The 71,613-nt window shown below is 48.8% G+C and overlaps 1 protein-coding gene across 1 annotated transcript; it reads right to left on the reverse strand.

The window, feature by feature from the left end:
- Nucleotides 1-12,889: 12,889 nt before the first annotated feature.
- LOC146764611 (serine/threonine-protein kinase pim-1-like) lies at nucleotides 12,890-46,307 on the reverse strand. The gene is made up of 6 exons (XM_085564052.1): nucleotides 46,180-46,307; nucleotides 15,102-15,531; nucleotides 14,667-14,717; nucleotides 14,096-14,462; nucleotides 13,254-13,433; nucleotides 12,890-12,996 (listed from the first exon to the last, which is right to left on the reverse strand). The coding sequence occupies exons 1-6, from the start codon at nucleotides 46,305-46,307 to the stop codon at nucleotides 12,890-12,892; spliced, it is 1,263 nt and encodes a 420-aa protein (XP_085420178.1).
- Between the last annotated feature and the right edge of the window lie 25,306 nt (nucleotides 46,308-71,613).

The raw sequence follows: 71,613 nt of genomic DNA on the forward strand, positions 1-71,613 counted from the left end.
CTGTGGGTTTGTGCCGTGGCCGCCTGCCCTGTGCCGCGCGGGCCGGTCAGGCGCCGCGGAACCAGCAGCAAACACCAGGGCCAGGGCCAAGGCCGGGTCAGGCAGACAGAAAGGGGCAGTGCTGGGCACTGTTTGCATGGCAGCTGTGGAGTTGCGTTATGTATATGTTTTATTATCCCTGTATTATGTATTGGTTTATTCCTTTGTACCCCCGTGTGCAACTTGGTTTATCCCCAGTTTTCCCGCCTTGTCCGCCCTTCCCGCCTTCCCAGTATCTATCCATCACCCTGAAAGAGGCATTTTACCCCCCCCGGGTGCCTTGTCTATCACTCGGTGCCCCTTCCCATCCATCCAGAAGCTTCTACTCAGGGCACCGGGTGATTGGGCGAGGACCTGGGGCTCCCCCCATATCCTTCCCCCATTGGACCCCACCATATCCCCCCATCCCGGAGCCACCCCCTATCCCTATCCCCATTGGTCGTTGGATACCCCTCCCTTACAGTTTATAAGCCAGTGCAAGCACCTTGTGCTTGTTCCTGTTGGCTGGTATCGTTCTAGGATATTTGGCCCCGTTGGGCTACAATAAACTCGGACTTAGCCCCCAGCAGGATCCGCTCTTCATTTACCACCGCGAGGCTTGCTAGCGCTGCCCGGAACCCACAAAGGCACTCTCCAAACCCCAGCTGGGAGCGGCGGAGGGTGCCTCCATCGCCCGCCCTCGCCCCAGGATGAGAGCTAGCCGGGGCTGAGACAAAGGGAACCGGGGCGGGAGCGCGGCAGCTGGCGCCCAACGAGCGGCCCCGTTTTCGCGGCGTTGGACCCTCGTTTGAGGATTTTAGGGTCGCGCAGACCTGAAGAATCGTCCTCCTGGCCGTCAGCTACCCCGGCGAGAGCAGACCCACGTTTTAGTGGGTGGCACTCTTGGGGACAGGATCGGCAGCTCTGGAAAGCACCTCCGGAGTCGATTCTCTCGCGGAGAAGCCCTGCGATTGGTTTTTCTTTTCCACCCTTCCCTCTCGGACCCCTGTGGTTTGTGAGTATAGGGGCCCCTGGGGCTTTCCCGTTCCTTTTTTTTTGGTTGGTTCCTTTCCCCTAGGTTTTAGGGGAAGGATCCCTTTTTGGTGGGTTTCTTTTTCCCCGGGGTTCGGGGAAAAAATTCCTGTTTTTGGTGCTTCCCTTTCCGGGCGGGAAGCTTAAGGACCGCGACAAAGCCGGAAGTGTGGTCTTTTGTTTTTCGTTCGTGTTTTCCCAATCGTAGGCGCTGCGGCACGATTTAACATCTAACAGCCATGGGTGCAAGGCTGTCCGTGCCGCAGAAGAGCATTTATTCCCAAGTTGTGGGTATCCTTTTAGTGGGGGGAATTAAGGTTAAAAAATCTGAAGTAAAACGGTTCGTTCAGTGGTTGTCGCAAACTTTCCCTGACATTTCGCCAGCTAAATTATACCAAGCTCCTTTTTGGGAACAGGTAGCGGGGAAGATCCTGCGACAGTCAGATCTCTCTCTCTCCATATTCACCCATTTGGCTCTCCAAATTCGCGATATAATTAAATATCGCTACGAAAGTCTGCCACTGCCAGCCGCAAACAAACCGATCCCCAGTTCGGCGGGTAGTTCATATAACCCTACTCCGCTTCCCTGTCCCTCAGCCCGGTCGCTGCAGTACGATGCGGCAGCCGCCGCTGCGGCAGAGCGCGGGGCGGCTGCTGTCGCTGCTCCCGAGGCTGCGGCTGCGGCGGGGCGCGGGGCGGCTGCTGTCGCTGCTCCCGAGGCTGCGGCTGCGGCGGGCGCTGCGGGAAAACTGCGGCAAAACTCTCCCTCTCTCCCGAAGTCGGGTATTATCAGACAGGCATCCCGGCATTGCCCGCAGGCAGATTCTGGCCCCTCTGATAATACCCTAGACACCCCGCAGAGCGGTGCAGGCACTGTCTCTGCTTCTACCCGTTCCCCTTCTTCCCCGCGCTGTACAGCCCCGTCCCGTAGAGACTCCGTTCGTTTTCAGTTATCCCAGACCCCCGAAGATCCCTCATCCCCCATCCTCCATCCCCAAACCCCACGAAATGGCTCCCCTTCTTCCCCCTTCCCCAGGACACAAGATGGAGGTGACCGCGTGGGTTTTCCCGCCACTTGTGCTCCTTCTTCCCATGATCCCTGTCCTCCCCCCTCCCATAATCCCTTCCGGCAGACCAACCCCTTCTGCTCCCCGGATTTCTCCGCCCACCTCCCTCCTCCACCCCCCGTCAACTCCCCCTCCCTTGAATTATTCAACACCCCACCCCTCAGCTCCACCCCCGGGGAGGGGAGTCCCCACCATACCACTCCTCCTGCTCCAGACCACGCCTCGTCCCCTGGTTCCCACGACCCCACTTCCAGTTCCCACGCTTTCAGTTCCGGGGGGGGGGAGCGTGGGAACCCCGATCCACCCCAGTCCCTACCTGCCTTCTCGGCCGCACCTGTCACCTGTACCCCGCGGCAGGGGGGTAGGCCCCTTGCACAGTGGTCCCCCATCCCCCAGCAGACCATCAAAGAGCTCTGCAAGGCCAAGAAGGGGTTCGGGATGGAAAGCGAATACTTCCGAGGCTTATTAAAAGCAACCCTCTCCTCCAAAGAATATGTCCCAGCAGACATGCGAACTCTCTTCTCCTGTTTAATTACCCACGGAGAATTCCTCATCTGGGAGTCCGAGTGGAAGCGGGAGATCAGAGAGGTGTTACCTGACCTCTGGGCCAATGCAGATAGCTCTAGGGATGAGGATGGGGCTGTAATATCGCTAGACCACTTGTGCGGGGAGGGGGATTGGAAAATGGGGACCAAGCAGGCGGAAAAAATCCCCAGAGAGGCGCTGCAAGTCAGCACTAGGGCAGCAGAAAAGGCGTTTTTTAAGTTAAGACCCAGCGGTACGGTTATTAACTTCTTGTCCCTAAAGCAGGAATCCCTAGAACCTTTTGTCGCGTTCGTGGATCGCTTGCATCACGCGATGGAGGCTCAGGTCCCGGACGAGAGGCTGCGAGAAGGGATGCTTGCCACAGTTGCGAGGCAGAACGCTAACGACGCGTGCCGGCAAGCAATCCTCAGTCTGCCCCTGGACCCTGAGCCTACCCTTCAAAGCATGCTACAAGTCTGTGCGAGAAAGGTGACAGTTCCTGCTAAAGACATTCCAGAGACTCCTAAACCACCAACAAAGAGAGTAGCCTTCGTTGAAGCCGTGACACCGCCAACCACCCCTTCTCCAGATCGCCGCCCTACAGGAGCACCCCCGAGGGGACAACAGCACCATCAGGCCTGCAATCTATGTAGGCAGAAGGGACATTGGGCTTCCCAATGCCCGCTGAGGGACGAGTTTTTTAGGTTTAAACAGCAGCGACAAGAAAAGAGTGCCCCCAACTCGGGGGGAAAACAAAAAAACTGAGTCATCAGCGCAGTCCCTCCCTGCGCGAGGACATAAATATGGTGGGTTCTATAACATCAGAAGAGGGGAGGGACAACTACCTGCAATGCCCACCTGAGGACATTTCACTGGACTTGACACACCAGATTATGGCTGACAAACCAGCCTATATGAGAGAAGACGTGGATTTCATTCCCACTGCTTGGCTGGGTCGAGGCCCGAACCAGCCCAAGCCGATACTTAACATCGTATCTGGTTTCTCCCCATATAGGTTGGCCCTGACTGAAGCTCTGCACCTAAGGGACAGCGACTGGCACTCCATCGCTGTCGACACAGAGGACCCAGGAACCTGGAGGAACCTCCACAGTAAGTACATCGTTCTTGGGGACACAAAATTCACGCCTCTCGAAGTCACTATTGCACCATCCCTGACATCTAGGAACACCGAGCGATTAGTGGTGTGGCTGCACTGCCCCCATCCTCCAGTCTTCCTTCCCAAGGGCCAAATCATCGCCCAAGCCATTCCAGCATCTGGGCCTCCGGCACACCCTGAGGATCTATGGAAGAAGTCAGCGAAGAAGAGCTACCAGGTGTGCCAGGCCCAGGTCATGGGGAAGGAAAGACCAAAGCTCTCCTGCTATATGCGGAAGGATGGGGAGTACAAACACCTAAGCGGTCTCCTAGATACAGGAGCAGACGTGACAGTCATTCCCGCACGGGATTGGCCGTCACGCTGGGAATTGCAAAATGTGGCGGAGAAAATTCAAGGTGTAGGGGGTTCTCAATTGGCAAAGCAATCAAAAAACATCATAAAATTTGAAGGGCCGAACGGACAATCGGCCTATTTACGCCCGTTCATATTAGATTACACAGAACCCTTATGGGGGAGAGACCTGATGGCCCAGTGGGGGGTCACAATTAACATCCCGACCCCCCAGGTTTTTCGGGCAACAGTCACTGAAGAGCGTCCTACCCGAAAACTTAATTGGCTCACAGATACACCAGTGTGGGTAGAGCAGTGGCCGCTCAATAAACAGAAATTAAAAGCGCTTCGGGAACTCGTAAAGGAGCAACTTGCCAAAGGGAATATCCAGGAAACAACATCCCCCTGGAATTCCCCTGTCTTTGTCCTGAAAAAACCTGGCAAAGACGAGTGGCGCCTCCTTCATGACCTTCGCGCCATCAACAATGTAATAGAAGACATGGGTCCTCTCCAGCCAGGGATGCCGTCCCCCACGATGTTACCAGAAAATTGGGAATTGGCTGTCATTGACATCAAAAATTGTTTTTTCCAAATTCCCCTACACCCTGATGACGCACCACGGTTCGCCTTCTCGGTTCCTTCCATCAACCGAGAAGCCCCAATGGAGAGATACCACTGGAAAGTTCTTCCCCAAGGCATGAAAGTCAGCCCAAGCATTTGCCAGTGGTACGTCTCTTCATTGCTGTCCCCTGTGCGTGCAGCCACCGAGGGCGTGATCATCCAGCACTATATGGATGATATTCTTATTTGTGCCCCCAACAGCGATCTACTTACACACGCGCTTGAACTGACAACCAGTGCGTTGGTTGCTGTAGGGTTCGAGCTGCGAGAAGATAAGATTCAAAAAATGCCACCTTGGAAGTACCTGGGTTTAGAAATAAACAAGCGGACCATTGTTCCGCAGAAATTGGCCATAAAAAATTCAATTCGGACTCTAGCCGACGTGCAGCAGCTGTGTGGGTCTTTAAACTGGGTGAGACCCTGGTTAGGTATTAACAACGAAGACCTAGCCCCTCTTTTCAATTTATTGAAAGGGGGGGAAGAGCCTAGTTCTCCCAGGGAACTCACTCCAGAGGCCAAAGCTGCTTTGCAGAAGGTTCAGGAGGCAATGTCTGCCAGGCAGGCCCACAGGTACGATCCGGGCCTGCCCTTCAGATTCATCATATTGGGCAGACTGCCACACCTCCACGGTGTCATCTTCCAATGGGCAGACACTCTAGGAAAGGGCAAGGATCAGGACAAAAGGGACCCACTCTCCATCATAGAGTGGGTATTCCTGAGTCATTCACGATCCAAAAAGATGACACGGCCACAAGAGCTGGTGGCAGAGCTAATCCGCAAAGCGAGAACGCGGATTCGGGAGCTGGCGGGGTGTGACTTTGATCACATCCACATTCCTTTGAAATTAGAATCGGGCCAATTCACAAAGGCAATGTTAGAACACCTGCTGCAAGAGAATGAATCATTGCAGTTTGCACTGGACAGCTACACCGGAAAAATTTCTGTTTTGAGACCGGCCCACAAAATTTTCAATTCCGAAATCCAATTCACTCTGTCAACAAAACAAATTCAGAGCAAAAAACCCTTAAAGGCTCTAACAGTTTTTACGGACGCGTCCGGAGGGTCCCACAAATCAGTAGTGACTTGGAAAGATCCTCAAACTCAGCAGTGGGAGGCAAATGTTGTTGAAGTAGAAGGATCCCCTCAAGTAGCTGAGTTGGCCGCAGTCGTTAGAGCTTTTGAGCGGTTCTCTGAACCTTTTAATTTGGTAACTGATTCGGCCTACGTAGCAGGTGTAGTGTCTAGAGCACAGGATGCAATCCTGCAAGGTGTCTCCAACGATGCCCTTAACAGGTTGCTCTCTAAGCTGATAAGACTAGTCTCCCACCGAGAGCAACCGTTTTATGTGATGCATATCAGGTCACACACCGACCTGCCGGGGTTCTTGGCCGAGGGCAATCGCCGTGCCGATTCCCTCGCTGCCGCCCCCGCACAGCTGGCGCCGCTCCCGGACAAGTTCCAGCAAGCAAAGATCAGCCACCAGCTTTACCACCAAAATGCGCCTGGTCTGGTCCGGCAGTTCCATCTAACCCGGGACCAGGCCAAGGCCATTGTGGCCACATGCCCGTCCTGTAAGTCGCTCCCACTACCATCGGTGAGCGCAGGGGCTAACCCTAGGGGTCTGAAGTCCTGTGAAGTGTGGCAGATGGACGTTACTCATATCCCCTCCTTCGGGAGGATGAAGTACGTCCATGTCTCCGTGGACACCTTCTCTGGAGCAGTTTTCGCCTCTGCCCACACAGGGGAGAAGGCCAAGGAAGTAGAGAAACACCTGATACAAGCCTTCTCCATGCTAGGCGTCCCAAAACAGATAAAAACAGACAATGCCCCCGGGTACACATCCAAGAAATTCGCAGACTTCCTGCAGCAATGGGGAATAGAACATAAAACTGGCATCGCCTATTCCCCGACAGGTCAAGCCGTAGTAGAGAGGACTCATCAAAGCATCAAAAGGATGCTTAAACAACAACAGTCGTCAGCTAAAAATGAGTCCCCACAGGTTCAGTTAGCGCGGGCCCTTTTTACCATCAATTTCTTAAACTGTTCCTTCGAGTGCCTCAACCCCCCCATCGCGAGGCACTTTAATTCCTACGAGCAGAGCAAGGTCAGGGAAAAGCCGCCAGTTCTCATTAAAAACCCTGAGACCTGGCAGCAGGAAGGACCCTATGACTTGGTCACCTGGGGACGGGGGTACGCTTGCGTATCCACGCCCTCAGGCCTGAGATGGGTCCCTTCCAAATTCGTCAGACCATATGTTCCTAAGACCCAGAAGAGAAAACCAGACAGTCCTCAAGTTGGGTACGCCGCCCTCCGACAGCGGAAAAGGTCCCCCTCACCTGGTCCCCCCTCTTCCCTCCCTGGCTCCTGGGATTCTCTGTTCCCCTTTGAGTTAGACCTCCCCTACCTCAACTATTAATTTCAGTTGCTTTCTAAAGAAACAGGACTTTTGCTGCTGCTGGGACTCATTGTGTTTATTACAAGCTTTAACATAGTGATGAACTGAAACCCTTGAACAAAGAAGGGTTTCAAAAAGAAGAATTTCCAGAAAAAGGAAACATCTAGTTTCAAAATGAGCCCAGTGACTGTAAAGCCCCCGTTTAAAGACTTACTTTATCCTCTTCACCTTTCTTTCTTTTTAAACAAAAAAAGGAGGAGATGTGGAGTTGCGTTATGTATATGTTTTATTATCCCTGTATTATGTATTGGTTTATTCCTTTGTACCCCCGTGTGCAACTTGGTTTATCCCCAGTTTTCCCGCCTTGTCCGCCCTTCCCGCCTTCCCAGTATCTATCCATCACCCTGAAAGAGGCATTTTACCCCCCCCGGGTGCCTTGTCTATCACTCGGTGCCCCTTCCCATCCATCCAGAAGCTTCTACTCAGGGCACCGGGTGATTGGGCGAGGACCTGGGGCTCCCCTCATATCCTTCCCCCATTGGACCCCACCATATCCCCCCATCCCGGAGCCACCCCCTATCCCTATCCCCATTGGTCGTTGGATACCCCTCCCTTACAGTTTATAAGCCAGTGCAAGCACCTTGTGCTTGTTCCTGTTGGCTGGTATCGTTCTAGGATATTTGGCCCCGTTGGGCTACAATAAACTCGGACTTAGCCCCCAGCAGGATCCGCTCTTCATTTACCACCGCGAGGCTTGCTAGCGCTGCCCGGAACCCACAAAGGCACTCTCCAAACCCCAGCTGGGAGCGGCGGAGGGTGCCTCCATCGCCCGCCCTCGCCCCAGGATGAGAGCTAGCCGGGGCTGAGACAAAGGGAACCGGGGCGGGAGCGCGGCAGGCAGCCCTCACTGGGACACCACACCTGGGTCACCTGGCCTGGCAGGTGCCATGGAAACCCCTGGCAGGGACTGATGGCACAGACCCTGGCACTGAGACGCTGCTGGGCCGGGTGCTGAACACAGGGCTGGGCACACAGAGATGCTTTTGCTCTTGCTCAGCTCCCACTGAGCCAAAGCCTGGCCTGCCCCTCCTCTGGCCACGCTGGAGAGGGGCTGGGGCTGCGGGAGAGCTTGGGAGGGGACACGGCCAGGACAGGTGGCCCCCACTGACCCCGGGGATACCCCAGACCATAGGGCATCACGCTCAGGGTATAAAGTGGGGGGAACAAGGAGGAAGGGGGGACATTTGGAGTGATGGCTTTTCTCTTCCCAGGTAACACTTAGGCTGGAGGGGGCCCTGTTTCACCAGTGAGAAGGGTCAGCACCAAAGACACAGACACCAAGTGAAGGAATTGTGTCATTTATATCATGCACAGCTCCAAAGAATTACAAAAGGATAAGCTCAGCAAAGCACATCATCATTAGCAAAGCATTACAAAAAAGCTCAGCAATGCATCCAGTCATTGTTATCATAGATTGCCTGGAGTGATTAAGGAAAGATCCATCACCAGTTAGCCTCAGGTTTTAGCATCATCCACAGCCACACATCAGCTGGGGGAAGCCAAGGACTGGAGAGCCACTCCCAGACACTGGGAATTCCTGCAGGTGCCTCCACCTCTGCAGCCAATGAAGCTCCAACCCCAAAGCTGTGAGAGGACCCAGCTTGTACACTGTTAAACAAACAAGCTGGCATCACTGCTAGTGTGAGAACATCTGCTTTCATTCTCCTGACTGCTTTCTCCCAAAGCCTGGCCAGGGCTGAAGGAGGAACCAAGGGAGTTGACTTTGATCCTTCACCCCCAAACAAGGCCACATGGGGCCTTGTCTGTTTCTAAATACAGAAAGATAAATCCATGTTTTATCAAGGAACACATACATGGATCATGTTGTTAATCATGCTTCGTTAATGAGTGGATACAAATACAACATTTGCTTGGAAGGTTCATCTAGAGGTGAGCTTTGCCTCAGGGCCTGTTCAGGCTTTAATCACAACCTGTTCAGGCCTTGGTACTTTGATTGGTCCTGAGACCTACAATCAACTACAACCTTCGTAACAATTCTTTCAGTAACACAGCTTAAATTTAGGTATTAGGCATAAAGGCATCTCCTCTTGTTCTACAATTAAGTGCAGTTTAAGTTCATTACTCAGAACTATTCACGTTCCTTTTAAAACATGCTTAAATTGTTGCTATTCTCTCTTATTTACCAAATGCCTCTCTTTTCTTGATACTGTCTCTTTTAAGGAAGGTCTCAATACTCCACTTCCCAGCACAAAGTGTCCCAGCAACTCACCAAGTGCACACACTGCAATGATCACAGGCCCTGCCACAAATGCATTTCACAGCAGCCTCTAATTTGGCAGCCATGAAGCCAATCCCACCAAGAAAAATTTTCTTCTTTCTGCCACTCTTCTACTGCTCTTTCTGTCAAGGTGATTCCTGACTGTTGGCCTTCAAACCCATCACTGCTAGCAGTGCAACATCCCCGTCCCCTGATAGCCCAGGTTCCTTCTTGGCCAGCAAGAAGATAATCCAAGGCCGTGTGGTTCTCTGGAGTCACCATTTGTGTTTGTTGGAGCTCATAGGATGTGCTATTGGACATTTTAACAGCATCATTTGCTACCTATTCTAATAATCCATTCAGCTCATTCATGTCAGCTCCACGGGACAGAGCAGTGCAAATGGGGCGTAGGGTGAACCAGAATCTTTTGCTTTCTGAAACCCAAGGCACTCTTTGGGTGGAAAATGTTCTCTGGGCCCTAAGTCTTCGCTGTGCTTGTTGCTGAAGGAGCCTAAATGGTGGCCCTGCAGCTGGGAGTGGTGTGACACTGACACTGACCAGCTGCAGCACCCCAAGTTCTACTGACATTGGCAGTGATGCAAAAGCACAGAAATCTTCTGACACTGTAGCCTCTAGAACTATAACAGGGTTTGGTTTCTCCTGACGGGAAATCTGAGTGAATCCCGTCACACTGATCATTGTATTCCTGTGTCCCACAGCAGAGTTTTCTGTAACTGTCCCTTCACTGACTCCGTTACGAGGCAGAGCCCATTGACAGAGTTCTGGCCACCACACAGGGTGAGCCCTCCAAGGGAACCCATTCCTCCCAGCTTCACCTGAGAACATACCCAGCAATTAGTGACACTGAGTGCTTTGGCTACCTTGGTCTTTACATTTTCAAAACATTTTTGATGACTGATCCCTTGGAGAAACTCTGGAGGTGTTTGGCAAACAAAGGTTCTGGCTGACTATCAAGGTACAAATTACAGACATCTGTAGTACTTTAGTGACACCGTTCCTCATTCTTTTTGCTCAATCTCATTCAAGTTAGGAACAATAATTCTGTTGTCCATGGAGCTGGCACCTTTTTAATTCCAGAATAATGCCCACAAGGTCCTTTAGCGTTCAGTTTTACCATGTTGTCTGTGGGTAACAAGGCTTGGTGGGGCCCTTTCCCTTTTGGCTGCAAGAGGGCCAGAACCTCTATTTAGAGAAAAAAAAAAAAAGGAAAAAGACAACAAACCCAATTAGATGAATTGTAAAAGATAAAAATAAAATCCAAGTGTTAGTGAAACAACTTCTGTAACTTTGCATTAAGAGGTAAATGATCTTTTTAAAAAGAGAACTAAGTTATTTACATTGTGAATGTGCTGATGGCATGGATCCATCTTACTGACTTCAGCAGCCTTTTTTAAAGTTTTTGGGGCTTGTTTCCAACATTGTTATTTTAAATTGTGGTCAAAGAAATAGGAAATTGATTGGGGCCCTTCCAGCTCCAGGCAGGACTGGAAATCTAAACTCTGTCAAACCCCAAATCCTTTAGAAGATGACCTTCCTTCTCACTCTGGGAATGAGCTGCACATTCCCTCTGAAACTGTCAGGGGTTTCTTATGGATGAAAAATCCCACTTACGGCCTTTTGCTCTGGTTTGGAATTGGGAAGGGCAACTCTCCATCCATCAGCTCCAGACTGCACTGCCTCAGGAACACGGCTCACTTGCCAGCTTTGGCCACTCATGGCACTTCTAGAGGAGGAAGAAAGTGCAACTGCACAATTCCAGCCAAAAAGAAATGAAGAATGAATAGTGGAGATCCAGGCATTCCTGCGGAGATTCAGGGGTTCAGCTGGGACTGTGGAGAGTCTGGGTCCTTGCCAATTGGATGTGTGTCCCCAGCTGCAATCTCCTGGCCTGCAGGGGAGTCTCACTCACCTGCCAAAGGAGAAAGCTCAGGCACTGTGCTCAAACGGGCTTGTCTGATGCAAAGCTGTCAGAGCAATGTGAGGGCAGAGCCAGCCCAGCTGTGCCCAGGGCAGTGCCCAGCAGAGCCCTGGCAGAGCCCAGGGCAGCCTCAGCACCTGCAGAGCCTGGCTGCAAGGAGAGAAACCAGAAACCACCCGTCAGCTGAAGGCTCCTGTCCCCTTGTCCCAGCTGCCCACAGAGCCCAGGCCATGCTGGCTGTGCCCAGAGCCGTGCCCAGAGCTGCCCATCACTGCTGCCTTTGGGAGCAGAGCAGGAGGGCAGGACATTCCCAGCCTGCAGCCAGCCACAGCACATCCAGCCCTCAGCAGCTGCCCAGAGCAGGAGACTCCTTGTGCTTGTTGCCATCTCCCAAAAGCTCTGATCCCACCATGCCAAGCAGGCCGGGACTCACCTCACGCCATCCTCCGCTGGGAGAAAAGCTGGTCCCAAATGATGTCCTCAGCCTTCTCCAAGGGCACGGCCCATCCACGCTGCAGCTGCTCCCAATCGCTTCCCAATCCTGACTGGACCTTACATAGAACGCTTCCTCGAAAAAAACAAACAACAAAATGTTGAAAAGTGATTAGAGACATGGGGAAACAAGAAAACAACTCTTATCTCTGTCAGGGGTCTGAGGAAGGCCCAACCCCCTCATGCTAGGGAAAATCCCACCCATGGGGGAGAGAAGCCCACACTTTCTCTCTTCCCTCCTGCACTGCCTCCCAAAATAACAGTGATCACAAAGCAAACAAGGGCAGTGGAGCAGCCCAAGCCATTCCTTGCCTGCAAAGCAAAGCAGCCCCTGCACAGGTTCTGGAGTCCCACCTCTGCTCCCACCATGGGGGTTTGTTTGTGTCGGGCTGGCTGCCCCAGCCCCAGCCCCAGCCTCAGCCCAGGCCATGCTGGGTGGTGGGGGCTGTTAGCAGGGCCAGGAGCCAACTCCCATTTTGTAACCACCCCAACCCATGCCCCCAGCCCTGCCAAAAAGCAGCTGGGCAGCCGACTGAAGTTGCATCTGCCCCAGCACAGGGGGAACCTTTTGTTCCCAGCCAGTCTGAGCAATGCCCAAATCTGGGAGCATTTCCCCGGCTGTGGACTCATCTGCAAATTCGCTGTGGAGCCTGGCTTTGGAGAAGGTGCCAGAAGTCCATCATCTTCAGCTGCCAGTAGCCAAGTTGAGGAAGAGGTTGTCATCCTTGATGTCGTCCTCGCTGTCTCCAGCAGCAGCAGCCCCACTTGGTACAGCTTCTCCAGGGGCTCCTTCTCCTTCTCTGGGGGTCAGACCAGGCTGTCAGGGCTCTGCCCAGGGCCCCAGCTGTCAGGCAACTGGGACAAGCAAAACCACCTTGGATGGCAGCCACCAGTGCTGGGCAGAGCAGCTCAGCTCCAGCACAAGGGCTGCGTGTTCCCACCCAACAACCCCAGTGCATTGATACAAGCAGGGAAAAAAGTCTGTGTTTCCTTGCTTCTGATTGCCAGAGCATGTGTGGAGCTGTAACTTACCAGGGCCCTGCAGCAAAGTGTGCATGAGGCTCTCTCCCTTCATCTATGACAGGTGAATATCCTGTATCCATGGTTCACAGAACAGGTCTTCTAAGGAAGGTCTGTCCAAGAAGTGCATGGATAAACACCACCTGATAAGATCTTGGCACTCTGGGCAGAGAAACCAGAAACCACCGGTCAGATAGAGAAGGCTCCTGTCTGCTTTGCCACACTCTTCCCATGCCCAGGCCATGCTGCTTTTGTGCTCCCAGCTGGGCCTAAACTTTCCCATCAATTCCCTGTTGTGGAGGAGAGCAGGAGAGCAGGACATGTGCCACCTCCTCAGCGGCTGCCAGAGCGAGATGCTCACGAGCCCGCTGCTGTCTCCCAGCACTGGTATTCCCCTGTGGCCAGAGATGAGGATCCACCTGGAGAGAGCCGCTGTGGCAGCGAGAGCTGATGGTCCCAGCTGATCTTCCGGCCCCTCCTGAAAGGGTGCTGCCCGCAGACCATCTGGTGCAGCAGGATGCCCAGGGACCAGATCGTTGCTGCCTCGCCATGGTACCAGCCCAAGTGGGTCCATTCTGGGGGGCTGTATGACAGTGTTCCTGTGGAATACAGATGGAGTTCATCAGGGGGATGCTGCTGCTTCCAGAGCCTGGCCCCAGCATCCCTGGGCGTGCAGGGGCTGCCCCAGTGGCACACGGGGCGACTGCTGCACTCTCGCCAGCACCTGGGATTGTGTACAAACTCAGGGCTGGACAAGAAGCCACTGGTGTTGGAAAAGGGCAGCAGAAGCCCCAGCAAGGCCTGACCATGACATGAAAAGCAAAAACCCACTCAGGGCTGGGTCCTTATCCTCCCTGCCTGCAGTGCCCCAAAAATATTATGAAGCCAATATTTTATGTTTTCATAAAATATTATGAAAACAAGGTGAGTGAAGCAGTCCAAGCCCTTCCCCTCGCCTGCACACCAAACTGGCTGGTGCACTGGTCCTGGCCCCCTCCTCTGCTACCCCCACCCACGGGTGCTTTTGTCAGGCTGGCTGCTGCTGCTCCAACCCCAGCCCCAGGCAGAGTGGTGGGCGAAGGCCGCCAGCAGGGCTGGAAGATGCCTCCCCACCCAGCCCCGCTCAAAAGCAGCTCAGGTAAAGAGTCAGTACCCTGACTGGCAGCAAAAGGGAGAATCCTCGCTGCCACACCTAGCTTGGCCTGTGAGATGTTGGGCCATGAGATGGTGGGACCGGGAGCACACCCCTGCCCGGGCTCACCTGCAAAGTCAGTGTAGGCTGTGTCTTGCAGGTAGGTGCCACAGCCAAAGTCGATCAATTTTGCCTGGCCAGTGGCCAGGTCAACCAGGATGTTCTCTGGTTTTATATCACGGTGCAGGACCCCGCGGCTGGTGCAGTGCCGCACGGCCTCCAGCACCTGGCGGAACAGCTCCCGTGCCACCTCTTCAGACAGGAACCTCCGTGCCCGAATGAAATGCAGGAGGTCCTGAGACCGCTCCGGTCGCTCCAGCACCATCACGATGCTGTTGGGGAGCTCAAACCACTCCAGCAGCTGGATCACAGCAGGGAAGCCGGTGGACACCTTCTCCAGCAGGACGATCTCCAGGGGTGCGCTGGTGCCGTCGGGCTGCGGGAGGACCACGGTGCCACCAGTGGGACTGATGTCGTGCCAGGGCAGGGGAACCCCTCAGCCAGCCCGGGATGCTCTGCGCCCTGCGCTGGCCCCACGCCCGCTCCCCATCGAGGCGTCCTGGTGGCTTCCCCCATGCCGGGCCTCGCCTCAGCCCCGCCCGGCACGGCCCGGCTGTTCCCGCTGGCCCCGCTCACTCACCAGCTCGCCCCAGCGCCGGACGCGGTTCCGTGGCACCCTTTTGATGGCCACCTGCAAGCCAAAGGCAGCAGCGGGCTGAGCTCGCCGCCCGCCCTGCCGAGCCCCATCCTCCTGCTTCCCTCTCCTCCTCCTCCGCCTCCTCCTTCTCTTCCTCCTCCACCATCCTTCTCCTCCTCTCCCTCCTTCCTTCTCCTTCTTCTCTCCCTCCTTCCTTCTCCTCCTGCTCTGCCTCCTCTTTCCTCCTCCTCCTTCACTTCCTCCTCCATCCTCCTCCTCCTCCTCTCCCTCCTTCCCACTCCTCCTCCTCCTCTCCCTTCTTCCCACTTCTCCTCCTCTCCCTCCTTCCTCCTGCTCCTTCTCTTCCTTCTCCTCCTTCTCCTTCCTCCTCCTCCTCCCTCCTCCTCCTCCATGCCCGCCGCCGGCCCCGCCGCTCACCGGGGCGCCGTCCGAGAGCCGCGTGGCTGCGAACACTCTGCCGAAGCCGCCGCGCCCCAGCAGCGAACCCACTCGGTACCGCTCCTGCAGGGCCTCCTGCGCCTTCCCTGCGGGCGGGACGCGGCTGTCAGCGCTCGGCCCGGGGCCAGCAGCGGCCCCCGAGCGCCCCCCGAGCGCCTCGGGCCGGCCATCCCCAGGCCTTCGGTCTCGGCAACGGGACACGGGAGGCTCGGGGCCGGCGGCCGCGCTGCCGAGCGGCGGAGCTCGGGCCGGGGAAGCCGCAGCGGGGGCGGCGGGAGCGGCCGTGCCGCGTGTGTCCTCCGCGGGGCCCGGGAGGCGCCGGCGCCGGGGCCGGACCCTGCGGCGGGGCCGGGGCCGGGCTCGGGCCAGGCGGAGCCAAAGGGCGGCGATGCCGGCCCAGCCCCAGGCACTGATGCCCGCCCGGCAGCGCCACCGCCAGCACGGCCAGAGCCGGGCGGAGGCGAGACCGCGGCGGGGCGGGCGGGGCCGGGGACGGGGCAGCCCCGCCCGGGGCCGGGGGCGGGCCGGGGGCATGGCCCGGCCCGGCATGGGGAGAAGGAGGCGGGGAGAGGAGAGGGACACCGGGGAAGGACACCGAGGGGAAGGTGTCCGACAGCGGGAGAGAGAAGAGAAAGAGAAAGAAGAGAAAAACTGCTTTTGCTGCCGCTGCTGCCGCCGCTGCTGCCGCCGCCGCCGCTGCTGCCTCTGCAACTGAAGCACCGAGGCCGTTTGTCCGCGTGTCCGTTCCCCGCTCGCCCCACGAGCCCCACGGCCGAGCCCCGCGCGCCCCGGGGACAGCCCCTTCGTCTGTCCAGACACGGGAACTTTGCAGTGTGGAGCCCAGATCCAGAGTCCTGACTCCTGCACACTGGCAGAGGAATCCCCTCTGCTGCGTCGCTGCTGTGCATTGTCCTTGCTGAGGCTCAAACACCCTTGGGGCACATTCCCTTGCTGTAGGATTCCTACCTGACCCAAGCACTGCACTCATGTATCCAGCGTTGCTTTCCAGTAAAAACAGGGGAAGGAAAACTGCGTGTAGCTCATGGTATTTTTCAGTGTTTATAACTTGCTAAGTGACCCATCTTAGAGGTGAGATCCATTTGGAATTCATGCCATGGAGAAGTCGTGCAACATGGAAAAGGAGAGCATAGAAATAAAGAGGAAAACATCTTAGATACTTTCTTTCATTTTCATTGCACTTCTGCAAAGCTGCTCCACTTCTCCAGGAATCTTCTCCTGTCTGCTCTTGACAAGAACCTCTCATGGAGAACAAGGTCGAGCTTCTGTCCCAAGATTTGCCACCCGCTGCAGCTTCTCTTGGCTTTCCACACTGCACTGTGTATGCAGCACAACTTTTGCAGCAAAGCAGGCCAAATGTTTGGAGAACTTTACATGTCCTTTCTTTTCCTGGGGGGCTGGGGAGTTGTGCCACTGGTGAAGTGGCACAATTGTGACTGTTTGTCCTGGTTTAGGGCAAATTTTGTGAGGAAACCTCCAAAAGGAGTCCATCTACAAATCAAGTTCAAGCGGCCCCTCTCCCTACTATTTCAGGAGAAGACTTCCCTGGAGAAAAGTGGAAAAAACAGTTTATTTAAAAAGTAAAGTATTCACAAGCATGAATAATATGAAATAAACCCCTTCAGAGTTCTGAAGAGATGGCAATTCAGAAAGTCCTTTTTGTGGGTTGCAGTTGGCTCACTCGGTCTCTTCTCAGTCCCTCTGGCACTGGAATGCAGGGTCCCAGACCTCGGTGGGCCACAGGTGTGAGCTGCCGGTGTTTTTCTGGGTTTTCAGTCCAGAGCAGGTTTAAACAGTTCCAAGAAAAAGGAAAGTCTGTGATGGTGATTAAATTGTTCAAATGTTCAACTCCTGTTTGTTGGCAAGAAACCTTTCTGTACCTCTGAGTGTCACCATCCCTGAGCCCAAAGGACACAAACCTGATGAGTTGTGGCTCCCACTGCAGGGACACTTGGGACCTTGGCTCTGCACAGGAGAGCTCTTCATCCACTTTCTCTCTTTTCCTCCCTCTGGGCATGGAGGGAGCTCCTGGCTTCAGCATGTGACTCGTGTGTACAAAGAGCAAATTTGGGCAGAATTGGGGCAGGGAGGGTTTGGGGGGACCTTGGGATCTGTGCTGGGCACAGAAAGTGTTTTCCATTGCTCTGAGACTGGCTACTGTACAAAGTGGATTTAATAGTCAGCAGACGAATGACTTCTGCACTTGATGGAGCTGTGCCTTCCCTTGGCTTTGTTGGCTGACAAGAATTGAACATCCCTCTGTGTCTTCAGGCAGCTCTTACTCCAAGGAAAGCAGGTGGGGGTTGGAGCCAAGGAGCTGAAACCTGCAGGTGCAGCCTGGGCTGGAGGGAGCTCAGATTTGCACAAGGCTGCTCTGAGGGCCAGGCTTGGATGGGGGAAATGGTGGAGTGGGGGTAGGGACAGAGTCTGATGGATTGTCAGCCATCAAGGGTCTTGATTTTCATATCTATTCCAACTGCATGAGGAGGTACTTGGATTCAGTGTCAAGTGGAGATTGCACATATTCATTTATGTGGAGTAAAAAAATGAAACAGGACCTAACAATTCTTTTCTGTGTCTTTGTAAAAATAAAGCATTCACTTTGAATACACTACTAAAGCCTGCCTAATTAATCACAAAAGATTTGAAAACTTAAATCAAAATATTCCCAGAGGCTTGACTTGTTCAATTATTCTGAATATTAATGAGCTGTGGGGCACTATTTCTCCAGTGAATCTAACTCAGAGTACACAAATTATTGTAATTCCTTTTAAATGTCTCCTTGAGAGAGTTGCTTGGGGGATGAGGGTCAGGGCTTGTGTGCCCTGCTTGGCACAGCCCAGGCAGGGCTTTCACAGCCCCATCCCACACTCCATTTCCCAGCTGGAGCCGCTGGTGCCTCTGAGTTCTGCTGCGCCAGCCCCAGGGAGGACTTGGGGTCATTTGGTCACTCAGGAGCTGGGCTGGAGCTCCAGAGGTGGCTGTGGAGCATTGCCTGTGCTGTGCCAGGGACTGGCAGACACTGCTGGGCTGGGATAGAGGCTCTGGGGGGATTGGGGTTCCAGGTCCAGGCAAGGCTGGACCTGCCTCTTCCTCCCTCATACACAAAATGTTTCCAGCCAACAATCTCCTCGTCTTTCACACCAGGCAATGTTGGAGGTGTAATCCCAATTCTGGACATGGGCACCTGGATAAGAATAGTTCTGTTCCATAGGAAGGAAAGCACAGAGCCCCAGTGTTTGGAAGGCAGATGAGAGCCTCACAAAGCCAAGGTCAGCCAGACTTGTCAGGAATAGCAGATTGTCTGCAGGCAGCCTCTGGATATAGGGAATTTTGGAGACAGAATCCCAATTTTGGCCATGGGCACCTGGAGAAGCAGGACAGTGTTGCAATGTGGGCAGCCTCTCTTGCCGCGATACCCCGAGCAGTGGAGTGCTGGGCGGTGAGAGGGAAGAGAACGGGCGGCTGCTCCCCCTGTGAAGCTCTGCAGTCCCACTTGGCGTGGGGAGGCAACACGGGACTTGGGGGTGAACAGGATGGTTTCATTCACTGAGCCCCAAGACCCTCTGGGGAGGGCGAGCAAAGGTTTTATACCAGAACTCAAGAGGCGGGGTATAGGAACACCAACCACTGAGGGTACGCCTGGGGAAGAGTCTAAGGAGGGACTAACAGAGCACAAACCTATCAGGGGAAACAGGGGAGAGGAGTAACACAAAGTAACCAAAAGGGTGTTGAGCCTCACTAAATAGACAGGGAATGCTCTGGAAGCAGGGGAGGAGGCTATGAGGAGTGACAGGGAATGTTCTGGGGAAAGGGGCAGGGAAAGGGAGGATTGACAACTTGGAGAGGAGGGGGGTAGGGAAGAGCTTGGGAAGATTGACAACTGGGGAAGGGAGGAGATTAGGGGTTGGGGGTTGAACATACACAGAACAAATATCAAACTAAAAAAGACCACACCACAACAGGACAATTCTTTCCCATAGGAAGGAAAGCATGGAGCCTTCCCCAGTGTTTTGGGGACAGATGAGAGGTGACCCTCATGAAACCACTGCCAACCAGACTTGTCCTGGCAATATTCCTATGGGAACAATCCCTGGATAAAAGGACATTTGGACGTAAAATCCCAATTCTGGCCATGGGCACTTGGAGGAGAAGGACAGTTCTTTTCCATTGGAAGGAAAGCAGGGAGCCCCAGTGTTTTCTGTCCCAGTGAGCCCCAGTAGCAGAGGAGAAGAGACCTTTAACATGCCAAGGTCAGCTGGACCAGTCAGGCAGTCCACGGAGGCCAAACCAGCCAGACCTGTTCTGTGTTCCTTTGGTTGCATGGGGTCCCACAGTGTTACAATAGCCCCTGGGTTCCATGAGACCTCCTAGTTTCACAATGGTTCCAACGATTCCATGAGGTCATGGAGTGTCCCAATGGTCTCCATGGTTCCCCAGGCCCCACAATGACACATGAGTCCTCTGATCCATGAGGCCCACAATGTCACAATGGACCTTTGGACCATGGGGGTTTGCAGTGTCACAGTGGTCTCCTTTGGCTCCACAGTGTCACAATGGACCACTGATGACATGAGGCCCCCACAGTGTCACAATGGTCCTCTTGGTTCTGTGGGGACCCCAGGGTCACAATGGTCTCACTGGTTCCATGAGGCCTCACAGTGTCACAATGCTTTGCTGATTCCATTGGGTATCATAGTATCCCAATGGTCTCCATGATCCAATGTGTCCCCCAAGTGTCACAATGGTGTCCATTGTTCCATGGTGCCCCACATTTCACAATGGTGCCTAGGTCTCACAGGCCCCACAGTGTCACAATGCTTCTTTGGTTCCATGGTTCCTGTGCTGGTGCATTTCCCCCTCCCCTTTTCAGGCCACCCTGCCAACTGAGAAATCCTCACTGTGCCTCGGCCTTGGCCAACAGCCCCTGGGCTCAGCTCCTCTAGAGCTCATCACAAACACTGTCTGCTCCAGGCACTGCTGCTGCCCAGCCAGCTCCTGGTTACTTTAGGAGCAGCCCTGGGAACTGTTTGTGTCCCCTCAGTGGCACAACATCCCTGTTCTCACACTGCCAAAGAAAGCTGCTGATGCCAAGTGCAGCCAGGATGAAACATGGCTGGGACTGCAGCCCCTCTCTTGGGGCCCTACAAACAGCGCTCCAAAAGGAGCCCTTGGAGCTCTCCTGGGCCAGCGACTCCCTCTGAGTGGGGCCTCTCCGAGCCGGGAACTCTCCCGTTTGCTGCACTCGGGGATCCCAAACAACGAGGGAGCCTGGGCCGATCCCCCCACTCCTCCAGGCTCAACCCTTCCCTGCTGGGGAGATGTCAAAGCATCCTCAGGGAGCATTTCCCTGCCCTCAGGGGAATTTCTCACAGGTGCCTTGCACTGACTCTCTGTGTCTGTGTGCACACAGGAGTGCCTGTGCTGGGGAATGTGGCAGAAATGCTGCTCCCTGAGGGCTCTGAGTGCCCTGGATAGCTGAGCCAGTCAGGCCTGTAAGTGAGGTCAAGTGATGCAGCCTAAGCTAAGTTAAATGCTGCTAAGAGTTGTTCTATTGCTATAAGTTATAAGCTGAGCTAAATAGTATTAAATGATATTCCTCTGTTAAATTGAAAAGTCATAGGTTATAAGTTAGGTTAAATACTGTTAAACTCTGTTCTTTTGCTAGATTTTGAAGTTGAAGGTAGAAGTTAAGGTTAAGGTATAATTTAAGTCCTGTTAATTTTGACCTCTGTTCAGCTTTTGGGCCATATTCCTTTTATCCTTGCCCTCACTGTCCTATGTGTCCCTATGCCACATAAAGGGACAGTTCTCTGATCATTTTTGGATTTTGTTTGGATTTGTGGTTGATTTGTTTCCTAGGGGTGCCTGAAGTGTTCAGTCAGGAGCAGAGTGACTCTTGCCAAGGAACTCTGTGGTGCTGTCGCTTAATATTAAATCTGGTTTTTGCTGCTCCCTTGCCGGGGACTTTTCAGCGCTCTCAAGCCCTCGTTGGTAACAGGGTGAAGGAGCCCTGGCCCAGGCTCTGGCACTGGGGGACACAGGGACACTGCCAGGGGGTCCCTGTCCCCCCGTCCCACCTTCCACAGCCCCAGCCCTCGTCCCTGTGTCAGGCTCTGGGGTCGATCTCGTGGAACATCCTCTGGGGGAGGCTGCGGCAATGGGGGCGGGGGGACCCGGGGGGACAGGGGACCCCCCTGTGCATGAGCAGTGTTGGACTTCTCTGGGGGAAACTGGAGCAGAGTGACCGTTGTTAGAGGGAATGCCGCGGGAGACAAGACTCATGCTATCATGATCATCAAGTCTCAGTTTATTGTGACAGATTACACAGTTTATATATGTTCGTTAATTAGCTCATACATATTGCAAAAGCCAAGCTCATGATTGGTTGCTATGTGACTTGTACTATTATCTTAAAAGTATTTTTATGATCGATACATGCCTGTCCAGCTGGCCTTGCAGTTAGAACAGCTTAGTACCTCTTTGTTCTTCTCTATCTACTTCTACATACCAAGCAGTTTCAATATCCTGCTTTCTGCACACCATCTACTCTTCAGGGCCATGCGAACTTTGCAGCAGTCACGTAGCCCTCCCTATTTGGATTAATTTTACAGTATCATGTCCCTTGTCGTTCAACCATTCCTCTGTCAGGCTCTCTTCATCTCCCCCGTTTTCCTTTTGGACAAGAAGGTGTGCATTCAACATTTTCTGCAAAAGCTGCTGCATCAAGCCTTGTAAGCAAGTAAACACACAGGGCAAAACAAGCAAAAGTACCACAATTATGCTTAGAACTATTATGCCATATTTGATGATGTCCCTCAACCATGGTCCGATCCCCAATCCTTTCAGCCAGCCTTCCAAGCCCAATCCGTCCTTCACCTTCAACTGTTGAGTTAGCTCGGTCAATTTTCGTATTTGCTTATGGATAGATGTAGAGTGATCAGATAAGTCCATGCAGCACATTCCTTCAAATTCTTCACAACTATGACCTTGGGCTAGAAGAAGTAAATTAGTGGCAGCTGTTCTGTTTTGCAGAACTGCATGACAGATACTACCTATATTTGTGGCAAGCTCACTTAACATTTTAGATGAAATATTAATTTATTTTTCTGTCTAGTAGGCTCGGATTTTTAATTGTGTGAGAGCTTGCACTGAAGCAACTCGTGGGGTGAAAAAGGAGGTTAGTATTACAGAAGTGCACCCCACTTCATATTTCTCATGGTTTTGATTGTTCTGTTTAACATGAAAGGAACAAACTTAATTCTAAATACAAACTATATTTATGATAAACTTAATGTTATGCTTTTGATTATCTAATTGATTGTCCCTCTTTTTCTTTTGCCATTGAAAAGCAATGGTAAAATGAACAGAAAAATCACAGGCATTACTAAAACTCATTAAAACTTAGTAAAAAAAGTCTATAACATAATTAAAAACACACTTATGAAAAAACTTAAAAGCCTACAATCTTCTGTGGGTGAAACACAAATCTTTGTACAATCCACTTTTGCTGTGCATCCTCTGATTTACTTGTGGAGAGATTAGTGTTCTCTTGAAATTGATAAGTTTAACATTCTTCACTGAAATCTATCCAGATTCTGCACCTGCTAAAACACAAACAAACTCAACACTCCCCACAGGGACTGGAGGGTCCTCTCTCAATTCTGTTTCTTAAAATTTGCATGAAGAAATGGAAATATCAACATCTTTATAATAAACATGAAAAAACATCAAGAACAAAACAATGCATATAGTAAAGAAACTAACAACAAATAAAAATCAATCAGATAATACACAATTAATATTACATATAAAATCATAGTTACTATATCAAATTGTCATCCCAGAGTCTGAAGCAGCTGATAAACCTTAAAACAACAGAGATTTGGATAAAACATGTCCGGATCATGTCTCTCCAAAACTCCCTTTGTGGCTCAGCTGCCCTACATGGTCAAATTGTCAAGCCAAAAGGACTTGAATACTTTTTGATGCAGAAAACACCTGGGTCAATCACACCATCCACGTAGAGCCAGAGCTTGGCCAGAGCTCAAACTCTAATTGGAGGATATGTTTTAACACATTATAAAACAAAAGTCTTAGAAATAACAGTTATAAGTAAAAAACCTTATTATTAAAAATTTATCAAACTATTAAATAATTGAACCTGTTTAAAATCTCTTTCAAGACAAAAATTCTCTAAATATAACAAACTCTTTCTTCAGAAATCTGAAAATTTGAAGTCTGAAATCTTGAACTAAAATTTGGATAATGAATTTTTAAAGGAAGATGAATTGCAGCTGCATAAAAGATTGGATAAAGAAAACACATGAGTAGTTAAAAAATCAAAAACACAGGATCCTGAAAAAACATCTTGTAATCAATCACCTAAAGAGACAATAAAACATATGAAAACTGACTGTAAATACTATAACAACACCTTAATACCTTAATAATAATTCTTATCACAAAAATCAGACAACTCACATTTTATGATCAACCTATTAACAAGAAATGTTTAAAATAGTTTAAGACAATCCTTTTAAAGCACTCATATAACATTAGTAACAATCACTACTTATCATTACTTACAAAAACTTAACAATCACTATTTATTGTATTATCTATAAAACTTAAAAATCACTATTACTTATATTATTATCTATAAAAACCCAAAGACAGAGATTACAAACTCAATACTAAAATTCCATCAGATGACATTTTCTCAACTCTTTGTTTTCAGAGACATTTTTGGTAATTAAATCATTACTAACATTTCTATCTTTATACAGTGATTTTCATCCATATCATATTTGAAATAACATTGATTGACATAATGTTCATCCTTCTTGGTATCTTGGAAAACACTCGGTCCTGCTGTACTTTTTCATTACGTCTCTGACTCTTGTAAGAAATTGGGAAGACGCTGCTGTAATTTTTGCTGTAGTGTTGCGATCCCGCCATCGGCGGCGCTGCTGCTCTCGGCGTTGTCGCTGCCATGGCAACCAGGACTGTGCCGCCATCTCCGCCGCCATTGCTGGGCGCTGCGGGGCGATGAGGGGCGGCGCCGCCTCGCTCCCGTCCTTGTTGTGTCACCTTGTGGATGGGAGAAGAGACACCCCCGCCACGGCCGCGCCCCGCCTGCTCCGACTCAGTGAAATCACACAGCCCCTGCGATGTCACACAGCCAACTGTGATGTCACACAGCCCCTGTGATGTCACACAGCCCCTGTGATGTCACACAGCCCACTCTGAGATGTAACAGGCCACCTGGGATTTCATACAGCTGCTCTGTGATGTCACAGCCTACTCTTTGAGGTCCCAGTCTGCTCTGTGATGTCACAAAATCTGCCCTGTGGCGTCACAGCCCAGCCTGTGATGTCACAGTCTCCCTTTAATGTCACAGCCTGCGCTGTGATTTCACAGTCAGCTCTGTGATGGCACAACCCACTCTCTATTGTCTCAGCCTTCTCTGTGACATCACACAGCTGCTCTGTGATGTCACAGAGCCCTTATCTATGATGGCAGAGTCTTCTATGTAGCCTCACAGCCCATTCTGTGATGACACACAGCCAGCCTGAAATGTCATAGACAGCTTTGTGACATCAGAACCTCTTCTGTGATGTCCAACCTCCTCTGTGATGTCACAGCCTTCTCTGTGATGTCACAGACTGCTCTGTGATGTCAGAACTCACTTATCATGTCACACAGCACCTCTGTGGCCTCACAGACCCATACTGTGATGTCACAACACCTTCAGTGATGTAACACAGCCACCCTATAATGTCACAGCACACTCTGTGACCTCACAGCCTGCTCTGTGATGTCCTACAGGCATCCTGTGATGTCAGAGCCTGCTCTGTGATGTCACATAATCACAGAAACATAGAATTACTGAGTTGGAAGAGACCTTTAAGGTCATCAAGTCCAATCCATGCCCTAACACCACCATAGCTAAACCATGGCACAGAGTGCCACATCCAGTCTTTTTTTAAACATATCCAAGGATGCTGACTCCACCACCTCCCTGGACAGACAATTCCAGTACTTTATCACCCTTTCCATAGAAAACAATTTTCTTAATAGCCAATCTAAATTTCCCTTGGTGCAGCATAAGACTGTGTCCTCTGGTTCTGTCAGCTGCTGTGAGGAGAAAGAGACCAACCCCCACCTGACTGCAACCACCTTTCAGGGAGTGTAGAGTGATAAGGTCACCTCTGAGCTTCCTCTTCTCCAGGCTAAACAACCCCAGCTCCCTCACTTGTTCCTCACAGGACTTGTGTTCCAATCACCTCACCAGCCTTGCTGCCCTTCTCTGGACATGCTCCAGGTCCTCCATGACCTTCCCAAACTGGGTGGCCCAGAACTGGGCACAGCACTTGAGGTGCTGCCCAACCAGTGCCGAGCACAGGGGAAGAATCACTGCCCTGCTCCTGCTGGGCACACCATTCCTGATCCAGGCCAGGAGCCATTTGCCTTCTGGGCCACCAGGGCACACTGCTGGCTCATGTTAACTGGCTTTAGACCAGTGCCCCCAGGTCCCTTTCTGCCTGGGCACTGACCAGCCACACCATCCCCAGCCTGTAATGTTGCAGGGGGTGTTTGTGGTCAAAATGCAGGGATGGCCACTTGGATTCACTAAGCTTCATCTTACTGGACTCTGCCCATCCCTCCAACCCTTCCAGGCCTCCCTGCAGAGCCCTCCTATCTTCCAACAGATGGACACGCGCTCCCAGCTTAGTGTCATCTGCAGATTTACTAATGAAAGGCTCAATCCCCTCATCCATGTCGTCAATAAAAACATTGAACAGAGCTGGCCCAGCACAGAGCCCTGAGGGACACCACTGGTGACTGTCCCCAGCTGGATGCAGCACCGCTCACCACCACTCTCTGGGCCGGCCATGCAGCCAGTTCTGAGCCCAGCACAGAGTGCTCCTGTCCCAGCCGTGGGCTGCAGCTTTTCCAGGAGTGTGCTGTGGGAGACAGTGCCAAAGGCCTTGCTGGAGTCCAAATAGACACATCCACAGCCTGTCCCGCATCCACCAGGAGGGTCACCTGGTCATGAAAGGAGACCAGGTTGGTCAAACACGACTCACACCTCCTAAACCCCTGCTGGCTGGGTCTGACACCCTGACATCAGAATGCAAAAGGGTTACAACGGGAGTTTGGAATATCCCATGCAGATGCTACTTCTATAGTGAGAGCTTGTCCTATATGTAGTCATCATAATGGGGGTCATGGCATGGGATGGGGAGTTAACCCTCGAGGTCTTTCATCTAACGAACTTTGGCAGATGGATGTTACTCATGTAAATAGCTTTGGTCGCCTAAAATATGTTCATGTTACTATAGCTACATATAGCAAATATCTCTGGGCAACGGCTCAAGCTGGGGAAAAGGCATTACATGTTATAAGGCATTTGTGTAGTTTTTTTGCAGTAATGGGAGTGCCAAAGCAGATCAAGACAGACAGTGGTCCTGCATACATTGGTGGCAGGGTGGATAGGTTTTTGAAATCATGGGGGATCAAGCACATTACAGGAATAGCACATTCTCCCACTGGACAAGCAATAGTAGAAAGAGCAAATGGAACTTTGAAGAGATATTTGGAAAAACATAGGGAAGTTGGAGATGTTCAGGAAAGGCTAATGAAAGTGCTCTTTGTTCTTAATCATTTGTGTATATTTGGGGATTCGGAGGTACCAACTGCAATGGTACATTATGGACAAAAAGAAATGAGCAAAAAGGACAAGGAAGTATGGGTCAGGTATAGGGACCTAAAACAGGTATTTGGCAGAACCCAGCAAAGGTCCTATATTGGGGAAGGGGATATCTTTGTGTTTCCACCCCTACAGGTTCACTCTGGGTGCCAGCGAAGTGGACCAAACTGGCTCTGGATGATTCATCTCACAGCCCCCCTGGCGGATCAGGATCAGAGGAGAATTGAAGAGAAGCTGATCCACATAGTGGGACACCTTCTTCAAGAGATAAGAGGACTTTCCCCAGTGATCGATCAACTTTTGCCTTCAGAGTCAACTTTTCTGGCAATTGTTATGAGTATTGAAGCTTTACAGACTGCTCATATACCGGGACCAAAGAATCCCGAGTGCCTTGGTTGTGGGAGTTTTAATTGTAACAGTTGGGTTGCTTTTATTTGTGGGGGTTGTGGAAAAACGTACTGGGAAGACCAAGTATTTTTGAAACTACATTTGTGGTGTAGAAATTGTGCCTTTCAACACAGGGAGAGACTTGGAAGAAAGATTTAATACAAGATACAGGCTTAGGAGTTGCTTTAGCTTTGCAGTTATTTGAAGTGCCAGAACAAAATATATTAGCTTTTTCTAGGTGGGAAGCAGAACACGCTCGTGATAGGTTGATTAGACAGGCAAATTCAAAAATTTTATCAACAAGGTGCCAAAAGCAGGTGAAGGTTTCTATAAGACCTTATTTAAGAAGAACAATAGTAGGAAATCCAGACCTAGAGTTAGATAGGCTTATTGAAAATGTGCAGGCATTAAAATTAAAATCAAAGTGGAAGTAATCATGAGGGTGATAAGATGGATAATCTATCTTGTTCCTTTGACTAATCTTTGTTGTGAAATAATGCAATTTAATCAGCCCAGAGAAAATATTTGGGTAACCTTGGCTAACATGACTAATCAAAGTTTGCTATGCCTTAACTCGGGAGGGGTGACAAGTCCATTTCGCACCTGCTTAACAGGTGTTCCTGTCTGGAGACCAGAGGAATTTTGTGGGTTGATAAAGAACCAAATGCTTTGCAAGAACTTTGCAAAGGTGAAAGGGCCAGACAAGAGCATGGGTTACACAGAAGCTCAGAGAGATGGCTATAGGCAATGTTTGTTGGTACTTTCACTTAAAGAAACATTACAATCTCCACCAGAAGAATTAGATCTCTTTGGAAGTGCCAATGCTAGTTTAGGGAATGTTTCGACAGGAGGATGGTTTAGCTTTGTTCCATTGAACTTGCAGAATTTAAATAACCCAAGAGAAAAATGGGCTTCTCTAGACTCTTCACTGGACTAAGGTAGGGTAGCATCACAGTTATATTCCAACTGTGATGGTTCCAAGATAACCAAACCCTTAAGGTTGTCAAAAGGCGTATTTTTGATCTGTGGAGATAGAGCTTGGAATGGAATACCGGTAAAACCACAAGGGGGACCCTGTTACCTAGGAAAACTAGCGCTGTTCCATCCTAATATGCCCTTGCTAATGCAATGGGACAGGTTAGGGAAGACAAGAAAAAAGCGTGGCGTGCACGACTTACAATGTGATCAGGTTGGACAACCTCAGTTTTGGAGTACCTTTAAACAGGTAATAGTGGCAACCCTGTTACCGGGAGGAGCTGCCAGAAAGGCTATGGTTTTAGCTGAACAATTGGGATGCTGGGCTAAAGATGAACTTAATAAAACATCAGAGATTTTAGCCATGCTTGCTATGGATGTACAAAGTGTAAATCATGCAGTACTGCAGAACAGAGCAGCCATTGATTTTTTATTGGCCCATGGACATGGATGTGAGGAATTTGAAGGTATGTGTTGCATGAATCTCTGACAATTCTGTATCAATACATGCTAAGATTAAAGAACTACAACAGGGCCTTCATCAATTAAAAGAGGAAGATGGTCTGGGGATAGAAGAATGGCTTAAAAGCTTAGGAATTGGTCCTTGTCTAAGAACCTTTATTATGTATGCAGTGGGAATCTTGATTGTTGTTTTACTGCTCTTGTTAATCTTGCCATGCCTGTTTAGCTGTCTTCAGCATCTAGTAGATTCAAAGATGTGGACAACTGATTTAATGGTTCAAAACAGAAACAGGGGAAGTGTGGAGAGTTTTGTGGATAAGTGTCTTCAGGAGAGAGGCCATGACTATGTGCAGTTAGTGAAGCAATAGCTGAAAATTGCATAGTGCAGCAATAGTGGATGTAGCAACAATATCATATGTCCTTGGGTAAGCTAGTTCCCAGCAGCAAAACGGTCAGCAAAAAGATAAGTATAACTGAACGTAGAAAGTCCCCCCAAAAAAACGAAGCAAGCATAGAAAGTTCCCAAAGGCGGGGTTGACCCCTTTAGATACACCAATAAGGAGCTTAAATTTTGCAATGTGTATGAGCTTGATTATAACGGGTATAACTGTACATACGTGCTTGGAATAAACTGAGAGTTGTTGAACATTATAAAATGTGCTTGTCTCCTGTCATTTTCCACAAAAAGCTGTGCAGAAAGAAGTAGTTACTTTGTACAAGGGGATGGGAATGAAGCACTTTCTAGAAATCAGCAAATTTAGCAGAACAAGCTAACTGCAAAAGGCTAATTAACCACTGGCTATTTGAGCAGACAGTCTTGTAAAGCATGTGCAGAAACAGAGGTAAAAAAGTTGAAGCCTGAGGAAGCCTTCTGAGCCTTCATCCAAAATGACCAGCAGGAGGCTGGCAACTGTCATCATTAAGCCCAGAGTTACACAAGCTCACCAGGAGACTGAATTGCAGAAGATGAAAGTTTAATACAGAAGCTCTCTCTTTTATAGACAGTTTTGACACCTTCTACTTGACTGGCTATTTAACAAAAACATCTTTCTCACAAACAGTCCTTAAGAAGAACAGAAAATCAGAATAGAAAAACACCACCTGCTGGTTGTTTATACTAACAAGTTATCATCATTTCTGCAACTCCCTAAAAGGTCTCACAAGCCACTGTGAAAAACGAATGTCGTGTCTCCCTCTCTGGCCAGGCTGTCATCCACAGATGACCACCTCGTGCAGAAACTGCACATGTGCTACAAGGGCTCATATAATGATGTAATTAGTATACATGTTGCAATATGAAGGTTAGGAAAGTATAATGTGTACATTAAGTTAAAAAGTTTAAAAGCTTGTAGTGTGCAAGGAATGGACAAGTGTGTTTTTGGTGGAGCTGTTGCCCTCACTCTGCTGTCGAATAAACCAAATAGCCGCTCTCTAAGGCCCTACACCATGGAGTATTGTTTTCTGGCCTTCTTTTTGGGTGTCATAATTACAGTATGTTTCTCATTTTCTTCTTAGAACCTTCTAAGCATAAAGCGAGTAAGACAGCAAGTTGTGTATTGACAAGGTGGAAACAGGGTAAGTCAGGACAGAAGAAACATTTCCAAGTCCCCTGCTGGGACAGGAAAAGTTGGGAAACAGTTCTGGGGAAGAGTGTCCCTGCCACAGCCCTCAGCGCTGCCACCATGCACAGGATGGCGGCTGGGGCTGAGGCAGCCTCTGGCCTCGGTGGAGGCCTTCCAACACAGAACATTGTGCTGCTCCGAGGCAGCTCCCCACTCCTGGTGTGGTGCCGGAGTTCTAAGAGCTAGACTGAGTTCTGGTAGTGACTTCACTAATCTACAGAATGCCCCTTCTACAGTGCCTGCTCTGGTGCTCTGCCATCTCACACACCAGAGTGGGATTCACATACTGCAGCCCAGAGTTAGGTTTTTGCAACATTGAAGTGTGTGTGGTTGGCAGGATTGCTGGGGATAAATCTCTGCAGAGCTAAAAAAAATGTGTGCACCATCCCTGGTGGCTGGATTTAAATAGGCACAGGAATTTTGGAAAGATAAGGACATGATAGCAGAGAACAAAGTAAAAATTGGCTGAAAATAAAAGGCGGAAAGGCTAAAGGAGTGATTTGTGCACATTTGGGGGTTTATTTGTCTTGCATGCAAAGCAAAATCAGAAGGTTCCAAGTGCCTGAAAGATTGGAAATGTGGAATGTCCTCCATAGCAGAGTGTTGGACCTCTGGATCCTTAAAACAATTTTATTGTGCTGGAACAGTGGCAGTTTGAGCTGGTGCCTCTGGCGGATCCTGAACAAAGAACCTTTGGGCTTTTATACTCTCCCAGCTGAAGTGTGATAGTCTGGGGCCTTCCTGCTGTGTCCGAGTGGCCGGTCACTGGCTGGCACCACAGGTCCCCAGGTCCTCTGCTGAGCCATCCCTCTCCTGCAGTCAAGTTTAGTCTGTCACTTTTGGCTTTTCTCTCTGATCCACCATCAGGACCACAAGAGCACATCGTCCTGAGGATGTAAAAATGCCTGTTCTTGCTGGAACATTGCTGTTGCGTGACACCCTGCAGGCAGAGCGGGCAGCTGTAGGGATGTTGACTCCTTTGCCTGGTGCCAGACCTGCTGCATGCATCAGAGCTCCTGGGTGTTGGTGCTCGCTGGGATTTGGCCTGGCACCCCTGGGAGTTACAAAGCATCTTCAAGGAATCCCCACAGGTTAAACCACATGATTTAGCCTGGGATTTTAAGTTGTTTCTCAACTTGAAGAGGGCCTAAACAAGTCTGTAAAAGGGCTAAACAAGTCTCCTATGAATTCTCTCCCTGGCAAGTTCAGTTCCGCCCCCGAATGCCCCTCAGCGTTCTCAAGGCAGTGGCAGGAGCCGGGTGCTGACCCGGAGCCCCGTTGGGCAGGGAGAGCGCGGCACAGAGCGAGCCCTTGGCGCCCGGGATGGCCACAGGCCCGGGAGAGCCGGGCGGGCAGCGCCAGGGCCCCGCTCAGGGCCCCCCGGGCTCCTCTGGCATCGGTTCCGTCCCCTCGGGCGCTGAGCGGGGCCGGTGCCGCCGCTCTGCCTGCGGGGCTGTCTGTGCCCGGCCCCGATGGAGGCAGGGCCGCGGCTGTGGCCCCTGGGCTCGGGGTGCCGCCTGCCCGGCGCTCAGCACCGCCCGTGCCGTGCCCGTGCAGCGCGACCCGGCGGGGCAGCTCCGCCTCGGCCCCTCGCCACAGCCGTCCCGGCACGGCGGCTGCCCCTGGGCCGCGGCAGCCCCGAGCCGGACTGTTATGAACAAAACAGCCTGGCTGGGACACTTGGCTGGAACTAAGTACTGACATTGAAATGTTAATTAGCTAATCGCTCCTGGGAATCACCTACACCCCCACCCAAACTAGGACTAGGATGCAAAATAATCCAGTGGAATCATGGGAGGGAGTTTTGGGGATGAAAAACACCCCAAAATGAAAAAGAGGGGCACAGTGGAGGGGGCTGGATGGGTGTGCTGCTTGGGGAAAAGGGAAGCCCATCCCTAGTCTGTGTTTGACCTGTCACCATGACCTGCTGAGGACTGGGCTGTGGGAAGCAGGCACAAGGAAAACAAACACTGTTCCTGGTGTTACCAGGAGGGAAGGAGAGGGATAGCTGCTGCTGGACCTTGGCAGCAGGCTCTGCACATCCCCCCACCCTTTGGCTACCAGTGGACCAGGAGGAAAGGAGAGTCGATGGTCTGCTGGTTGGGACTGCAGATACAGGCTGGACACATCTTTACCTCTGGCTACTAGCGTGCCACTGGAAAAAGCTACAACACCCCCCTGCCGAGCTGACTTTTTAATAAAGAACTGAACACTAATAAAGGCATAAAACCTGTTCATTTCAGTCCTGTGCTCAGCAGAGACCCCCAGCACCCTGCACACCTTGGCAGAGATCCCAACCCCCCTGCATACCTCACATAGGATTCCAAATCTCATGCATGCCTTCAAGTGGACCCCAGTGCCCTCCATGCCTCAGAGGGAACCTAAAATATCCCTGTGTGTCTCACAAGGGACCCGAGCCTCTCGTGCACCTTATGGGGTCTCCAAAGCCCCCATGTGCCTTATGGAGAAGCCCAGGCCAGCAATGCCAATTGTTTTGCCCTGGAAATCAAGTGTTGGTGCTGCTGTGTTTTTGTGCCTCTGGGGCTGTTCATCAGCCCTATCAGGCCCCAAGGACACACAGCTCTTCCCTTCCCTTTCCTTCTGGCCCTTGCCCAGAAGAGCAGACCCTGTGCAGCACCCTGGATTGGTGGTGGCCCATCAATTAGGTCCTACCAAGTGTGTGTTAACTGGGGAGGAGCTTTGTTTTGCCTGCTGGCATTGCTGCTCAGGCTGTGTCCCTGGAGATGTTCTTGAGGGCTTCCCTCTTTTCCTGGACATGCCACTGGAGGATGTCCAGGCCCAGATGATCCCACTGAAGGAGATGTGCCCTCAGCCCCGGGACGCTCAGCATGGGCTCCCCCAGCCCCTCGGGGCCCCGCCACAGGTCACAGCAGCCCCTGCCTGGCTCCTGCCTGCCCTCACCGTGGGCATCCACGGCTGCTCCTGGCCATGGAGCTCAGCCAGGGCTAGTGCCGGCTGGGCTTTGCTGGTGGTACCACCCAGACACTGGGGTGACAGCTCCATCTCTTTATTGAAATGCAAGAAGGGCAGACAGGGGGAGGGGGGTCACCTACAGTGTTGTTTAGAGGGCAGGGCCAGGGGGCTCAGGGGCAGAGGAAGGGCCATGTTGGCCTCAGTTGGGGCTGGAGGGTTCAGGGCTGATCCTGGGATTTCCAGAACAACTCGGGAATGGGCTGGGATGGGACAGGGGGAGATCAAAAATGGATGAGGGCAGCTTGGGGATACCCATGGGGAGAGGAAGAAGCAGTGGGATCTAGAGGGTGATAAGAGGTTTCCTCGTAGATGGTTGTTCTGGGGTCCTCTTCTCAGAACTTCTAGAAAGGGCTGACCACATCCTTACTACTGCCAAAGTTGCTGCATCGCTGTCTGGGTGTGAGGTGTAGCCACTGTCTTTCATCTCCTGTCCAGAAGCGTGACTGTGCAAAGAGAGAAGTGGCTGAGGCCCCAGCTGCCAGTGGCACACAGGGACCCTCCTGCACAGCAGGGCCCAGAGCTGGCAAGGCTCCCCAGCACGGCTGGAGCGGCTGGCACACCTTGGCCCAGCTGGACAGCTGCCCCTCGAGGCCCCGGCGAGCAGGGGACGGCTCTGGGCAGGCTCCCTGGCCAGGAGCGGGCCCCAGAGCGCCTCTGCCTTTCAGGGGCCATCTCGTCCCCGCTCTTTCTCCTCCCCACCTTGCTGTGCCTCTGCCCTGTGCCCCTGGGGCTGCTCCTGGCCAGGCAGCCTCAGGGGGAGCCAGCACTGGCTGCAGCCCCAGCGGCCCCCCAGGACAAGGCCCAGCAATGAAGAGGCCAAGGAAAGCACTGGGCAGCAGCAGAACCCTCAGCAGAGTTCTTTGCGCAGCCATGGACTGGCCACAACTCCACTGCAGCCTCACTGGGAATCTTCCCTGACTATCAGCAGCCTTTAAAGGAAGCTCTTGGAGAATGAGATCAGCAAAACACTCACCATTTTCTCATGCAGAAATACCAGATTCCAGCAGAGCACATCATCAGGCCAAGTGCTGCAGCAGCCACAATGGCCACCAACTTCATCAAACAAGATGTTCCCCAGCAGAAATCTCTTCTCATGCTTTTCCAGATTTTGTCAGCACGTGTTGAGGTGCCAGCTGCATCTTGGGAGCAATGGGAAGAGTGAGCCATTGCTATGCTGCACTGCTGAGCTGGCAGCACGGTGGATACGACCAGGACGTTCTCGCTCTCTGTTTCCCCCAGAGCTGGGGCCTGCAGGCACCTTGCCGCCTCTTGGCACAGGACTGCTCAGTGCCCAAAGCCCTGAGCCTGCATGCCATAATTCCTCTCTGCTGTGCTCTTCTGCTCCCAGCAATACTTGTCAAAGAGGTGGATAAAGACAAGGAAAATGCCCAGAGTTTTGGAGCTGCTCCAAAACTCCACCATCCAGCAAACAGCTGCCTCTCTGCATCTCCCCAGAGAGCGGGAAATTGCAGGCATCTCAGGCCCATGGTGCAATTTGAGCTCCCTGTCAGCTGGTGGCAAATGCCTTCCTGCAGAGGCTGGGGAGAAGCTGCAGCCAGCCCAGACTGGGAAACAGCCCTGCAGGCCGGGAGAGCAGCAGCGGGGCAGCGAGGCTGCCATGGATCCCTTCCCATTGTGCCAGGCAGGGACTGTCCAGATGTGCAGGGAAAGGTCCCGGCTGCTGGGTCCCAGGGAAAGGGGGAGGGAAATGCACCCACCATGCTGTCTCTCCAGATCACTCAGGATTTCTTCCAGATGTTTGGATTCCTGCCGGGATTCACTACTTCCTCTATGTTTGTTCTTTCCTCTCAGGGGATCTTAAGAGAAATATTTCTATTTCCCAGGAATGGATCACAGAAAACCCATGCTCAGCCTGTGGAGTCAGTGGGGACACACTACTCACCCCTGTGATGGGAGATGGGCTTGCGAGCAACATCCACCAAAGGACCTGGGAAAGTCTTCTCTGCAGCCACACCTGAAACTCAACAGCCACAGGAGCTTCTGTCATCTCTGCAGATCTGCATGGGCAGCACTGAGCCCCAGGAGCGGTGAGGGGATGGCCCAGGGCCAGGGCATACACGTGCATGGTTCTGTCCTGGCACCTGCAGCGATGCCCCCCTGGCCAAGCTTTGGGCTCTGAGCTGGCAGTTCTCCCAGAGGGAAAGGCCTTGCCCTACCCTCAGCATCTCCCAGAGGCTCAGTAATGGCTATGGGTTGGGAATCCAGATCCTCTTCATCCTCACGTTCAGCTGCAAAGAAAGGCAGGACAGAACAGCTTCAGTGACACTGCTGAAGATTCTCCTTCAGGCTGCAGTGGCAGTGAGTGCCCCTGGGTGATTGGTGCCCTCCAAGTCATTCCCTCAGCTCTGCCTTCCACTCAGGAGCAGGGGCAGGGGGACCACGAGCCTGCAGTGGTCCCACACTGGGATGGAAGGAGCCCCTTGTGGGAGAGTTGGGGCAGAAAGGAATCCCTGGAGCTGCCAGCAGCTCTAAACCCAGCCCCGACCGAGGCAAGGGCTTGGCAGCAGCAGCAGGAGCAGCTCAGGCTCCCTGGGGCAGGCAAAGGAGCTGTGAAAGGCTCAGCCCCGGGGCACAGCCCTGGGACCGGCCCCTTCCCTCTCTGCTCTTCTCTGGGGCTGCACAGAGCACACAGAAGGACACACTGGCATTGTACATGGATGGAAGATGGGCAGATAAATGCTCCTTCCTCCCACTGACAGCGATCCTTCTGTGGCATTGCTGTTGGGCACAGGAGTAGGAATTTGGGGGAGCGGATTTCCAGAATCCATCAAACTTCAAAGGATCTTAAAGGAAATCTCACATAAATATTTGTCTGGACAATTATTTCTCTGTTAGGAAAGGGTTGCTGATAACCTACCTTCACCAGACCCCAAGATCCTTAAACCGTGGTTTACCAGTCTTTCCAAATGCTGCAAGTCACGGTTCCAACCTAGAAAGGAGCACAGATGGGAAATGTTCCACGGTGTGCTGGGATCCCCCCCTTCTATAGGGAAGTGAGCACTTCAAGGGGCTCAGGTAATGCTGTGAGCCCGCACTGCCAAGCAGCAGAGAGGGCAGCTCAAGGCTCAGCAGGGCTCAGGCCCAGAGGCACAGTAATTACCTCCTGTGACTGTGCCTGGCAGCGCCTCCCTTCCTGCAGCAGAGGCTGCCAGTGAGCCACTGCTTCCTCTGGGAAGCTCAGCCTTCAGCACAGCCTCTCCTTCCATCTCTGGGGAAAGGAAAAGGGACAGCTGGATCAGGTGGGGCTGTTCCCCAGCAGGAAGGGGGCATCTTCAGGAGGAAAACCTTGTCTAAGTCATGGATGAGATTCAGGATAAAGACCAGGTTCTAGGGGCTGCTCCAGGGCCCACCCTCCTCCAAACATCTGCCCCTCCAGAAGTGCTCAGTGACTGGGAAATTTCAGGGGATCTCAGGGTGTGCATGGGCCATGGGCTCCCTGTCAGCTAGTGCCAAATGCCTTCCTTCAGAGGCTGGGGAGAAGCTGCAGCCAGCCCAGGCTGGGAAACAGCCCTGCAGGCCATGAGAGCAGCAGTGGGGCAGTGAGGCTGCCATGGATCCCTTCCCACTGTGCCAGGCACGGCCTGTCCAGATGTGCAGGGAAAGGCCCTGGCTGCTGGGTCCCAGGAGAAGGGGGAAGGAAATGCACCCACCATGGCGTCTCTCCAGATCACTCAGCATCTTCTCTATGTGTTTGTATGTCTCTAGAGCCTTATTGTTTCCTGTAGGTTTGTTCTTCCCTCTCGGAGGACCTTAAGAGGAATATTTGCATTTCAGATGGATGGATCCCACAAAACCATGGCTCAGCCTGTGGTGTCATCAGGGACACACAACTCACCCCTGCGATGGGAGCCGGATTTGTGTTCAGCAACCAGGAAAGGAGCCTGAAAGGTCCTCCCTGCAGCCACACCTGAAACTCAATAGCAACAGAAGCTTCTGTCAGCTGGTTCCTGCCAGGTTGTCAGTGATTATTCTTTTAGGAACATTATCAGTATACCTGCACGAGACTTAAGAGGCAGGAAATCTTCATGGAGCCAAGGTGCTGGAGAAGCCTTCCTAGCATGCTCATCTAGAAGGGAGCACAAATGAGAACCAGTTCCTGGTGTGCTGGGATCCCCCTCTGCCTGTGGGAACTTGGCACTGCAAGGGGCTCGGGGCAAGGCCATGGGATCCAGATGTGAAAGGACAAGGCCAAAGCTGCACAGGGGCCTGGGCAGCTCTTGGCTGTATCTTGGCCAGTCTCCACACTTTTGGTAGGCCCTGGGCCACATCCCTGGGAGGGCAGCTGGATCAGCTCAGGACCCACGAGTCTTCACTCCCTCCCACAGAGCAAACCCTCCCTAAAGCCCAGGGGAAAACCATCCCCAGCGCTTCCCGGGGAGCAGGGAGCGCTGTCCTGGGAAAGGGCAGCCAGGCTGCCGGCTCACCTGCTCCCTGCGCTTGCAGCGGAGCAGCCTGGGCAGCCCTGGCAGGCAGGGCCACGGCCAGGAGGAGCAGGAGGAGGAGGCGCAGAGCAAGGGCCATGGTGCCTTGCCCTGTGCCAGTCCCGCCGCTCTCGCTGCCACCACTGTCCTGAGGCCGCTGTCCCAATGTCAGCACCACTGCTGCCACCGCCGCTGCTGCCGCAGCAGTTGTGCTCGAGGACTGCCTGCTGGGGCCTTGTGGTGCTCTGCAACCACGGGGCTCTGGGACCTCTGTGACCTCAGAGCCTGCTGTGAGCTCAGCCTGCTGTGACCACAGAGCCTGCTGTGACCTCATGGCCTTAGCTGTACCCCCAGAGTGCACCCCCTTCTGTACAAATGGACTGCCCTGTCTGTAAATGTTTTGCTTCATCCAAGGACTACTGCTCAGCAAAACCTTTCTTTTGCCTGCTGACATTGCTGGTCAGACTGTGTCCCTGCTGATGCTCTTGATTGTTGTGGTACGAATTTATTTTATTGTTTCCTTGTTAGATGGTTTGTTCTGTTGTACCCCCATGTTCTCCCTGAGTTTGTTCACCCCTGGGTTTTACCCTCCCTCAAAGCTGACCCTCATGCCATTCCCCACCCCTTGTTCCAGCTCTTTCCCTGCCTGTCACAGCAACCCAGCCCCTTGGTCCCCGAACCTTCCCTGTCACTGTCACATCAGGCCAATCCCTGATTGCAACACCCCTTTTCCTCAAGGCCTCACTGGCCCCTGTGACCCATCCTCTCCACCCTCCTACCCCAATGGTCTCCAGACGCTGGATGTGATCCCGTCACTTCTCCCCTGAGGGCTCGCTCTTGGTGGATCTTGCACAGGAGTGCCAGGGGATCTTTGTTTCTGCTCTCTTTGCCTGAAATAAACTCTTTCTTGTGGAGCCTCAAGACTGAGAGCTGCCTCCTCTCTCCTCTGCCCGGTCCCTGTTGTGGCTTGTGTCTGGCACCTTGGAGCAAGTGGCTCTAAAGGTTCTGCCTCTGGTAAATGCCCATAGCGAGGCAGTTCCCCACTCCTGGAGTGGTGCCGGAGTTCTAAGAGCTAGACTGAGTTCTGGTAGTGACTTCACCAATCTACAGAATGCCCCTTCTTCAGTGCCTGCTCTGGTGCTCTGCCATCTCACACGCCAGAGTGTGATTCACATACTGCAGCCCAGAGTTAGGTTTTTGCAACACTGAAATGGGTGTGGTCAGCAGGATTGCTGGGGATCTATCTCTGCAGAACTAAACAAATTGTGTGCACCATCCCAGGCTGGATTTAAATAGGCACAGGAATTTTGGAAGGATAAGCACAAGATAGCAGACAACAATTTAAAAATCAGATGAACATAAAAGGAGTAAACACTAAAGGAGTGCACATTTGGGGGTTTATTTTTCTTGAGTGCAAAGCAAAATCAGACGGTCCTAAGTGCCCAAAAGATTGGAAATGTGGAATGTCCTCCATAGCAGAGTGTTAGACCTCTGGATCCTTAAAACAATTTTATTGTGCTGGAACAGTGGCAGTTTGAGCTGGTGCCTCTGGCGGATCCTGAACAAAGAACCTCTGGGCTTTTATACCCTCCCAGCTGAAGTGTGATAGTCTGGGGCCTTCCTGCTGTGTCCGAGTGGCCGGTCACTGGCTGGCACCACAGGTCCCCAGGTCCTCTGCTGAGCCATCCCTCTCTTGCAGTCAAGTTTAGTCTGTCACTTTTGGCTTTTCTCTCTGATCCACCACCAGGACCACAAGAGCACATCATCCTGAGGATGTACAAATGCCTGTTCTTGCTGGAACATTGCTGTTGTGTGACACCCTGCAGGCAAAGCGGGCAGCTGTAGGGATGTTGACTCGTTTCCCTGGTGCCAGCCCTGCTGCATGCATCAGAGCTCCTGGGCCTTGGTGCTCGCTGGGATTTGGCCTGGCACTGAAGAGAGCCTGACAGAGGAATGATTGTACAACAGGGGACATGATACTGTAAAATTAATCCAAATAGGGAGGGCTACATGATCGCTGCAAAGTTCGCATAACCCTGAAGAGCAGATAGTGTGCAGAAAGCAGGATATTGAAACTGCTTGGTATGTAGAAATAGATAGAGAAGAACAAAGAAGTGTGGGAACCCCAGCCTTGTTTTGGGGCCACATGTGGTGGTGAAATTCCTCCTCCAACCCGTGCTTCCAAAGAAAAACTCCGCAGGCTTAGCTGTTCGGTCTCAAGGCAGTTTATTGCTAGTTATCTAACAGATTATGTTCTTGGACTGCAGCTATTTGATCAGTGGCCTGGGTAGAGGCACACACACACCCTGACATCCTCTCTATCTGCTGTCTTCTTCGTCTCTCTCTCCGCCCAGGGTTGCTGCTATCTTTTATAAGATATATTACGTATAACATGTTTACAATTATTCCCCAATACCTACTACCTACGTTGCCAAGTGTTTTTCTACTCTAAACCAATCTATGAGTGCCAACATCACCAAGAACATGGAGGTAAGGAAGAAGAAGGAAGAAGGATGGGATCAGCCCACTTTCCTCCATCTTAGAACTTCTGACCCTCATGTACAAAGTGAAAACCCCCCTGTACATGTGCTAAAACCCCCCTGTACAATACTAAAAAAATTTCCCCTCTACTTCGTAACTACTTATACTATACTATCTAACCTTTTGTGATTGCTTGTTCCACCTCCAAAGTTGGTAATTCATTCCATGGCTCAAACTCAAAATCACAGTTGTTTTTCAGCTGTCTGCCAGGGTCTAGAATGCTTCTGACCAAGGCCTGGAACCTCTAAAAATGTCTGAGAGACATTTTGAGTTCCCACATCTCCCCTCCCTGTTTGAACCAGAAACACCTGCTTTGCCATGTTGTTCAAGGCTCTTTGAATGCACATGAAAATGCATGGCAGAACAAGTAGAACTACAAACCCTATAAGAATATATAACACTATTTTAAAAAGTTTTTCCACAATGGTGAAAGATTAAAAAAGCCAATGAAATCATTTCACCAGAATCTTGTAAGTTTCTTTTTTCTCAATTTGCTGATACTACTTTGCATTTGTTTCATATTTTCATGAATAGATTTTGAATGATCAAGCAAGTTCATGCAGCATGTCCCCTCAAATTTTTCACATCTGTGCCCATGTGACAGCAGCAAATAACCAACTGCTGCCTTGTTCTGAAGCACCGCTTGTCTTGCACTGCTGATATTTGTTAACATGTCACTCAGTGCAGACGAAATGGCACGATTATGTTTACTCAATCCAGCATGCTATGTGGTCCAATTGTGTCAAGGTCACCCCCAACGCTGTTTTTGGGGTGAGAAAATTGCAACTGCAATTCTCCGAGCCTTGTCCCAAATACAGACATCATTATCACAATTTGGCTATATTGTTCAAAGGACCTTTTCTCTTTCCTGTGTGTCTGCTCCTTTAAAGTTTTCAAATCAGGTGTTATCAATGAGAACTCCTCAATGCTGCATGGACTGCTTTTGACTTTTGCAGGGATAGCAGGCCAAATTCTGTCCCTGCAAATGAAAAAACATTCCCTTTGGTAAAGTGGCTGGGTGTTGAAGGGATAGTTTGCTTGTCACTTTGGTGTGATTGCACCAGGCATTTCTATGAAAGAACTGATTTGGAATGATATCTACTATCTGATTATCTATCTTTGCCACTCTCAATGGATTGAATTCGGTACCAAATCCCATTTTTGTCGATCCAAAAATTTGCCAACTTTGGAGGTTCAAAAATTGTTTCCCCAGTTCTGAATGGGTCAGGCAAATGCTGTCCAGACCCGCTGCCTTTGCCAAAGTCTCCCACACCTTTTCCCTTGGTTGTCTCATGGGAAAGCCTGTCCCATTGCCCAAGGCAACAAGCAAAGGAATGAAGTACATGAACACTATCTGTCTGAACCCCATGTCCATGTCCCCAACCTCTGTGAGAAACCCCGCAATGCAGCAACATCCAAACAACACTTGATTCCCCAGAAAAACCCCAAGTCTCTGAGTTCCCAATCGTCGTCTGACGAGACGTCTGCAGCGTTGCTGTCCATCTTTGTCTGCGTGCTTGCTTCTCTGCTTCTCTGGTCCATGTTCACTGGCATCTGTACCCGATGAGGTTTCACGTGCCTTGCCGACACCCACTTCGATCCTCGTTCTATAGAAACACAAACAAAACCCTTGCCCCAAGTTATTAATGTAAATGAACTTTCAATTTGTCCTGACTCTGGGTTTTTGACAAAACTGAAGAATTTTCCCTTAGCACTGCTCGTGCACTGTTTGTAAAATGTCTGACAATTCACATACAAAACTTTGTTCAACTGCATGTGAGATGTTGCTCCTGTCTCCTCCTTTTCTGTTTATCCAAATGGATTTCAAGGTATGATATATTCTGTGGTTTCTCCTGTATGTTATGATCCAAAAATTGCTCCTGAAAATGTGTGAACTGAACTGAAACATAAATGTGAAAACATATCAACTGGAACACAAATGTTTTCAAGCTTCTCAAAAAATGCATATCTTGTGACATCAGTTTGCCACAGCTGAAGACTTTTTTCAAACCTCTCAAATTGGTCACTCCTGTAAATACAGGACGCTGTACAAACTGACACTCTGACAAGCGTTGATGATTTCCTTTGCCTGACCTTTAGAAAGCGAAAGGATTCCATCAATGTTTGTATACTTTTGTGAAAAAATGCATGGCTCAATTTTTCTTGCTCAAAAATGTCTGGCAGTGTTTGTGAGATGGACACTGTGAATCTGTCTACATGAACATTTACTTTTACTAAAAACCTCAGAAATGAAGAATGCATTCTGATGTGCATAACAAAATATTTATGTTCTCTGTCTATCAGGATTATTTTCATACATAATAGATATGAATATAAAACTTCATTGTCCGTATGTTTTAAAAGTGATTCCTCTAATTGTTTGGCCACATTTGCAATATACACTGAATCTGTGATCAGATTGATGGCTTCTGAAATAACTGAAAAACCCTGACTATTACTACTAATTTTACAATTTGTGGTGAGTCTTTTACCATTTTTTACATCTGATTCCCATTTCTCTATTTTTGGAATTTTCCATGTGATTTGTGAGTTTTCCTTGAACTATCAGTAAACACTGTCATCTTTTCTATTAATTCTTAACTTATTTTTGATTTTTCTCTAGAACTTATTTTTGCATTTAACGTATTGTGAGCTAAAAAATGAACTGTGCAAACTTCTGGGTATTCTAACAACGTGATTGAGAAATCTTGTGACTTTGGATTGTCCACTCAAAATATTTTTTCTTTCTTTAAATGTAAATGAATGATTAGGAAATCTCTGCCTGACATTATCAGCAATCCAGTGTTTGCCTTAACAATGATCTGAGCCATTATCTCTATAAGAACACTTTTTGAGGGCCTGTAAGATAAAAACAAAGATCTATTTTAAACTTTATGAAAACATTACCACGATCCTTGCTCAAAGTTATTAACTTGACTGATTTTTTCAATTTGATCCGTCCAGTGTCTGGCACTCTCCTCATATTTTCCTCGACAATCAGTGAAATCAAATCTACAAAAGAACAATCTCAAAAGATTAAAATATACAAAATTTTCATTACTTATTCCAGCCTTATTTCAGGCACTTCTTCACTTCTTTTCTCTCTTTACACCTTTTTTCTTTTTTCTCTCTTTCTCTTCTTCTCTTTTGAAACAAGAAGGTTAAAATATAAAACATAATATAGAACAAGACAAAATATCGTAATAATAAAATGCAGAAAACTTATCAAAATCAATAACAATTCAAAAGAGTTCAAAAGAAAGATTCTAAATAACATATATAAAATTGAACAAAGCATAATTATCAGAAACATTGTGCCAGTGGTTCAGAGTCTGCAAACAGCTGAAACACTTGTTTCCAGTGAAAATTGGCATTCCCTTCCCGGGCAGGGCTGACAAGTTTCACCACAAAGCTGTGTCAGCTGTCAAATTTGTAGGATCGAATTGATGGATCAAAATGATCTATACAACATTCATTTTTGTGCAAAAACCTCTGAATTTTGCTGGCAAACTCATCCGTCCAAGTTAAAATCAGGGCCTGGCCAAAACCCAAACTTTAAATTGGAGTGATGCTCTTTATCATACTATCTTGAACAAAGCTTATACTAACATTACATATATGATACCTAAAACATAACAACTTATTATAACATTTTCATATGAAATAAACACTCAAAGTTCAAACTGATAAATTGATCAAATGATACGAGGATTCATTCTTCTTGAAACTCCTTTGAAGGAAACAGATGTTTTTTCAATTGAAAGAAACCATAAAATAAACATTAACAAAACATTGTCAGAATGCTTCAGGCATTTGTCTCTGAGACTTTCTGAAAAACATTCAAGAATGTTAAAAAATAGAAATGCAATGATTCCACTCACAAGAAATATAAAAACAAACCAGAGAGTTCACCTAGAAAAATGCACAACATAGTTAAAGTCCAAAATGAAACTTCAGAATGACATGTAACCTGGATGAGATTACAAAAACAACAATAAAACATACGAAAATTCGCTATGAAAGAACAAAGCACAGAGCTTCACCTGATAACATGATAAAATTTCTTAACAATAACATTTATAAAACACTTAAATAGTTAAACGCAAAAGAAAGAATTTGGAAACAAACACTCTTTGTATCATTACACAAAGAAATAACAAAATAAACAAGTGATCATTAAACAATGAAATCGATCTCAGAAAAACTCAGAATAAATTTCTTCAAGACTCTTATACACTGATAAACTTACAATAAAACAGAAAAGACTAAAATAAAACCAAAAATCTGATAGACTGTTTTCCCTTTAACTTAATATTCATTATCATCTCATAAACTCTTTCAGTCAAAACCTTATTATTCTTAAAGAAAAACAACTAAACTTTGTTAATTAAACAAACTTAACCTTTGAAAAACTTAAAATAATTTTTTGAATTAAACACTACTTAAACTTAACATATAAAATATTGGTAAAAAATCCCTAAATTATATTAACTTTATGAAACCTATATATATATATATTAAATTAACAATATATAAATTCATTATCAATTAAATGCTTATAAACTTAACTTTTTCAGGGCCCAAACTAAGATAAACTTAAAGTGATATACTCTAATTAAACAATACTTAAACTTAAATTAAACTATATATAAAATTCAATTCTATTATTAATAAAATGCTAAAATACAACTTAACTTAAACCTTAACATAATAAATTACTAAAGTTTCATGCTATTCAATTCTCTATCTCAATTCTCATTATACTATCTCTTTTTCACATTATGTTCTATAAACAATATCATTTCACCACACCGGATGGGTGCATGTGCTGATCAATTCTGTCACCTAACTAAAAAATCTGGGGTTAGCATTTAGAAACATTGGAGAAGTTTGAAGAAGGAGACCCTTGATTTCAAGTGGCGACTTAGCTGTATCTTATTTTTTGGGTGAATGTTGGAATTTCATCTCATCATTGCTGTGGGACATTTGATGTAATAGATGTGATTGCAAAAAGTTATTTACTTTGACTGCTGTGGTTTCTGGGCTGTGCCGTGTATTTGTTGTTAATGTTTGGATGTGCACTGCAGTGGAAAAAGCCTCAGCATCTGTCACACCGCAGCTCTGCTGTGGAGAGGCAGCGACCAAGGAGATCCCTGCCTTGGCTCTGCCCAGTCCCCGCTCACGCCCAGCGTCGGCTGCGCTGGACCCATTCCTGCAATCTGTCCCTCTCTGACACTTCTGCGTTCGCTTTAACTTCTGCAAACGCAGAGTGCATCCTGGATTCACCCGTCTCTGTCTGTGTCGCCATGGGAACGAGAGAAGGAACACCAGCCCCGACTGCACCCCGCCGCGCCGACCCCGGCCACGGCCGTGAGCTCGGGAATGTCCCCTCTCACGCCCGACTGAACCTGGCACCATTCCAGTCCCAGTCTGGGTCGTCCCACCCGGCCCCGGTGTCTGTCCCCGCTCAGCGTGATTCGGCGCCCTGCTGACGTCATCAGCGCGCGACCGCCGCTCCCCGCCGCCGCCGCGCCCCGCGCCGCGTCCCGCACTCGGGATTCCCCCCCGCGCGGTCACCGCGCAGCCTGTGGGCACTTGGCTGGCTGGGGCCGCCGCCGCCGCTGACGCTGTCAGTGCCTGTGCCGCGCTCGAGATGCGAAAGACCCCGCTCTACCGTTCGGCGCACTTTGCTGTCCAATATGTACTTCCGACAATTAATTTACATTTGCAAACCCCGTACTAATTCCTGATAAACTTTCAGTCTAACATTTCTTCTAACAACCGATCTATGTGTAACTCATTTTTGATACAATAACTATTCTGTTCTGGCCGTCTGAAACTCACAGGGGTGGCTGTGGGTTTATGCTGGCTGTTGCCATGGGAACCGCGACGGACCGTACCCTGAGTCATCCTGGCCACGCCCCGTCCCTGCCTGTGTCACCCCGGGGGTGAGGACGCTCCTGCTCTGGTCCCGGCCGTGCTTTCGCCTAACTCCGGCTCGCACCGCCCGGTTCAGAGCCACTGCCATCCCCCCCAGGCTGACGCAATCACCCTCTCTGTTCCCATTCCGGCACCGATGTTTCCCATTTCGCTTTGCCCCTCTCCTGACTGTCCCAGCACCCACAGCCCGCGCGCACCGGCCCCGCCCCGCCTGCGCCCGTCCCACGCGTTCCAGATGCGAGAAATTCCTTGCACCCGTGGCTGTCAGGCTTTGCTCAACCTTCACGCGCGTGCCCGCCGCCTGAGCTGCAGCAAGGGACGCCTCTCGCTGTCCCTCTGCTATTTCCTCAGCGGGACTGGCTGCCGCGATCCGGGAGCTGCCCCCCACCTCTTGGGTGGCCGCTCTTGCGGCTTCACGAATTCTCGACACCAAACGCGCCACGGGACGCTCGGGACGCCTGGCCGCTGCACCCGCGCCCCCGCTGCCCCGTGTCTGCGCTGTTCCCGCTGCCCCAACTCTCGCCTGCACCGCGGGCTGTTTTGAACTCCCAGCCCGAGCAGCCACGAGAGATTTCTCCTCTCCCCTCCTCTTCCCTCTCTGCTCTGCACTCCCTTTGCACCCTCCCCCACCGGAGACGCCGCCGCCGCCGCTGCCCCTCCCGCCGCGGGTTTGGACTCGAGCAGTGCTGGTCCCTTCCCCCACCGGGGGCTGCGGCTGTGCTTGGCTTATCTCTCTGTCTGGGGGACTTGCATTGGAGGAGCTCAGGGATTGAGGTTCGAGGGAAACTGAGGAACAGTGGGAACCCGGACACACAGGGCATGATGACAGACCATCCCCTGATTGTCCATGGAAGGCAGTCCTGCTTTCCCTGGATCTGTGGTGAGGAAAACTGCCCCGAGCTGCTGGCTGGGCAATCTTTCCCCTTTGTGCTCCCATAGAAACCCCAGCTGTCCGGCTGGACGTGCCGTGCTGTAGAGCTGGCTATAATATTGTCCTTGTTAAAAACAAAAGTTTTGCGGCAGTCTTATCTTTTTGTCCTTTTGTGGCTCAGTAATAAAGTTACTTATTGATCTTTTGCCAAAAATTCAATCCCAAGAAAAATATATATCTGTGTGCGAGTGACTACACCGCACCTATGATAACAAAGCTTTCATTTCATTTGGGCTGTCTCTACCTGATGGGTAGAAGTTTCGCCTGGGGCTAAAAAAAAGTCTTTGGTGTGTCCTTGGGAAAAATTCCTTCCCTCCCCATGTTCTTAATTTCAACCATTCTCACCAAAAGCTGAGTCAGCATGAAGTCAGTCCGGAGATGGCACTGTCCATCGTCCAGCAGGTCACAGGCGAGGAATCCCAGGCGCGCTTCTGGTTTCTCTCCTCCTGGCTGTCCTCCAGACGAAATGCCTTGGTGAAGGTCAAGTTCTTATCTTGAGCTTTCCGCTCCCTCTCTTCTTGAAAATGCGGAGAGTGTGTACTGCTCTTCTTTTTTTTTTTTTTTTCTTTCTTTTTCTGCCGATGAAGGTTGGAGGTTGTTTGATGTTTCTTTTTCTTCTTTTTGTTGATGCCCACCCAGGGACGCCAGATGTGGGAACCCCAGCCTTGTTTTGGGGCCACATGTGGTGGTGAAATTCCTCCTCCAACCCGTGCTTCCAAAGAAAAACTCCGCAGGCTTAGCTGTTCGGTCTCAAGGCAGTTTATTGCTAGTTATCTAACAGATTATGTTCTTGGACTGCAGCTATTTGATCAGTGGCCTGGGTAGAGGCACACACACACCCTGACATCCTCTCTATCTGCTGTCTTCTTCGTCTCTCTCTCCGCCCAGGGTTGCTGCTATCTTTTATAAGATATATTACGTATAACATGTTTACAATTATTCCCCAATACCTACTACCTACGTTGCCAAGTGTTTTTCTACTCTAAACCAATCTATGAGTGCCAACATCACCAAGAACATGGAGGTAAGGAAGAAGAAGGAAGAAGGATGGGATCAGCCCACTTTCCTCCATCTTAGAACTTCTGACCCTCATGTACAAAGTGAAAACCCCCCTGTACATGTGCTAAAACCCCCCTGTACAATACTAAAAAAATTTCCCCTCTACTTCGTAACTACTTATACTATACTATCTAACCTTTTGTGATTGCTTGTTCCACCTCCAAAGTTGGTAATTCATTCCATGGCTCAAACTCAAAATCACAGTTGTTTTTCAGCTGTCTGCCAGGGTCTAGAATGCTTCTGACCAAGGCCTGGAACCTCTAAAAATGTCTGAGAGACATTTTGAGTTCCCACAAAGAAGTACTGCACTGTTCTAACTGCAAGGCCAGCTGGACAGGCGAGTATCATTCACAAAGATAGTTTTAAGATAATAGTACAAGTCAGATAGCAACCAATCATGAGCTCGGCTTTTGCAACATGTATGAGCTAATTAACGAACATATATAAACTGTGTAATCTGTCACAATAAACTGAGACTTGATGATCATGATAGCATGAGTCTTGTCTCCCGTGGCACCCTCCAACACGGCACCACTGGGAGTGACAAAGCATCTTCAAGAAATCCCCACAGGTTAAACCACATGATTTAGCCTGAGATTTTAAGTTGTTTCTCAACTTGAAGAGGGCCTAAACAAGTCTGTAAAAGGCCTAAACAAGTGTCCTATGAATTCTCTCCCTGGCAAGTTCATTTCCGCCCCCGAATGCCCCTCAGCGTTCTCAAGGCAGTGGCAGGAGCCGGGTGCTGACCCGGAGCCCCGTTGGGCAGGGAGAGCGTGGCACAGAGCGAGCCCTTGGCGCCCGGGATGGCCACAGGCCCGGGAGAGCCGGGCGGGCAGCGCCAGGGCCCCGCTCAGGGCCCCCCGGGCTCCTCTGGCATCGGTTCCGTCCCCTCGGGCGCTGAGCGGTGCCGGTGCCGCCGCTCTGCCTGCGGGGCTGTCTGTGCCCGGCCCCGATGGAGGCAGGGCCGCGGCTGTGGCCCCTGGGCTCGGGGTGCCGCCTGCCCGGCGCTCAGCACCGCCCGTGCCGTGCCCGTGCAGCGCGACCCGGCGGGGCAGCTCCGCCTCGGCCCCTCGCCACAGCCGTCCCGGCACGGCGGCTGCCCCTGGGCCGCGGCAGCCCCGAGCCGGACGGGCCCGGCAGGAACCCGGGAGGGCTCCGTCCCCTGCCAGCCTCACAAGAGACTCCAGCCCCACTGCGTGCAGCAGGAGGGACGCAAAGCACCGGCATGCTTAGGAGAGCCCACAGCCCCCTCCACACCTGAAAGGAGACCCCAAACCCTGTCCTGTGCTCAGCAGAGACCCCCAGCACCCTGCACACCTTGGGAGAGATCCCAACCCCCCTGCATGACCACATAGGATTCCAAATCTCATGCATGACTTCCAGTGGACCCCAGTGCCCTCCATGTCTCAGAGGGAACCTAAAATATCCCTGTGTGTCTCACAAGGGACCCGAGCCTCTCGTGCACCTTATGGGGTCTCCAAAGCCCCCATGTGCCTTATGGGGAAGCCCAGGGCAGCGGCACCAAGTGTTTTGACCTGGAAATCAAGTGTGGTTGCAGCTGGGTTTTTGGAGAACAGTTGTTGGAACAAGGCCATTTTTCTATGGAATACCTGTTCCTAAAAATCTCTGTTGAAAACTCCAGAATAAGGCTATGTCTGGCCTGGGAACAGAGCTTGGAAACCCGGCTATGTGTCTAGGCCTGGGAAGCTGCATAGTTTTACAAGGTTTGGGAATGAGATAGTAAGGACAGGCATAGCCTTGAAGATATGCTCAACAAAGATGAAATGGCCTTGGAAGACGTGACTTAGAGATGAGAACTTGGCTTGAAAACTTAGCTACAGCTCTAACTGCAAGTAGGGCAAATAAAACAAAGACCTTTGTAAATTAACCAATGAGAGCTTACTGCTGATTATGCTTGTAAAATACCTACATAAATTAAGTGGCTTTTTGATTAAAGGAGAGTTTGGTATCAATCATATTGATTGCGTGCTTGTTTCCCCACCACCGTCGTCATATTGGTGCCCGAACTCAGGGACTCGGTCTACGCCCCAGGGACTTGGTCTCTGCCCAGTCGCTCTGTGACCAGGACAGTGAGACCAGTACAACACCAAAAAGCAGCGTTCAGCAGGCTAAAAGGAGACAGATGCTGGCATAAGGAGTCACTCTTGTGCCTGAGTCTGCAAAACTCAAAACTCACCATCTGGGAGGAGCTACCCTGCTTACAAGGTGCAAAAGGCTGCACTAAAAAGGGATAGATTATAATGGAAAGCAATGTAACTCTTCAATTATGAGCTAGTTTCTTAAAGAAATGTGAATTAGCTGATATAGATCTTGATAAAGATCCACTGGCATATTATGGCCCAGCTCAAGGCTTGTTTAAAGCCTCGGGGGATCTCTTTGATGAGAAAGAATGGAGTGAATTAGGGAACTTTCTTTGGTTTAAGGTGATAGATGGTGATAAGGCTGCCTGAAAGCTAATGAAGGCTTGGTGTTCAGTCATAAATTGTTTGCAGAGGTATCAGGCAGAAAAGAAAGTTGCTGCTGTCGCTACTGCAACCTTGGAAGGAGTGAATAATCCAGGAATGCATTCCTTAGGGGTAGACTACAATCCCACTCCTCCAGTAGGGAATATTATTGAGATAAGGAGCAGACCAAATGAGAAGCAACCTACTGCTCTTCCTGCTATTAATCCTGCCTCTAGTTCTGCTCAATTGCCCACAGATCCCCTCCCTGGGAGTGAACAATTTGCAACAGGGAATGAGAGACTCCTGGACAGCAAGGCAGAGCAGCTGCAGGATGAAATTGCTCAGAACCACCATAAAGGAGCTCTAATGATACCTACTGGTGCTCTTGCTAAACAAGAAACTTCTAAAGAATAACCAATAATACACAGAATAGTTTGGTTAAGTATCAAATAAAAGGCACTAAGTAATAAGGATAATGACATGTATTCTGCTATTACTGACACAGATTTTCAGGCTTTCCCTGTTGTCTGTACACCAAATCCAGCAGGAGGGATGACAGCTAATTATCATCCTTTAGATTGGAAATTACTTTCACAATTAAGAGCAACAGTTAATGACTGTAGGTTACACAGGGAGCCTGCAAAGCAAATGCTTGGTTACATATGGGGCTCAGGTTTGCTTCTTCCAGAAGACATTAAGGGTATCATGAGAATGATTATGACACAGTCTCAGTTGATGCTGTGGCAATCTCACTGGCTTCAATTGAGTGATCGTTTTGCTGGAATTCTACGACAGCCAAGTGATCCTTTAAAAGGGGTGACAGTTGAACAGTTGATGGGTACAGGACAGTTTGCCATGATTGAGATGCAGGCACAAGTAGGGGCTGAGAAATTAAAAGCTGCTATGCAATTAGCTAAAGAAGCGATTTCCAAGGTTAGAACAACACCAGTGTCTCCATCCTATATGTCCATAAAGCAATGCACAGAGGAATCTTTTGCCCCCTTTGTTGATAGGGTAACTGAAGCTATTAACCAAGCCTGTGTACAAGATTTATGAAAGGAAGTCTCTTATGACAGTGTATTTTAGAAAATTGTAATGCTTCTACCAGAAGTGTTCTTAATACAAGAAGCATTGATGCATCAGTATAGGAAATGCTAGAGAGAATGTTGAGAGTTCCTGCAGGTCTACAGGCAATGTTAGTTGAGGCACTCAGGGATGTAGGGAAAGATTTGGTGCAAGGCCAAACACAAGCCTTTGCTAATCTAACTCCATTGCAACCTATAAATAATTCTAAGCAACAACAACCTTGTCCAAAGTGCTTCAGGTGTGGGAAAATAGGACATTTTCGTCATAACTCCAGAGAAGGGACAGTGTGGTGTAACAAATGTTCCATGAACTCCCACTCCACTGAAGCCTGCAGAGAATCGGGAAACGCGATGAGGAGCGTGAAGAGCTGTGGCACGAAGACCCCAGCAGTGGCTCCTGTGTGGCAGGCCCCAAACAGCTACAGCCAGCCAGCTGCCTCCGGCCAGCCACAAGTGGAAGCCTCGGCCTGGACCTGGCAACCACAATAGACATTACGTTAATTGATAGAAAGCCTGTAAAGATCCCTACCAGGATCCAAGGACCAGTGATGCATAAAGAAAACCCTTGTGGTGCACTTTTTTTGGGTCGTTCTTCATCAGGTTTAAAAGGACTTTTTGTATTACCTGGAATAATTGATGCTGATTTTACAGGTGAAATCCTTATTGTTGCTGTGACATTTTATCTACCTCTGATTATTCCTGATGGCAGCAAAATTGCTCAGCTTGTACCCACTCTGCAGCTGACAGAAGCTGCCTCTTCCGTTATGCAACAGCAGAGGGGATGAGAGGGTTTTGGATCTACAGGAGGTATTGCTTTATTATGTTTGCTGATGGAGGAACGGCCAAAAGCTCCTGTTCTTTTGGAAAATGGCCAACAGAGACTGCAGCTATCTGCACTCCGTGATACTGGAGCTGACATCACCATTGTCAGCAAGGACTGCCAGCTGGCCTGGCAGCTGGCCTCTGCTCCAAATGCTCTCTGGTGTAGAGGGAGTAGGAGGTTCAGCTTCAGTTTGTTAGAGCAAGGGCAAAATTTGTTTATCACTGGATGGTCCCACTTGTGTACAATTTGTTACTCTTATGTCATTACCACACAATGTTCAAGCATTAATTGGCCATGACATTCTCATGCAACTAGGTGCTCTCCTTGTGACAAAAGATAATTTTTAGTAGCAGTCACTACTTGGGCTTTCCCGATCCCCCTAACCTGGAAATCTGATGATCCAGTGTGGATCAAGCAGTGGCCGCTAAAAAGAGAAAGCCTACAACAAGCTCATTGCCTTGTTACTGAACAGTTCCAGCAAGGTCACATTAAACCTTCTACTAGTCCCTGGAATACTCCAATATTTGTTATTAAGAAAAAATCAGGAAAATTTTATCTGCTGCATGATTTATGTGCAGTCAATGCCCAGATGGAAACAATGGGGGCCTTACAGCCAGGTCTCCCAAATCCAGCTATGCTGCCTGATGGTTGGAATCTCCTTATAATTGATTTAAAAGACTGTTTCTTTCCAATTGGCCTTCACCAAAAGGATACCAAAAGATTTGCATTTACCTTACCCTCTAAATCGTGAGGCACCAGTGAGCAGATATGAGTGGACGACCCTTCCCCAGGGAATGAGCAACAGTCCTGTGCTGTGCCAACTTTTTGTGGATGCTGCTCTGTTACCTGTTGGAGCTGCTTTTCCTGACATGGTGATATATCACTACATGGATGATATTCTGTTGGCACAAGAAAGCTTGTTCGCTGCTCAGCAGGAGGCTTTCATTCTTGTGCAGTTACTAAGTAAAAACTTGTGTGTTGCTCCGAAGAAAATACAGGGTTCTGCTCCCTGGAAATATTTAGGCTGGGTGATTTCTGACATGCATATTCGGCCACAGAAAGTTGATTTGCATCTGGAGTTAAAAAACTTACATGACATGCAACGATTTATGGGGGATATAGAATGGCTTCGTCCTGTTGTTGGTATTTCTAATGCTGATCTTGATGAACTGCGACCACTGCTGAAAGGCACAAATCCTGCTACACCAATTCACTTACCTGACAAACAATGCGCAATTGTACTGGATATTGCTACTGCTGTTGCACAGAGAGCTGTGGATCACAGAGATCCTGACTTATCCATAGACATTACTATTCTGTCTCAGCCAAAACACCTGTTAGGTGCTCTCATTCAGCAGTTAAAAGACAGAGGGGGAAAGAAGGAGGATATAAAGGTATTAGAATGGGTGTTTGGACCTATACAACCTTGTAATTCCATCCAGCCACGTAGAGATATACTTGCACTGTTAATTTGCAAAAGTCAGAAGCGTGTGTGTTCCAGGTCACTGGAGAAGAGCCACAAAGAATATTTTTTCCAATAAAACGGAATGATCTGGATTGGTTTTTGCAACACTCTCCTGAGTTACAAGCTAGCATTTTAGAATCTGGTGCAGAAATGCAATTGTCTCCACTATCTTCATTTATTTTACGCCGGATGTCATCACAGACTTGGCTGTCACAACCAAAATATAGTGAAACACCACTGATGGATGCTATCCCTGTATGCACAGATGCAGGCCCCAAGTCTCGAAAAGCTGCTCTCACCTGGAATGAGCAAGGACAATGGAATCATATCATTTTAGAGGGACAGAAATCAGGCACTTTGCAGAATTTAGAACTTTTAGCTATTTTTGTGCATTTTGTTGATGGATGCATGATCCTATAAATGTTGTGTCTGATTCCTTGTATGCAGTTGGAGTAGCACAGCATATTCAAGATGCATTGCTGCGAGAAGTACAGAATCAACTCCTGAATACAGTTTTTGCACAATTGCAATCAGCTATTAGACAGAGATCCGCTCCCTATGCTATTTTTCACATCAGGAGTCATAAGTGGATGGAAGGATTAGGGGAGGGCAATGCTCGTGCTGATCAGCTGGTATCAGTGACTGTACCCATGGACAATTTTACAAAAGCACACAATGCCCATGCCTCATTTCATAAGAATGCAGAAGGGCTATGATGTTGCTTTGATATTACCATGGAGGAAGCCCAAGGAAGTGTCAGAGCATATCCACACTGCAGTCATCACAACGGACCAGGCCTTAGCCTGGGGGTAAACCCCCGAGGTCTAGGCCCCAATGAGTTGTAATAAATGGATTTGACTAATGTGAATGAATTTGGGCATTTACATAATGTCCATGTAGACATTGACACCTACAGTCACTTCATTTGGGCCTCCCCACAATCTGGAGAGAAAGCAGTTCATGTTATTCAACATTAAACACTGTGCTTTGCTACCTTAGGGGTACCTAGAGTTATTAAAACAGATAATGGTCCTGCATGTGTAGGGAAGAAAGTTAATAGCTTTATGCAGCAATGGGGTGTTAAGCATATGACAGGAATACCACACTCTCCCACAGGACAAGCTATAATAGAAAGGGCAAATCAAACTCTAAAACAGTATCTTGCAAAATTTAAGATAATTACTGATCCTCAGGAAAGATTGGGAAAAGCATTGTTTACTTTAAATCATCTTTGTATATTTGCTGTTCACGATATGCCACCTGCCTATATACATGGGATACTTGCAAAACAGAAAGATGTTGATAAGCCAATGACCGCAATGTATAGGCATCCTGCTACAGGGATATGGTCAGGACCAGCACCTGTAAATTATATGGGTAGAGGTCATATGTGTGTGTCTACACCTACAGGGCCCTTGTGGGTTCCCAGTAAGTGGACACGTCCTGTTTCAACACGGCTGCCGACACCTCTGCCGAAGACCGAAGACTCCACAGAGGACGACTTCGGCTTGAGCCTATTCTACAGGAAATAAATAATGTTTTAGGGAACAAAATGATACTTTTGATTTTGATACTGTCAATCTTGTTGCAAGTTAATGCTTGGGCTCCTGCACAACCAAGAACAAACATATGGGTTACTTTAGCTAAGCTGACAAATCAGAGTGCTATTTGTCTGTCTCTAGCCTCCCCTGGAAATCCATTCTCTACCTGTCTGGTAGGGATACCTGTTGACAATTGGCCTTGCCCTCAGAACATACCATCTTATAAGGTGACAAATCCCCAAAATAATGTGGATAATTGGGATTCTTGGGTTCCTCACCTTCCCCCTGCTCCTCTTGAACCACAAGAGTTAGAACTTTTGGGATCAATTCAAGCTGATGCATGCATTGTTTTTAATTGGACTAGTATGCAGCAACAAAATCCTAACAAGTATCCAGTATCAGTAAATTCCAGTCTCCCAATATAGAGAAATTCTTCCTATTGGTGTAATTACACTTCAGCACATGTTTCAGTTTCTTCCAATTCTCCACTGCAGCTTCCTACTGGGTACTTTCTCATCTGTGGAGATCATGCCTGGTCTGGTATCCCTTCTAAACTCAAAGGAGGTCCCTGCACAATTGGTCCCCAGTGTGAACTGAATGGCCAGCAAGGGACTGGGGAATGCAGGGACCCACAGTGATGGCAGTCATCCCTCCTGGTTACACACAGGACTCCTCGGCCCTTTCTGGGGTGCCCTGGATTGCCAAGGTCACGCTGAGGAAGTGTCTTTGCTGCCATCCTGTGCAGGATCATGCTTGGCCCATTAGGGCCTCATGTCCCCTGTGTGTCATTGTCCTCTGACATTGCCTATGTCCCTGCACCCCTCTCAAGAGCAGGACTTTGGCACCAGCCCCAACGCTCCAAATCCACACGTTGGCTCTGTCCCTATGGTATCCCCACACGTACTTAATGGACAAGAATACCCCTTACTTAATCTAATAATTGATACCTGGCTAACAAGATAATGACCCATCACTCTCATTGGTTTGCCCCTACCTCCCTTCCTTCTTTTAGGTGCCAAGGAAACGAGTAGTACTTGAGCTATGCTAAAAGCTGTGCAGAAAGAAGTAGTTCCTTTGTACCCAGGGATGGGAATGAAGCACTTTCTAGAAATCAGCAAATTTAGCAGAACAAGCTAACTGCAAAAGGCTGTTTAACCACTGGCTATTTGAGCAGACAGTCTTTTAGAGCATGTGCAGAAACAGAGGTAAAAAAGTTGAAGCCTGAGGAAGCCTTCTGAGCCTTCATCCAAAATGACCAGCAGGAGGCTGACAACTGCCATCATTATGCCCAGAGTGACACAAGCTCACCAGGAGACTGAATTGCAGAAGGTTTAATACAGAAGCTCTCTCTTTTATAGACAGGTTTGACACATTCTACTTGATTGGCTAATTAACAAAAACATCTTTCTCACAAACAGTCCTTAAGAAGAACAGAAAATCAGAATAGAAAAACACCACCTGCTGGTTGTTTATACTAACAAGTTATCATCATTTCTGCAACTCCCTAAAAGGTATCACAAGCCGCTGTGAAAAACGAATGTCGTGTCTCCCTCTCATCCACAGATGACCACCTCGTGCAGAAACTGCACATGTGCTACAAGGGTTTATATAAGGATGTAATTGGAATATATGTTGCAATATGAAGGTTAGGAAAGTATAATGTGTACATTAAGTTAAAAAGTTTAAAAGCTTGTAGTGTGCAAGGAATGGACAAGTGTGTTTTTGGTGGAGCTGTTGCCCTCACTCTGCTGTCAAATAAACCAAATAGCCGCTCTATAGGCCCTACACTATGGAGTGCTGTTTTCTGGCCTTCTTTTTGGGTGTCATAATCACAGTATGTTGCTCATCCTCTTCTTAGAACCTTCTAAGCATAAAGTGAGTAAGACAGCAAGTTGTGTATTGACAAGGTGGAAACAGGGTAAGTCAGGACAGAAGAAACATTTCCAAGTCCCCTGCTGGGAAAGGAAAAGTTGGGAAACAGTTCTGGGGAAGAGTGACCCTGCCACAGCCCTCAGCGCTGCCACCATGCACAGGATGGCGGCTGGGGCTGAGGCAGCCTCTGGGCTCGGTGGAGGCCTTCCAACACAGAACATTGTGCTGCTCCGGCCCCCGAGCAACACAGAGCTGGCAGAGTCCCCCCGTTCCACCGTCTGCCTCAATGGACATGGACAGACAGCCGGGGCACGGACACAACGTGGCACCTTTGGGCTGTGAGCACAAACATGCACCAGCCAGGCTGTCATGTCTGGGGGCAGTGCTTTGATGTCAAGGCAATTCAAATAGGTGGAAGCAGGAAGAAACTCCAGGGTTTGAATGCTCTAAAATAAAATATTTTATTTGCCAAAAAAGGACCAAAAGCAGAAAGCAGCATGGCAGCCTGTCTCTTCCGTGCAGGAGTCATAGTGACTGTGAAGTGATGAAGATGGAGATGAGATCCATGAGATCTACTTGAAGCAGGCTATGCAGTGGGTGCTCACCTGCAATGTGCACTCCCTCAGGGTACCTATTTATTTAGAGCACTATGAAGACTACGTAGGAATGGAAAAAACCCCACAAACTGCAGCAGGAAGTCCTTTGGGATTTTAATGAGAATATTCAAGTTGAGCATAGACTTTCTGTTCAGCAGATGCACAGGCAGGGGCTTCTTGGGCCACTGCTTTGGCACCCATGATTTTGAGTAGGGGATTGCAGGAAAAAAGAAGAGAAGCCCATCAACCACTGAAGAGAAACAGCCACTGAGAGGAACCAATGGGTGAAGAAATGTCAGGGGAAAACAGGCAGAAAACAGTAGATCAAGACTAGTTGATTTGATTTAGGGTAAATTTGGAAGAGAACTTTTAAAGGGTTTTTGTAGAAAGCAGATTCAATTAGTGGTAGTTTTTGTTAAAGGTTTTAGGCCAGATTTTGGCTCCCAGCTGTAGAGTACGTTTTTCACATTTGGTCTTGTATTGATTGGGTTAAGGGTTATTGTCTGTTTAGCTGCAGACTTAGGTTCACAGTTTGGTTTAGCTATAACCTGAGTAGCTGGGCTGTTGACTGCAGCTTGAGTTACTGGGGTAGCTGCTGATTTATCTCCTTGCCCCCTGCTTCTGTCTGCTGTTCTACAGTATTTAGCAGTCTGCGATAAGCAAAGGCTAGGGCCTAGCTTATTGCAATGAGCTTTTTCACCTTAAAGTCATCATGGTAGCTCTTTCTAGATATTTTCCCACCTCATCTGGGTTCTGAATTTGTTCATATGAAAATCCCTAGGCTGGGGGATCAGAAAATTCTTTCAGGGTTTGACTCATTCACTCTTATTTTCTACACTACTTAGAATTCTCCCTGCTTGGGTCTACTTCTGGGTTAGGGGCCTCATCAGCTCCTCTGGACATCTTAGCCCTCAGTCTCGAGAAGCTGTAGACTTTATAGAGGAAGTTTACTAGATTAAATATGAGGAAAGTGGTCTCTTTAACATTCAAGGGAAACCAAACATTTTCAAAAAGGGACGTAACAGATCCTAAGGAGAAGAAGGAAAGGAAAGGCTGGAAAGCTTCAGCCCATGTTTTTCCTCTAATAAACTGGTGTAATTTCTAATAAACCCCCAAAACATGCTACTGGAACTGGATCATAGGATAGGATGGAGAAACTATAAACTAAATATATCTTGAACAGACTTCAGTACTTTCATAAAATCACTATAAATTATTATTACTGTACCTAGCACAATAGCTATTCAAACCCATGCCCCTCTACTGTAAAAGCTATGTATTAGAACAATAGTGGAGCTGCTTTTAGATAAGAAAATAATCCTAGTGACTAGAAAGCTATTACAACTTCAAAACAGCCTTGGGACTAGAAACACATGAAGTCCCCCACCCCGACAGACATTACTACTTCAAGTAACATGGTTACTGACAGCTTTGCACCACTACAGAGAAAGCACAACCAAAATGCAATTACAGGTTTTTTCTTCTTTCTTGGGCCTCACATGGGGTGCCAGAAATGGCTGGTTTAGGGTAAACTTGGCAGAGAACTTTTGCAGTGGTTTTTTTAGAAAGCAGATTTAATTGGCCCATCCCCCAACGGTATGGGAAAAAAAACTTCTTTGGAGAGAAGTGGCAATAAGAGAAGGGGTTAACAAGAATGCAACTTCTTTATTGCTAAAGTTCAATACTAAATTCTGTAATCTTAGGCTAACTAATCCTATGCTTTTAAGAAATAATCATCTACTGAATCCTAACTTGAAGAATCCTAAAACCTTAATCTACTTTTAAAATAAAACAGCCCAGATACATAGATGCTTCTTTGCTGAAGCAGACAACTGGTGCCAGGACTCCACTTGCTGCTTGCCAAATTCAGATACTCATTGCTGAATGTGGGACAGCTTTTTGTGGAGGTATTGGCATCTGCTCTTCATCTCAGAGTAGCTGGGGCTACCCTAGGAAGGAGAAATCAAAAGAAAATTAGGGCATGTCAACATTTCTGCAGAGTTTAGAATTTCATGACCTTTTCATTAAAATAGCCTTGAGGCAGGCTCAGAGGCTACCAAGCCAGGCCAGTCTGGTTTTATTAATGTAAAAAAAAAAAAAATTACTCTCAGTTTGACTTTTGACGTATTTTTCTATGTGAGCCACCATTCTTCTGGGAAATTTGCAAACTGAGGCTGTTGTGTATTACAGACCTAAAAACAAACTCTAGACAAGTCTGAAAACACAACAACAACAACAACAACCACCCAAAGCACAGCAGCTCCTAAAGAGGGCAAAACTCATTAATGCTTAAAGCCACTGAAGGGAGTCAAACCTTCTTCAATCCCTTCTCCCTCAAATCAACAGGTGTGAGGTTTATCAAGCTCATGATACAAACCCAAGATGAGGTGGCAATGAGAATAATAGATGCCACATCCCAACTCTGCCACACCAAAGCTTTTGCTCCTCTGGGCCTGAAGATCTGGTTCTCTTTGCAATGACAAAAACTCATTCCACATGGGAATAAACACTTCAAACCATCCTGAGATAAATATTTACAAGGCATAAATCTTTAACAAGTTAAAATTCAGTACAAGGACAGACAACAACATATGCCAGGGATGCATCCCAGGCCAGATGCACCTGACTGGTGTGCAGGATAAGTTTGAAAATAAAACTCCAGATGCCTTTCAACAATTTGAGAGGTTCCCAAGAAGCAGTAGCTTCGTCCACTGGCCTCTGCCCAGTGACATTTGCTAGCAAGAGCCCGAGCACAGGCCTCACTGCACTGCTGCCCTGCAGGGCCAGGCTTGCCCTCAGCCTTCCCCAGAGCATCCCTGGCTGTACCCAGCGGGGCCCAGGGCCCTGCCTGCTCCAAAGGCCACAGCTGCCCCAGAGCCCCAGAGCTGCAGGAGCCTGCCTGCCCTTGCCAACATCACTGCTCTGAGACAAGCTGGGAGCAATTCCCAGTGTTTTATACCACACACACCCACCCACATTTCTCCCTCCCCTCCTGCACTGCAAATACGATGAGGGGATGCAGCAGCACTGCTGCAGCTGAGCCTGTGCAGCTGCACTGCAGGAAGGGAGGGCCCATCCGGGCCTAATCCACCTCAGTGTTCATCTCAGCACTTCTCCCCACCTGGCCCATCTCCTCCTTTAGCTTTCTACCTCCTTAGCTGACATTTACTATTAATAATGTCTGTACTACTGACTCTGGAATATGGTCTTTCTTGCACCTTAATTCATGCAGAGGCTTCTCTTTATCATCAAATCTTTACTCCATTATTATCCACACTGGAGTTAGGAAAAGCTGCACGTTGGTACCTTCATTGAGATCCAAGGGACACTACTGCTTCAGCCTCCTGAATTCTCTTCACATCCTTTTTGACATGGTAGTCTTCAACACACGAGTGCTGTCATTGTACAGCTCAGAAATTTGTGTCTTTTTTGAACCTAAAGGTTGCAGGGGAAATGGAGCCGACATTTGGAGACAGGTAGAAGTAGAGTGGGATGTCACAGCCAGCGCCCAGGAAGAAGAGTGGCCACCAGGTGCTGGCTGGAGGTAACTGAGCTACTGCTCAATCCTCCGCTTCTTGCTCATTGCAGGACTGCTCAAGCCAGGAGCCCAAGGCCGTCTCTACAACAATAACAAAACAGTTAATTAATCTCTGACCCGGATCAGGTTTTGCTCCCATTCTACAAAAGCAGCATTTGTGAACTGGCAAAGGTTGAAAACACATGTTTTTTAAATAAAAATAGCTGTCAAACATGGAGGACCTCCAGGTAAATATCTGCTCTATTGCATTCCGGGCTTCTCAACTTAGGACTTAGCAAGTCCTTCTCCAAGTCTACTGCTAAAAGGCTTTGGGAAGTAGACACTCCCTTCAGCAGCTCCAGCAAAGCCTCCCCAAAGGGGAGGTCCAGTAAGTTTTATCTAGGTCCCAATTTCTGCTTGCACGTACCAGGAAAAGACTCAGCTTTTGCTGTCAAACATCCACATGATTTACTGAAGAGGCACCTGGCTGTTTTAGAGTTTTATGTGTTAAAAACCAGATTAGTGCTTCACTCTTAGAATCCAGGAGTACAGGGGGTGATGCTTGGTTGTGAATTCTCATCAGGATGAACAAAGACAGCAGCCACATGTCAAGAAACTCTTGTGCTTTTAGGAGCAGCTGTCTTCAATCCAGCAGGCTACCTGCTGTGCAGCCTCAAAAGCTCTTGGCTAACAAGCCCTTGAATTTGTAGGAGAGTGTCACAAGTGGTTACCAACAAGCCCTCACTGTTGCTCAGTGCCCTTCAATCATCTCTCAGCTCCTCCCAAGGACCTTCTCACAGCTGCTGACTCACAAGCCACAACACAGAGCCACAAGCTCCCCACACCCACAGCAAACTTCCAAACTGAGGATGGAGCACAAGAGGACAGCTGTGTGTGCCCAGGCAGAGTGAGGGAGGAGAGAAATAGAGGCAGAGGAGGGACTGAGGAAATATCACCATTCTGTAGCTCCTGTGTTGGTGCAGCCACGTGGATAGTGCAGAGCTGGAGTCAGCAATGAGAGTGACAGACAGACAGAGGGACAAGAGAGCGAGAGGGCCCCATCTGCCCCACCCTGGTGCGGCCTCTTATTTACAGGAGATTTTTCCTGCAGAGCCAGCCCTTTGAGGCCTCCTCCAGGGAATGAGTTGAGGGTGGGGACTGAGCTCAAGTCTTCAGGCAGAGCAGAACTTTGGCACAGGACAGTGCTGCTCCAGCCCTGCAGGATCCTCTCTTCTCATCACAGCCTTCCTGTCACAGCACTTGGAATGTCTGAGGCAAACCATGCTTAGGCCTGGTCCTGCACATTCACATCACCAGCATTTTATACCACCAGCAAGTCTGCTGGAACTTAATACAGAGTACAGAATGTTAAAAATGCACAAAATACCTGAGCAGGTCTTGCTGGAGCATCTCTCTCAGAAGGCCCAGGAGATGTTGCTTGGCTGCTGCTGGTGGGGTTCTGAGATGGAGCTGTTTTTCTGTGAGGATGGTCCAATATTTGAAGTTACAAGGCCTAAATATCAACTGTCATAGTCCTTTGCTTGCAGACCTTCAGTGCCAGGACTCAAGGAAACAGCATGAAGCCGAGTTGAGGGAGCTTTAGGCAGGATATCAGGAAAACATTCATGCCCCAGAGGGTGCTTGAGCACTGCAACAGGCTCCCCAGGCCAGTGGTCCCTGCAGCAAGGCTTCAGGTAGTGTTTGGACAGCACTCTTGGGCACCTGGTGTGATTCTTGTGGTGTCCTGTGCAGGGCCAGGATCCTTGCAGGTCCCTGCTGTCTCAGCATATTCTAAGAACCTAGGCTTCATTTCCCAGAGCTTTCTCCTGAAAAGGCTCTTTTCCTTCCCCAAAAGACTGAACTTACCTAGAAAGTATTAACTTCAATTTCACTCTCTCAGTTTTGCTGTAGCCAGGCCAATCAGTCTGAAGGGTTTGAAACAGATGTTCCTTCAGACTGAAGGAATTATCCTTTGCATTCAGGTCAGCAACCTACAGGCAGACATTTTGGAAAACAAATGTTCATTACACCTGTATGTGCAAACTACGGAAACCTAAATGGGTTACTTCAGTTGGGATGGCAAAACGTGGCTCTCATTATATTGTGAATGTCTTCAGGGTGAAAAATCCCTGCCACTGCCCTGGGCAAACACAGCAACAGACCTCACAGGTTCAGGGAATCAGTTCCTTAAAGTCACTGTAGGATCAATTGAAAGTGTATCCATGTTGAATTTGAGTCCTTTGACTAGGTTCTAAAATGCTTTTTCCTAGCTAAAGAGGAAATGTTCCTATTTGATATATTAATGCTTGCATTATTCAGCAAAAGACTATGTAGATGGGGAATATTTAAAAAGGAAGGAAGGATCTACTGCATCTTTCAATGGGTGTGCATTTTATGAAAGCTGATGAGAAAGACATCCCAGTGGAACTTAACTCGAAGGAGTATTGGAAAAGTCTCTAATTTAAACAGGTGAGGAAGTAGTAAAATTATGAGCAGCAGAATAGCATGGTGGAAGAAGTGCTGGCACATGCTCCACGATCTCACCTCCTGAAGGATTTTTCCAAGGGAATCCTTGTCCTTTTGCCTGACTCCATCTCTCAGCAGACGAGCAAGTAACTCTGGCTCCTTGTAATCCCTCAGAGCAAGTAAATGAATCACCCTGTCCCTGTAGGGTCGGCCGTAAACAGCAGCGCAACCGCTCCAGTCAATGTCTGCAAGTCTCACAGACATCATCCTCTTCTTCTCAGGCACAGGACCTGAACTGCTTTGTTGGGCTCCTCTGACCTCTGCTTTTTCTCCTAAAGAGAGGGAAAACCAGAAACAAATAGTTCAGACTGGAGGTTTGGAGAAGGCAAGGAAGTTGATTCAAAAGAATGTACCAAGACTTTTGAGCCTCTATTTGCCCATCATTTACAGATCTCCAAGAATACAAACAGTAAAGCATTAAAAAGAAACAGTCATTAAAAGCTGGTAAAGGAGTGATACTGGATGGGAAGTTTTTATGGAAAACTATGTTTATGCATTTTGCTTTTATATGATTTCCCCAGTTGGTAAGCTCAAGCATTCAGCTATGTCTAGAATGACATTAAGTGCACCCTCAGCAAGTGCATCCTCTAGAATGGATTAGGTGCACCCTCAGCAAGTTTGCCCAAACCAGAGGCATGGGATGCCGTCTGGAAGGACCAAGAAGTGGGGTCTTTGGAACCTCATCAGATTCAACAAGGCCAAGTGCAAAGGGCTGCATCTTTGGGTTTGGGACATTCCCTGACACCAAGACAGGCTTGGAGATGAAGGTGGGGAGGACTGGGAGATGCCGGTGGATGGGAGGCTCGATATGACTAAAAAACCATACAGATATCCAGTAAAAAATGAAATGGAAGCATATCTAAAAGTGGTTGATCAGTTTAATACCCTTTGCACTTGGACTGTGTGACTCCTTTTCTGCTTGTGTCCTGCACTCTCTGCTCATCTTTTTGGCGTTGCTCATGGCAAGTATTTTATCGAAATCCAAAGGATGGGATTTTTTCCCCCTGTCTAACTCTGTTTTCTCTCCTTTGGAATAGGGAATCTTCCCCTGCACCCTGACAGACGCAGGGATTCCAGATGGAATCCGAATTTTATCTTTCTCTTGTAGCTGACGGGTGGATGTGGAAATGGAGCTGACACTTGGAGACAGGTTCAGAGTTGAGCAGGATGTGGAAGGCAGGTCCAAGGAAGAAGGAGAGTGGCCACCAGGTGCTGGCTGGATACCACTGGGCTCTTGGTCAGTCCTCTGCTTCTTGGTCATCACAGGATTGATAAAGGCAGAAGGAAGAGGCCGTTTCTGCAAAGATGATGCCAATTAGTTTTGCACTGAAAAAGGAGCATTTCTGGCCTCGCAATGGTTGAACACACACCTTTCTTACCTAAAACGGCCTGTCATATAAGGAGGTGCTGCAGCTCAGTATGTTCTCTATTTCATTCCTACTTTCTCACCTGAGTATTCAGCAAGTTCTCCTCCAACTCTGTAGCTAAATGGCTTTGGGAGAAAGACATTCCCTTCAGCACCTCTATCAAAGGCTTCCCCAAAATGAGGAGCTCAGGCTGGTTTTATCTTGCTCCCTATTTCTGCTTAGACACACCAGGAACACACTCAACTCTTGCTGTCACACAGCCACACGATTCACTAAAGCGGCCCCAAGAAGCCGCCGGTGCGGTGCTGATCGCAGCGTGTCCAGTGCAGAGATGATAACAGAGAGAAGCCCCAGCCTGGCTGCAGGTCTCATTCCTGCTGTTCTCCAGAGGAAAGCCTGGATCACAGCCTCTTCCCTACCAAGAACACACTGCTCCCACCATCAGCAGCTCAGAGCAGGACTGCCAGACACAGCTCTGTGCCAGCCTGCTGACACAAGTTCTGTAGGCATGGAGGTAGGACATAAGAGGATGCTGGGCCCTGCAGCACTTCCTGCTCTGGCTGGGAAAAGAGCTAGGGAAAACCAGGGCTGTTTAAAGAAAATTCTTTAAGGTACAGAAAATATACCTTGCATGCAGTGTTTTCCAAGATTCTTTCAAAACATTTTCCTTGCCCTCTTGTATTGGCCGTCTCTTGGTGTTAAGCCTGACAAGCCCAAGGTATTCCCTAATGATTCTGAGTCCCCTCCTCACACATGGGATAGCCTGAATCAAAATGGGAGCCTAAATGCTGCTTAGGACAGAAAAACAAGGTTCCTACAAATGCCTCAGTACTGGAATTTGTCCTTATGCTAGACTTCCCTAAGGTTTCTCTTCAAACAGTAGCACTGGCATTACCATGCATGATTTAGGTACTAGAGCTGCCATATCATCAAGAACCCTGCACAGACACAGCTAGGTACCAAAACCATGTCCACATCTTGTCCTTAGCAGAGTTTCCTATGCACCATGACAAACAAATCATGGGTGCAAGCTTGTTGCAGGCTTTGACATTGTAACCGTCTTGAAAAGTATACAGGAATCCCGTTAGAAGTTACACACTTCAGGTTTATATGATATACAGACAGCACTACTGCTTCATATCACAGCTTGGACACCAAGAACAAGTGGGATAAAACATCATATATGGTAGAGAATGTTTAAAAATTCACAAAATACCTGAGCAGTTCTCAGTGGAGTATTTCTTTCAGAAGGTCCCAGAGACAGTGACTGGCTGCTGCTGGTGGCATGTGGAGATGAGGCTGTTTTTCTGTAAGGATGGTCCAGCATTTCAGGTTACAAGGCAAAAATATCAACAGTCATTGTTCTTTCCTCAGTGCAAAAACAGACCTTCATTTCCCAGAAGGTTTTTTTGAAATGGTTGTTGTCCTGGCTGAACTTACTGAAAAAGGGTCACCTCCAATGTCTTTCTATCTCTTTCACTGTAGCCAGGCCAATCAACCTGAATGTCTTTGAAGAAATGTTCCTTCAGACTGAAAGAATTGTCATTTGCATCCAGGTTGGCTACCTATGGGCAGACATTTAAAACATCAATATTCATTACACCTAAAGGCAGACTACAGATGTAAAACTGGTAGTACAAAGCTAAAGCAAAGCTGAAAAGAAAATCATGCACCGTTTTTCCAGGACTTTTGTTTGATGTGAAGAACAAAGCAGCTGTCATGTTAGAGGCAGCAATATTAAAGAGGTGTGGTCCATTTGGGCTGTAGAAATTTGGATGTAAGTAAATGCCAAACTGCTGCAAGCATGGAGGAAATGGACACTATGAAAACGTCTCCCTGCAGCAGGGATCCAGGTTTTTGCTCCTTTAACGCAGCTTTGAGAATCAAGGTACACTATGCCAGAACTCCCTGTCTTCACCATTTGAAATACATGGAGAGACCAGGTTTTTCCTTTCTGTTTTCCTTTTCTTTTGAGGAGGACCTGAACAACATCATCTCCATGAGCAAGTCCATATTTTTCCACCCTCCGAAGGACACCTGCTGCCCTCTTCTTTCACCCAGCTACATTGCCATGGCAGAACACAACCTGGACCTGTAACATGGCATGTTTTCATCATCCCATGAAGCACCACAGGATGTTGGCATTTGTCTCTGCAAACAGAACTGCTTTTCTTTCTCAGGTGTCTGCTCAGAGGAAACTACAGCTTCCTATGGAACACTTATAGGAGATAACCTACCTAGAGCTACACTTCAACAGCTTAAATGTAGCAAAGGTACCCAGAATCAGGAATTCACTTTTTAAAAGCAGAACTAAGGCTGTGTTGGAAGAGAAGGAAGGTTGTGAATAGAAGAGGTCAGCAAGTTCTCCCTACTGGTTTTTCATGTATAGCAAAAAACAACACCACCTCCCTATGAAGTTAAGAGAAATGTGAGTAACAGTTTTCAGGATGTAGTGCTGGTCACACAGCCCTTTCAGAATGCAAACCAGTATCACCAGGCAGTTCACACTGCAAACAAGAAAATACTCCTTCAAAATCTCCTTAAACATCAACAGGAATAAAAAGAAAGGAGACATTTTTTTCATCTCTTACCCTCGAAGGAGCTGAGCTTTGAAATCTTATCATCACCTTTTTCGTAGCTAAAAAGGAAATATTGCTACTTGATATGTTAATGCTTGCATAATTCAGCAACAGCCTACACTGATGGGGAATATTGAAAAAGGAAGGAAACAGCCACTGCATCCTTCAGTCCATGTGAATCATATGAATGGCTGTAATAAAGAAATACCAATGGCACTAAAAGGACAACTGGAAAATTATGAAAAATAATAGGTGCCAAGGAAGTCAAAGACTCAATGCAAACAACAGGAATGAAAATCTGTGTTCAAAGTTGGGCCACCATCTTTATCATGTAGGATTTGCCTGGAACACCCTTCCCTGGAAGGCAATCCCCACAGACCCCAGTAGAAGCAAATACCATTGAGAGGCCACCAAGTTCCTTCAAATGAAATACTGCCCTATGCAGCTACCAAAATTCTCTCCTCTGAAACTTGTCCCAGGATATTTTAAGGACCTCAGTGAAGTGTTTCACCCAGTTGAGGGTTTCACCCTTTGAAGTTACTTCATGAAGCAGTTTACCAGTGCAAGGAAAAGAGGGTGGATTAAAATAATGCATGAGAAGCAACAAATTTACAAAGAATTTACATTGTAAGCTATTCTAGAAAAACAGCAACAAGGCCTCCAAAGTTTTGAAGATTTCTTTCTTTTTGTCACATGGACTTGCAGTTGGGTGGAAACTGGGTAAAATGGATGGAAAAATGCAAACAAAGAGCATTTCCTAAACTTCTCATTAGATTCTAATTGAAACCCTGAAGTAAGACTGCTAAGAGTTAGCATTGCTGGCAGCAGCTCCAGGATCTCACCTCCTGAAGGATCTTTCCAAGGGACTCCTTGTCCTTTTCCACAACTCCCTCTCTCTCTAAGCAGGCAAGTAGCTCTGACTTCTTGTAATTCTTCAGAGCCAGTAAATGAATCACCCTGTCTCTGATGGATCGTTGAGAAACAGCACTGAAAAGTCTCCTGATGTATTTTGCAGGGTTCATGGGCATCGTTCTCTTCCTCTCGGGCACAAGATCTGGAGAGCTGTGTGGGGCTCTCCTGAGCTCTGGTATTTTCACTTCAGTAAAGAAAAAAACAGAAAACAAATTGTCAAATGGGGAGTAGGAGGAAGCAAGGTAGTTGATGCAAAAGGATGTACCGAGACTGTTGAAACTCTATTTGTTCAGAATTTATAGATCATTACGAATCCAGACAGTAAAGCACTAGGAAGAAACAGACATTAAAAATACCATGTGAAGGAGTGGTACTGGAGGTGAGGTATTGATGAAAAACTCTTTATATGCATGGTGGTTTTCATTTGATTTCTCCAGATTGTAAGCTCAAGCACTAAGCTATGTCAAGAATGATATGGACAGTGGGATTAAATGCTTCTTTGGCAAGTTTGCCAACACCAGAGGCCTGGGATGCCATCCAGAGGGACATGGAGAACTTTGGCAAGTAGGGCCCTGGGTACCTCATCAGATTCAACAAGGCCAAGTGCAAAGTGCTGCATCTTTGGGGTTGGGACATGCCCTATCCCAGCTGGGCATGGGTGCTGGGATGGGATGAGGAGCCTGGGATGAAGGTGGGGAGGACTTGGGGGCGCTGGTGGATGAGAGGCTGGGCATGAGCTGGCAGCGTGTGCTGGCTGCCCAGAAAGGCAACCGTGTCCTGGGCTGCATCAGGTGAAGCGTGGCCAGCAGGTCAAGGGAGGGGATATGACACAGCAAGCACTGTTTTGAAACCAGGAACTCCTGCTTAGTGGCTGATGGAGACTTGATGCATATTGGTGAGAAATCCGGGAGCTCTGTCTCTTCCGTCACACACACAGAGACTGACCTTTCTTGACACGCTCCTTCAGTCTTTCAATGTAGCTCAAATTTTTAATGCCCTTCTCCACTTCCTGTTCCTTGGACCATGCCTCTCTGATATTTGTCTGCAAAGCTAATTGCACAAACATCACATGCTTCAATTATTTAGAACACGGTGAACATGCCAGTTGTCGAGTGTAGACACTGCTAATGTTCTGAGAAGTTCAATCCAATGTGGATAGAGAAACTTCCCACAGCATTTAAACAAAAAACCTCCTAAAACCATACCCCTGAATGACTTCTAAAGAAAATTACCTGAAGCCATAAGCAAGCATTAAGATGGAAATTAGGTAAGAGTTCTTCACCCAGAGGGTGATCAGGCATTGGGACAGGCTCCCCACAAGACTGCTCATGGTCCCAAGTCCACTAGAGCTCGGAAAACATTTGGACAAGTTCCACAGGCACCTGGTGGGATTCTTGGGGACAGAGCTGCACTTGCAAATGCTTGTGGATCCCTTCCAAGTCTGATTCTGATTCTCTGATTCTGTGACAAAGGCCAGTCCCTAACTGGTACAGCATGGAGCATGTTGCAAAGGCACCCTGTACCGTAGCAGCAACCAGACCTGTCTCACCTAAGTTTCTCTGTGCCAGCCTAAAGCCAAAGCGGTGCCAAGTTGCACAATTGTCTCACTACTGCCAGTCCCTCAGTTACCGAATGCTAAATATTCCCTTAGGATCTGTGCAGAGCACCACCAAGAATCACACAAATCATCATTCACATGCGAAACAGAATGTCCCCAATGAGAAATGTGAAGTTTAGTTTGTCTCTGCAAAAAGCCACCATGGCACTAGTTTAAAATGCTCTGCAGCAGGCTAAGGCAGAGCAAGAGCTGCACTTGCAGTGGCAGGGAAGTCCCAGCTGGCAGGTGCCTGCAGCCACAGCCAGGTGAGAGCCTGCTTTTCTCAGGGCAGCTGGCTGTACCTGGATCAGCTCACTGCTGCAGGCAGCACCACTGAGTGCCTGTAAGGGGAATGTGCGCCTCGAGTCTGCCTGAAGCCAGGCTCCTTGGGGAAACAGCATTGAGAACAGATTAATAACAAATGACATCACCTAAGTGCATTGTGCTTAGGGGGAAATGATGGAATCCGTGGGGAAGATGACATCAATATCTTCCTTTCAATTTCCTTGACAAAAACCCAACACAGTGTTGTGGCAACACTCATGTATTAATGACCGAGAGAAAAAAATTAAATCAAGCAAAGTTTCCCACACTGACCTTATGAAATTCTCTATGCAACATTCTCAAGGTTGCATAGGTTTACCCATTTAAATTTAAAGGATAATGACAGTGCCTAGATACTCCAAAAGCAAAACCTTAGCTACCAAGGCTGTGAATTTAGGAGTACTCTAAACCTTGACCTCAATGTTCCAAGTTGCATCCCATCAACCAATATGCCAACAAGGAAGGACTAGCAGGTTTTCACAGGGCAAAAACAAACCAGTGGCTAAGTGCAGTGACAAGAGACTGCAAGGTTGACCTGAGGGCATCCCAGCTCCAGTTGAGATCTCTGAACACAAGAGATCCCCTGTCCCAAGAATATGCTGCAAAAATGAATTACCAAGTTGAAAATCTTACAGACATTGAGCAAAATGTGAAAGGCAATCATACCTCCAGCTGGGTTATACAAGTTGACATTCTGCGCACTTCCATTGTGCGATGCCTCCCTGGCATTTGGCT

Source organism: Lonchura striata, chromosome 32 (assembly GCF_050655825.1).
Source record: "Lonchura striata isolate lonStrDom1 chromosome 32, ASM5065582v1, whole genome shotgun sequence".
NCBI classification, from domain to species: Eukaryota; Metazoa; Chordata; class Aves; order Passeriformes; family Estrildidae; genus Lonchura; species Lonchura striata.

What these genes read in the sequence shown, in the direction of transcription:
- LOC146764611 (XM_085564052.1), bottom strand. Translation starts at nt 46,307, where the DNA reads ATGGCAGTGGCTCTGAACCGGGCGGTGCGAGCCGGAGTTAGGCGAAAG. An exon ending in GGCTCTCGGACGGCGCCCCG is followed by an intron (nt 14,718 to 15,101) that starts GTGAGCGGCGGG and finishes TTTGGCTTGCAG; the next exon opens with GTGGCCATCAAAAGGGTGCC. An exon ending in AGCCTACACTGACTTTGCAG is followed by an intron (nt 13,434 to 14,095) that starts GTGAGCCCGGGC and finishes TGTATTCCACAG; the next exon opens with GAACACTGTCATACAGCCCC.